This window comes from Coffea arabica, chromosome 1e, assembly GCF_036785885.1.
Source record: "Coffea arabica cultivar ET-39 chromosome 1e, Coffea Arabica ET-39 HiFi, whole genome shotgun sequence".
NCBI lineage: Eukaryota > Viridiplantae > Streptophyta > Magnoliopsida > Gentianales > Rubiaceae > Coffea > Coffea arabica.
Window position 1 is genome coordinate 41,475,812 of NC_092311.1, and position 71,353 is coordinate 41,547,164.

Here is a 71,353-nt window from a genome sequence, read left to right on the forward strand (position 1 = left end):
ATTTGTTACTGAATTGAAGGAAAAAAAAATTCATCGAAATCAATATTATCTTTCAAGTGTTGAAATTCAATTAATTCTAAAAAAAATACAAATCCCATTAATATGGGTGATGTTTGTTTACAAATGAATTGATGTGATATTGGCTAATTTAGAAAAAGGGTATTTAATTAATAAATACATAATTTACCAATCTGTAGTATCGAATTGTTTCAAATTAATAATTTATCTTATGAAGCAAGAACCAAAGTATCTGAATGTTTCCATTCTAATTATATACATAGGTCTAGCTTCTTCTTCTTCTTTTTTTTAATTGCATGCTCTTTTCCTATAATATGATTTTAATGTTTCTCGCCTCTATTTATTTTTGCTTTATTGAACTCAAAAGATAAAATTCTTGCAAAACAATATTATCCTTCATTTGTCCAAATTCTATCAATTAAAAAAATAATACAGATTCCGTTACTTTGAGTGACGGTCGTTCATAAATGAATCAATGTGATGATGTTCAATAATTTAAAAAAGGGTTGCTTAATTAGTAAATACATATTTTTTCTTCCAAATTATTAATTTATCTTATTAAACAAGAACCAAAGTATGTGAACGTTTCCAAAAATTGTGTGCTATTAATTTATCTTCCAAGAGCCTTTGCGTTCTTTTATGTGCTTTCCATAGGCTTTTGCGATATATGGCTATATATTCTCTCATCCTAATTGTTATAATATCATCACACCAGATAATTCTTACAAAAAAATATATCGCTCCTACATTCATTATTCTAACTCCATTATCATATCATATCGTATATTTTGAACCTCCATTATTAAACAAACCTTACATTATCCTGAAGTATAACTTAAGATAATCAACAATGGGTAGCCCGCGAAAGCTGCGGGGCACCAAGCCTAGTATTGATAAAATTGCACAAAACCAATTGATACGTTTACTACTAGTTGAGTTTGTCTCCCTAACGATATAAGTAATTTACTTAAATTAGAAAAAAAAGACATAACATGCTTGTTGTATCAACTTTTTTTACGTTGATTTTCTTTTGACTATTTTTCGATATGATCTTCTCAAGTGAAAATTTGCAGTATTAAACTATAATTGGCCTACTTAATCTAATATGACTTGTTTAACCTTTCTTATGTGCTCAAGATTTTATCTCCCTTGAACACAAAAAAAAAAAACTTGGTCAAAATTTTTACATTATCCTTGTCCTTTTTATAAAAGTGATCATAACCACTAATTATTCATCACAAAATCGATTAGTCTTAACCATGTGATTCCTTCTTTTTCGTCTTTTGTAATTTTTTCAATTTCTCCCAACCAAATTAATTTTTTTGAGAAACCAAATTATTATTAGTACTATATTATTATTTTGTTTATGTAATATTATAAAAAAGAAACTTACCAAAGCTGTAAATCGTGACTATATCCAAACAAGCGCTCCACATGTACACCAACAACGGCTAGTAAATCAGTAATAAAATCCTACCACTTCCTAAAAGGCAAATGGTTTCCTAAACGAAAGCCCACCAATCTAGACCGTTCAATCAAACCCATCCAACGGATACTATTCGAACTCAAAAAATTTGACCGTTAAGCCAACCCAAAGCAGAGTACTTCTCAAGCGTCGGTTCAATGATTCCGTCCACCATCACCTCCTATTAAACCATGTCTTCTCAACTAAATGCCTCTCTTTCTCACCACATTTCTCAATAGATAAGAAAACCCAGAGATTTTCATTCAAGAAAGGAAGAATTTGAGAGAGAAAGAAAAAGGGCAGAAAAAGAGGAAAGAATAGTGGCGACGTTAAACGAAGAAGGAGAGGCTCGTAACGGTCGTCTCCAGTTGTTTTTTTCATCAATATTGTCGAGTCTTGGAGGGGTTTTTGGACAGATTAATCTGCAAGAAGAAGAAGAAGAGGAAGAAGATTTAGATATGGCTTCAAGAGCTGGCCTTCAAGAGCAGCAACCCAGAGGTAGTAAAAAGATCACTTCTTTTTTCTCTGGTTTCTTTGAACTATCACTTGTATATTCATGGGTTTTATGTTTTGGGTCTTCTTTAATTGCTTTTCAAGAGACTTTTTGTGTTTCGGTGTTTGGTTTTTTAAGGGATTTTGTTGGTTTTGTTCATTGGTTTGAATAATTATAGGTTCTGTTTTTCTTGAACTTTTTCTTTTGTTCATTCTTCACCTTTTGTAGACGTCAATTTAGGAACTAATGAAGTTTCTGGGATATTATCTTCATGGGAATTTGAGGGTTTTGTAGGTACATTTCATTTTCGATTTATTCTCCATTTCTTTTTCGCATCAAGTTTATTCTTGTATATTCTGGACTTGTCAATGACATCTTTATGGTGATAAATGGGATTTCTATTGTGGGTTCTGTTGGTATTCTGGAATATCAATTGATTCTGTTGTTTTTTACTTTTCTCTTGTTAATTCTGAAATACGTTGAGTGTTGCTTATATTCTTTATTTAAGAAATTGTTCTTGGTTTGCTGAGATTTCCACATAATTGTCTCCGTGGCTTTTGACATTGATTTTGTGGTTAATTCTTGAATTATTTACATATTATCCCATTATGTGGTCTTTGTGTTTGTTGAATGATCCCCGGGATATTCTTACTGTTCTGCAAAAGGTTTTGATGATACTACTGAAATTTCCTTTTTCTCTGATATTTTTTTTCGAGAATTTCTTCTTTTTGTAAAGTGCCTGGCCTTCTTGGATAAGTAATCTATGGCGTTTCTAGTTCTTTTCACTGTGGAACTTTTTGCTTGGTAGTATTTGTTTATTTTGTATAGTTATTTATAAATTCTCTTCTATTATCAGAATATGATCAAGTAATCTATTATCAGAATATGATCAAGTAATTTACAGATATTTGATGTATCAATCTTTTAGGGGTAGCAGCAGGAAAGCAGAAGAATTTACAGCCAGAAGGAAGGAACCGCCGTGTGCTGAGAGATATCGGCAATCTTGTGCCAGCTCCTGCTGTAGAGGGGAAGCCCCAGATTGCTCGACCTATCACCAGGTGGATTATGCCCCTTCCTTGGCTACTTTGTTTGAGTTATGTTTAAATTAGCTGCTTTTGTTTCGTAGTCAGTCTATCAAAGTTTGACATTGAATAAAACATCCTGTTGCAGGAGATATGGTGCACAGTTAATGGTTAATGGACAAAAGCAAGCAGAGAAGAACAACAAGGTGGTAAGGAGTTGTTTCAGTAGCCTCGATATTCTTGTCTAAAATAGATTTTTGTTTGGCTAATATGTGCTGAAGTTGCTTTAAATATGCAGAAACCACTTGGGGAAGCAGCTGTAGCTCAGAAGAAAAACAAGGAGAAGCTGAAACCTGAAGCAGTAGTGGTTATCAGCTCTGATGATGAAGAAGTTAACTGCAAAGAGCAAATTCCCCTGCATGCAAGGAGGGTGGGAGTAGTGTCTGCAAAGAAGACTGCAGGAAAGACTTATACTTCAATTCTCACAGCTCGAAGCAAGGTCGTTTTCATTAAAAATTAAAAATACCAAGTGTATTTTCATTTATTGATGTCTGTTTATATCTTATTCATTAATATGCATGATATTGTTATTAGGCTGCTTGTGCACTTTCAAGAAAACCAGCGGAGGTAATAGTAGACATTGATGCAAATGACGTAAATAATGAATTGGCAGCAGTTGAATATGTTGAGGATATGTACCAGTTCTACAAAGAAACAGAGGTATGTTCATTCAGCAGTGCTTTTCCCTGTCTATTTAGAAAGATTTTCTGTGCTCATCTTACGTATTATATTATTCTGAAGCAGGAGGATGGAAGAGTTTGTGACTACATAGATGCACAGCCTGATATCAGTGCTAAAATGAGGGCTATTCTTGTGGATTGGTTGATAGAAGTTCACAGGAAATTTGAACTGATGCCAGAGAGTCTCTATCTGACAGTCAATATAGTCGACCGGTTTCTCTCAATGAAGGCTGTTCCAAGGAAGGAGCTTCAGTTGGTTGGCATGGGTTCAATGCTTATTGCATGCAAGTATGAAGAAATTTGGGCGCCAGAGGTAGTATCTCTTTTCTCTACTGTTAGCTAGTTAAGATTGAGCTTCAAGATTCAATTAAAGCTGCCTCAGTGTAACTGAATCTTTCTGTACTTGACTTTTCAGGTCAATGATTTCATTGCTGTATCGGACAATGCTTATGCGAGAGACCAGCTGCTTTTCATGGAGAAAGCAATTCTTGGAAAGCTCGAGTGGTATTTGACAGTTCCAACACCATACGTGTTTCTGGCTCGGTACATAAAGGCTTCTGTTCCATCTGACCCTGAGGTATTAATTTTAAGAGCAGCAATTATTCTGCTTAGTAAAAAAGGTTGAATAAGCAGTTGATCAGTATGACTTTTCTCTGCGTAGATTGAGCATATGGCCTATTTCCTTGCTGAACTTGGCCTGGTGAACTATGAAACCACCATACACTACTGCCCTTCAAAGCTTGCAGCCTCTGCAGTTTATGCTGCACGCTGCACTCTCAAGAAGACACCCTTATGGACTGAGACTTTAAAGCACTACACTGGCTACTCTGAAGATCAGATAATGTATCATTTCTTCTCTGATTCTTTTGTACCAAAGTTCTGATGTTGTGACCATTGTTCTTGGTTCTAATATTTCGGCTGTGCCTTTCTATTTCGTTTTAGGGACTGCGCAAAGCTCTTGGTCAGCTTCCACTCTGGTGCAGCAGAAAACAAGCTCAAGGCATCTTACAGGAAGTATTGCAATCCAGATAGAGGAGCTGTTGCTCTGTACCCCGCAGCAAAAACTCTACCCCCACAAGAAGCAGCATCATTGTCATCTTGAATTTCTTCTTGTAGGAGCAAACCAGCACATTTTAGTGGTTAATTTCGAGATCATTAGTCTGCAATGATCCTCTCTCAGGCCTTTTGAACCCTCCCTCGTGTACTTTAAAACTGAAATCACCTTTGTCTTGGTTTGATTTACTACTAGTAAAATCATTTGTATATCAGAAACGGCATTTGTTGATTCCATTTGATGACATGTGTTCTTCAATGCAAGTAGAAGAGTAATTTCAGTTTGAAATTTTGGATATCTTTTTCTTACAGCTGATGATTCCATTTTGGCTAAGTATGATAATGCATATAGCAATTTAGTAATCAAGAAATCCTTGAGGATTAACTTTAACCAAAGTTGACTGACTAAACAGGAAACATGGTGGTATATCTTGCGTCTCCCCTGATCAAACTGTTAAGTGTTTAGACTGGTCTTGAATGCTTTTCTTCACAGTTCAGATTTGTTGAGATTTCTCTACACTTGGCTGAACTCTAGGCAGCAACAATGGATGATCTCAGGTCCTTTTTGTTTGAAACTGAGTTTGCTCCAAACCCTTTTGGGGGATGATCTAGAACTGAGAAAGCTTTTGTTCAAGCATAATTAAGAGGATTCTTTAAACAGTTCAATTTTTCTCAAGTGCTTGGCTAAACTAGGCAAGAAGACTCAGGCAAGTGAGTTAGCTCAAACCCTCTTAAGCCCTGATCGAAAATGGGAAGCTTTTCCCATTTATAACTGATAAACAACAAAATTATTTTATCCCCTTTTCCAATCAAACTTCAAAGGTCCCCAGGGCCTTTAACTCTGCATGGCTAAACTCATAGATTTTAGTAAAAAGTTTAACTCTTTCATCTTTTATATCTTTTATGGTAAAATTTGTCCAACAACTGGCTGGAGTACTCCTTAATTAGCATCAGGAGTCAGTCTTTTAAAAAAGTAAATTTACAATTGGAAGTGACTGTAAATCTGTAATGGGGGAAATAAATTTGAGTGTATGTATTTGAGTGGTAAAGTATTTTTATTTACTTGGGCCTTTGGCACCCAATAGAACTTTTTGTTCAAAAATTCCCCTCCCCCCCCCCCCCCCCTTTTTAAGGACAGCATCAATAATTTTTTTTCGTTTCTTGTAAAATGGAAGCTAGAGGCCACTAGACTTGCTAAAATTTTCATTCAAGCATGTTTCACTGTAATAGTAGGAATAAATGGCTCGACTCAATGCCGATTGGACTCAAGTCAAGATTGAGAAGCTTATGTAACGGTTTAAATGAAAAAATACTCTTTGACTCGAAAGTAGGGATGACAACGAGCCTCCCCGCCCAACTTCTCCCGCGGGTGCCTGTGGGGGGAAAGTTTATAATTAATAAAAATATATAATTAGTAAAAAATATAATTCATAATTTAGTATAAATGTATAATTCATAAAAAGTATCTAATAGAATAAATGTAGATTAGTAAAACTTGTGATTAGTAATTTAGTATGAATATATTAGTATAACTAATCAATAATTTGTATTAATATAAATATATAATTATTAGTGTACCTAATAATATTAATTGTATTACATATGCATAATTTGATATTTATAACTAATAATATTAAATATGTGATGTATATAATTAATATATATATTATTTTATTTAAGCGAGGGATGCGGTGGAGGATAGGGTGGGGATATAGTCCCCACCCCGTTTTTTAACTGGAGGAGCATTTTACCCCGTTCTATTAACACTCGCGTGTACTCGCCCCAATTGCTATCTCTACTTGAAAGCTCACCGACCCTAATATCAAGTATATATATTTATTTTATTTATATATTTATTAGGGTGAAATATTTATATTATCCATTTAAAGAATATTATGCTTAATTTTTTTTCCAATTAGGCCCGCGTTCAAGTTCCAGTTTGAACTCATTTGCAACCCCAGTAATTATACTATTGGTTGTAACTTTAGGAACTTTTGTAACATGTGGAAGTCCACTTCAGCACTAATCAAAATAGCAAAGGTGAAAAAGGATTACGCAGTTTGCTTAACCATTTTAGTTTCTTGATCTTCAAGTTTCCACCCCTTTTAAAGGTACTACTGCTCAAGCTAATTGGAAATGTTTCCCCTTTTTTTTGCTTTCTGATAGTCTAGAATTTGATTCTTGAAGTTCTGAAGTAGAACTAGTCAAGATTGTAATTCTGATGGAGGAAAAGAACAAGGCAAAAGTTTTGGACAAGAAAGTCCCGAAGCATGTGAGGGAAATTCAAGAAAAGCTGGCAAAACTGAAGGAGATTGAAGAAAGAAAGAAAAGGGAAGAGGAGGAGAAGTTGAAGAAAGAAGAAGAGGAGAGGCTGAGACAGGAGGAATTGGAAAGAATTGAAGAAGAAAAGAAGAGGCTAAAGAAGGAGAGGAAAAAGGAGAAAATGTTGAAGAAGAAACAGGAAGGGAAGTTGTTAACAAGAAAGCAGAAAGAAGAAGCTCGGAGATTGGAATCAATGAGGAATCAGTTTCTTGCCAATGCTGATGAGGGCCTCTTGCTTTCGTCTGAAGGGAATGCAAAAAGGCCCGTGTGTCAAACCAAAAACCCGAAGCTTAAAATTTCTAGCTTAGAAAATCAGGGTACTGAAGCTATGAAGGAGAACGAAGATGAAGATGATCAAGATCAAAAATCGGATGCCAAAAGTTGGGATGATTTTGAACTTGATGGTACACAGGATGCAAAAAGGCCTGTGTATCAAACCAAAAACCCAAAGCCAAACATTTCTAGCTCAGAAAATCAGGATACTGAAGTTGAGAAGGAGAATGCAGATGAAGGTGATCAAGATCAAGAATGGGATGCCAAAAATTGGGATGATTTTGACCTTGATGGTGTAGAGCATGATGCCAAGCCTGAGGCTGAGGGTGTAGAGGAATTTGGGCCGCGAGCAAATTCTGTTGAAGAGGAAGCTCCGGAGTCAAATTCTCTGCTGCCTGTCCCCTGCAGCCAGGATGTAAGTAATGGCCTTCGGTCGCCTATTTGTTGCATTCTGGGGCATGTGGATAGTGGAAAGACCAAGTTACTTGACTGCATCCGGAGTACTAAAGTTCAAGAAGGCGAAGCTGGGGGTATTACTCAACAAATTGGTGCAACATTCTTCCCAGTCCAGAATATTCGCAAGCGAACCAAGGAATTAAAAGCTGATGCAAAGCTGAATGTGCCCGGTTTGCTGGTTATTGACACTCCTGGACATGAGTCTTTTGCCAATTTGAGGTCTCGTGGATCAGGTCTATGTGACATTGCAATCCTGGTTGTGGATATTATGCATGGGTTGGAGCCACTGACCATCGAATCACTGAGCCTTTTGAAGATGAGGGGCACAGAATTTATTGTGGCCCTGAACAAGGTGGACAGATTGTATGGATGGAAAATTTGCCCCAATGCACCCATTTTGAAGGCAATGAAGCAACAGTCTAAAGATGTTCACATTGAATTTGGGAATAGGCTGAATCAGGTTATCGCACAATTCAAGGAGCAAGGATTGAACACTGAATTGTACTATAAGAACAAAGAGATGGGGGAGACTTTCAGCATTGTGCCTACTAGTGCAATTACTGGTGAAGGGATCCCTGACTTGTTACTGTTATTGGTGCAATGGGCTCAAAAGACAATGATTGAGAAGCTTACTTATCAGAACCAGGTTCAGGGTATTATTTTAGAGGTAAAGGTTGTCGAAGGATATGGAACAACCATTGATGTGGTCTTGGTTAATGGTGTCCTTCGTGAAGGGGATCGAATAGTTGTTTGTGGCATGAAAGGTCCTATACTTACCAATATTCGAGCCATACTGACACCGCATCCGATGAAAGAGCTCCGGGTGAAGGGAGTTTTTGTGCATCACAAAGAAATCAAGGCTGCACAGGGTATTAAGATTGCTGCACAGGGTCTTAAACATGCTATTGCTGGCACTGAGATGCATGTTCTGGGGCCAGATGATGATTTAGAATATGTTAAGGAAGCAGCAATGGAGGATATGAGATATGTCATGAACAGGATTGGTACCAGTAGTGTGGGAGTGCATGTTCAAGCTTCTACTCTTGGATCACTGGAAGCACTGCTGGAATTCTTGAAGACTCCAGGAGTGAATGTACCTGTATCGAATATAGGAGTGGGTCCTGTACATGAGAGAGATGTCAGGAAGGTGAGTGTCATGATAGAGAGGAAAAAAGAGTATGCTACAGTCTTGGCCTTTGATGTTGTGGTCAAGCCAAAGGTTCAGGAACTTGCTCAAAAACTTGGGGTCAAGATATTGCGTGGGGATATTATCTATCACTTGGTTGATCAGTTTAAGGCCATTACAGGCTGTCTCAATGAGGAGAAGAAGAAGGCAGATGCTGATGATGCAATATTCCCTTGTCGTCTTAAACCTGTACCGAAGTATGTGTTCAACAAGAAAGATCCCATTGTACTGGGGGTGGAAGTTGTTGAAGGTACTGTGAAGGTTGGAACTCCAATATGTGTTGCAGGAAAGGAGCTTACTGATGTTGGTCGGATTGCATCCATTGAGAACAACAAAAAACCAGTCGACTATGCCAAGGAAGGCCAAATGGTGGCCATTAAGATAGTTGGCAGTAATCCTGGGGAGCGACAGAAAATGCTTGGAAGGCATTTTGAGATTGAAGATGAGCTTGTCAGCCATATCTCAAGGAGGTCAATCGATATCCTAAAAGCCAACTATAGGGAAAGTATGTCTTCAAAAGATTGGTGCTTGGTTAAAAAGCTGAAAATTCTTTTCAAGATAAAATGAGTCGCTTATCAGAGCAAATTCTTCTCTTTCTTTTTGGTCTCCGTAGGAAGTAAAAATTTGGTCTAAGGTTATGCAAAGCTCTTGCTTAGCTTCAACTCTGGCGCTGCAGAAAACAGGTGAAGGCTCTGTATTCCCCATCCAGATGATGGAGCTGTTGCTAACAGCCATATTTTGGCATGGTGCATTTGATTTGATATCATCATTTTGCAGTAATTTTTGCATTTTGTCCACCATGTTTCTATGGCACGAAGGACCTTTTGTACTAGTTTGATTTACTGCAGCATATCATTTGCAAATTGCAAATGGGATTACTCATTTGTTTCCACCTTTTTTTTTTTTGCGACGTTAGTAAAAGAGTGATTCACTTACAAATTTGAACGCTATTTGTTTCATTACAGATCTTCACCTGCAATTATTTTCCTTCAAGTTTCAGTGTTGTATGCTTAGTCCATTTGTTTCAATCAAAATATTCCGTAGCTACCTCTAAAACTTGATATGTTACGGATACATCAAACTGAAATGGCTTTCTTTAAAAAAGAAACCACATTATTTTTTCAGCAATTCTGAAGGCATATCCACCCAAGGAAAGCATGAAGGTCTATTATTATAATCCCAAACGTTATCTGATCCTTTAATATTACAACGACCGTCGAGCCATAAGCTGAAGAATTTAGAGAGCATGAATACGCGCAAGTTTATTTATTCTTGGAGGCTCAATCATCTTATTGTCAAGAAGTTGCTTGATATTCAGAAGCATGCTCAATCTTTCTGAACCTTGGATAGACTAGGGAAAGGTTCTGTCTGTTCAGACCCTTCTTCATTGCGACAAGAATCTGCTGCTTCATCATTTACCTTCACCTTTTCCCCGCAACATCCCCGTTTCTCATGCTCCTCCACTTCGAGTTTTCCACTGCGGTACACTCTGTTCTTGGCTTTCTCATCCTTACCAAGTTCCAACCTCTGCAAAAACTCCGAGTTTTCCTTCCAGACCTCTCCATTAGTATAAACTTCCTTCTTCCATATTGGAACAGATGCTTTGATTTCATCAATCAGAAATTTACAAGCATCCAGTGCATCTGCACGATGAGCAGAGGAGATTGCAACAAAAACGCTGGTTTCCCCTACTGGGACAGTACCCAAGCGATGAGCAGCTGCAATTGAATGGACATTCCATTTTGATCGGGCAGCTGAACAAATTGATTTAATGCAGCGTACTGCCATGGTGGCATATGCTTCATATCTAAGTTCCAAGACAGTCTTGCCATCAAAGTTGTCACGTGTTGTGCCAGCAAAAGTTGCTATTGCACCACATTGTGGTGAATGAACAAAACTAATGTATTTGCTGATATCAATAGGATGATTCTCTTCCAGAATTTCAATGAGGTTTCTATCTTCAGCAGCCATTGCTTTTCCGGCTTTTGCTTTACTGCAAGCACGTATTCAGCCTTATTCTGATATTTTTACCTGTGGAAAGATACTTGATTGGTGTAAATGGTGTAAATATTAATGTAGAACCCAAATCTTAGGATTTCCCATTCTGCTTATATATCAGAAAGTTAAAATAAGTGGCCATGTAAGCTAGAAGTAAGGAACCAAGAAAAATTTAGTGGATACAAAATCAAAGTTTGTTCAACTCTCAACTATTGAAAAGGCAGTTCAGTGCACAATACAAATTCAACCTAATGCATTTTGATGAAGTAGCCAACAAGACCATTAGCAATAATGAAAAGATGTCGATAATTAAGCATTAGAGAAAACAAATTTACCCAGATTTTTATGTTTGACTTGTACTACCATAAGTCTGCATAAGAATCTCTTACATTGAATGTTATTGAAAGAATATCGAACTCTTGAACTATCTAGAAGACTAAATGCAAATGACAATTTGTGAAACCTTCTGCAATGAACTTCAATGAGGCGATTCTGCAGAATTCAGAACTGAGTTGAATGATATGCAGGAAAATAATCTAAAGCTCAAGTATCATTTTCAAGATCTACCAGGCTTAGTTCTAGTTATGGTTAAGGTAGCAAGGCTCCAACAGCTCCATCAATTGCTCAATAACATCAAATTTCAGAAATTTCTCAGTTGACTCTAGAGTAGTCTTATGTTGGATTTTCTCCTACAGTCACAACCTAGATTTTCTATATTGGGAAATATTTTGGTTTCCCAATACATTATCAGCAGTCAACTAAATAAAACACACAAACTTCCTAAATTTAAAACTAAAAAAGGTTCAGCTTCTAGCTGTGAAAATTTGACTCAAGGAGATATATGCTTGGGAAATCATAAAATCCTAACAAAAAGCTATCATGCGTCTAAAGAAAAGGAGCAACAACACACACACACACACTATTTAAATGGGGGCCTCACACATGCCCAGCTGTAGGGTTATTTGTTTAGTTAGTGTTTATGTTGATTAGAGCTTTCGCTATTGATTTATTTAATGAATACATTGGTTGCTAAATTAAGAGTATATGTGAAGTATTTTAATATGTAGACTGATACGTATTCTAACTTTTCCAACACAAGAGAGCTCGATTGTAGTATTCTAGGAGTAAAAGTTTGACTTGTAACCTTAAGCAACATTTTCAAGGATCATATATCAGTGAGGCACCAAGTAATAAATAAGAGCAAGCGAGAGAGCATCCTGAAATGTGCTGGTTTTTAAGGCAAAGCCACCACTTATTAGTTAACAGTAGAATCTCAAACAGTGGCCTAATAAAAAGAACATTAATACTCCAACACTATATCTGTAAGCTCAGTGAGGAAAGGACAACTCAATTCAGGAAACAGAAACAGTACACCAAATTCAATAACATGGTTACTTTCATCTTGAACACATTGAATTACATACCAAGAGTGTAGTTCTTTCTTTTTTTTAACATGCAGGATGCCCAATTGTCCAGCTTTCTGGCAAAATTAAGATTTTTAATCTTGCAAGTGTGATAGGACAGTTATAGGAATGCTAAGGTATATTGACCTGGTGGATTATACAATATGATAAGAGTAAATGAGATATCACACCATCTCCTCCAGGATACCAGCTGAGGAATTTTGGGGAGTGATTCTCACTTTATCCTCCAAAAATGATAAATTAGACCTGCAAATAGTTCTCATAAGCTGGCAAATCAAAATGCCCATGACAATTACGTTGGTCTCTCCAATCTTCTCTACATCTAAGTACTTCCCTGATGATGGCGCCAGTATCAACTCCTCAGCCTAGCAAATTGTATAGCCCGTGCAAAATTTAAAGGAAAACCTTAAATTTACAACTTAACTTACATTTGTGAAATTGATAAGTTAGTTACTTCTTCAAGTTGAATCCCCATGACTTTAAAATAATTCCTAAACAATTCCCCTATCAAGATTGCAATAGAAAATCACAAGAACCCCCAAAAGGGACATTAAAAGACATCCCAGAAAGCCACTGCACAATCTGCAGTCCATCTTTATTCTCAAAAGAACTCCTCAAAAGCTCATATCTTGTAAAATTCCCAAAAACCACAACCAGTTATCCAGCAAACCATTTTTCGCATTAAATTTGTGATTTTGATGAAGCCCTTAAGATCCAATTAGCAAAAAATGTTCATGAGCATAATTGTACTAGTACAAACTGAGCCTTTTGCCTACCACATAATCAAATATTTTAGAGTTCTTGATCAGAATTTCAAGTAAACAACTTAGTTTCAAGAATTGGAATTAGTAAATGCCACTGAAAACGAGTTTAAAAGGTAGAGTTTCTGACCTTAAATGATTGGAGGAGAAGATTGAAGGCCCCTCTGCTCTCTCAGTCTATCCTTTGACTGCCAACTATGGTCGTTTTCATGTTTGGCTGGAAACTTGTCCATTATCCTTGTGGATAATAGATATTTTCGGGTGCTCCAAGGAGGATCCGATTTCCAATACTGCATTTTTTTTTTCAAATTTTAGTTTTTTTTTTTTTGTTATTTCGTGCTAAAAAGTGTGTTTGAATGGAAGGTTATTTGGAATAAAATTTTGAAAAAATACTGTAGTACTTTTTGTGATACAATGTATATAATACTTTTTGTCATGTAACATATGTAAGATAAAAATATTATAGAAAAACGTGTATGTAACGCAATCAAAAAATGTTTGTAAACAAAACTCAATCCAAACACAATATTCACACATCATTTAATTTCTTGCATATGCTTATCACTTTTTTTTTTTATAAGTGCTTGCTCTCTCAACTGATTTTTTTGGATTTATTTGTAGCTTTTGAAATTAGAAAATCTATTATACGATTAAATTTTATTATACAATAGTTTTAATTACTTTTTCCTTTCACTTTTTATTTCTTGCATGTGCTTATTACTTTTTAGAAAAAATCGTTCAAAACGCCCCTCACATTTTACAAAATGAATTTTTTTCATTCCTTACTTTTAAAAGTGTAATTTTACGTCCCTTACAAATTCACATTTGTCAAATTTGGCCCTTACCTATGTTTTCGACTAGATTTTGGCCGGAATATATCATGTGCCTTGCATGTGATTATTTTTTAAAGACAAAATTATTAAATCAAATTTTACATAATCCGATTCATAATCCCGCACATTTTATAAAATGAATTTTTTCGTCCCTAACATTTTACAAAATAAATTGTTTCATCCTTTACATTTCACAAAATGAAGTTTTTCATCCCTCACATTTTTCAAAATAGAATTTTTATCCCTCATTGATCATATGTATGAAATAGCTTTTTTGCTTTAAATCCATGTATATGTCTATTTGATTTCACCTGAACAATATGCATATCATGTAATATATTTTTATTTGATTTCACCTAAATAGACTTATCAAAGTTGTACACATGCTATTCAATAGTGTTGTGAAACTAATAAAATAAATTACTAACGTAGGGATTGGAATAGTAGAGTGAGAAGCAGGGAGAGAGAGAAGAACTATAATACTCCCTCCGTCCCACTTTGAGAGTTCTGTTTCTTTTTTCACACAGTTTAAGAAAAAATAATTAACTTTGTTGGAAAAGTAAATTTAGATTGCTATTTTCCTAAAATACCCTCACATTAAATAGAATACAACTTTATGGGAACTTGAATTGATGGTAAAAAAGGAATCAACTTTCATTAAATGGGGTAGGTTTATAATAACAACAACTTACATTAATAAGGGCATTTTAGAAAAATTAAAATACAACTACATTCTTCAATTGGAAAGTGGACTACAATTTGGGACAGACGAAAAAGGAAAACAGGACTATCAAAGTGGGACGGAGGGAGTATTATTCTATTCACTGATCAAAGTACTTCAAGATTACAAATGTAATAGGATTCACCCCTATATATAGATGATCCAAAATCAAATGTACAAGAACCCTATTAAATACTAATACATGAATTTAGTACATCGAGTACATCCATAAATGGATTCATCCAATGTATCAATGAATCTAGAGAAAATACATGTATCTTCCTTCTTGAGAATATAAACGGACATCCACATCTTATAATTATTTTATAACACTCCCCCTTGGATATCCATTACATAAAGAATATGCCTCGTTAAAACCTTATTAGGGAAAAATCTAATGGGACAAAAGCCTAATGAAGGAAAAAGAGTATACTATTCTTGTGTAATGATTTCTCCCCCTGATACAAACATTATTTGAGATCTTTTAGCTGACGTATTCCAATATTCTATAGCAGTTGGCAATGCCTTGGTAAACAAATCTGTCAAACTATTATCCGATTGGATTGTAACACATCAATCTCACCATTCTTCTGCAAATCATGAGTAAAGAAGAATTTCGGTGAAATGTGTTTCGTCCTATCTCCTTTAAAGTATAGCTCATTTTAATTGAGCTATACAAGTTACATTATTTTCATATAAAATTGTTGGAGGATTTTTCTTCTTGGAGATAGCGAAAAATGTGTTTAATACCATTCCAATATCGTCTTGTAGGCGAAAAACTAAATCTTACTAATAAATTCACAGCAAGTGATATATCTGACCTTGTAGAATTAGCAAGATACATAAGCATACCAATTGTATAGAGATATGGTACTTCAGGACCAAATATCTCATCATGTTCCACTCGTGGCCTAAAAGGATCCTTATTAGAATCTAATTATCTGACGACTATTGGGGTAATTAATGTATGTGCTTTATCTATACATAATCGCTTTAATATCTTTTGGGTATAAGCAGTTTGGTGGACAAAAATTTTACTTTTTAAATGCTCAATTTGTAAACCAAGGTAGAATTTTGTCTCTCCAAAATTTTTGATCGCAATTTTTTTTTTCAAATATTCGGCAGCCTTTTGGATCTCTTCAGGAGTTCCAATCAAATTGAGATCACTAACATTTATAGAAATAATCACAAAATTTGACCTATTTTTCTTGATAAAAAAATGGACATATTGGGTCATTGGTATAACCTTTTTTAGTTAAGCATATATTGAGGCGGTTATACCACATACGTCCAAATTACTTGAACCCATACAAAAACCTTTGTATTTTAATAGAATACACATCTCCAGGATTTGATTTACATGCTTCAGGCATGTTGAATCCTTCAGAAATTCTCATATAAATATCATTTTCAAGATTTTCATACAAATAAGCAGTGACAACGTCCATCATACGCATATCAAGTTTTCATACACTGCAAAACTCACAAGATACCTAAATGTGATCGTATCCACTACAAGTGAATACGTTTTATCATAATCAAATTCAAGCTTTTGAGAAAAACCTCGGACTACAGGTCTTACGTTATATCTCATAATTTCATTCTTTTCATTCATTTTCCTCACAAAAATTCATTTATATCTAACTAGCTTTACACCTTCAGGTGTTTGGACTACAGATCCAAAAACGCCAGTGAATCTAATTCAGATTGTATCACATCTTTCCATTTTGGCCAATCATTTCTATGCAGACATTCATCAACCGATCTAGATTCATGATTCTCATCAATTTCTATAATATCAAGTGCTACATTTCATTAGGTTTCAATTAAATTTTCTATAATTTTATTCTCTTTAGAAGTTGGCTATTCAAGAGCGGCCTTTTCAAGAGATTAAATTTTGTCATGACATTTATTTAATCTCCAGAGATATTTGAAATCAATTTATACCTTATATAGGTAGACCGGCCTTTATTTGTAGCACTTGTGCATGTCCTTCAGGGACATCAATTTTAACAAGAGTATTTCCTGCAGGAATAGTTGATTTAATGACTCTTCTAGAGTCGATAAATATAACTTTCTTCAAATGAAGAATTTCTTGAACTTCTAGTTCACATTATTTTGTATGAGAATCGAGGAAATTCAATTTTTCAGATGATTTCCTTTTGGTTGATCTTTGCCTCCCCCTAATGTCGAGAATCGTAGCTCATCTTTGCATACCCGACATAAATTTCTTTTGAAATCATGTATAATATAAAGGGGGTATGTGTAAATATTTGTTGACATTCAAATATTCTCACTTTTGCCAAATCATATATACATTGGGATTGGTAAACTTCTGGTTTACTGCAGGTGATGATTATAAATCAAAGGAGAATGAAGACAACTATATCGATAAATATGGTAACGTGCTGATTAGTAAATTGATAACATGATAATATGAAGACAACTATTTCTAAACATGATCTTTATTATTGTCTCATTTAATGTCTCAATTTGATATCCATTTCTTCATCAGGAAGAAAATAAACAAAAATAAACATTAATAAAAGATGCGAGAATAGATATTTGCAAAGTAAAATATGCAGGACTAACAACATATCAAACATCTGAACAAATATTAAATATTTAATGTATGATCATTTTGCATCTCCAGGATACTCAAAGAAATCAACAACATCCAGGTGTGTCATGTCAGCATCATTATCATCATAAGCATCCTTTTGGTCAATAAAATTTGTCTCGATATTTTTGTCTTTATTTTTCAAAAATGCTTGATAAAGGTCAATAAGGTGGTCAGTTGTACGACATGTATGGGACCAATGACCTTCCATACCACACCGATAGCATTTATCTGATCATTGTTATTATCCCACTTCTGAGGGATATTTTGTTATTTGCCACGGTTATTGTCATAAGGCACAAATCTATCACGTCCGCGTCAACGGCTACGACTACGTCCTCGGCCTCCTCGACCATATTTACGTCTATGTCTGCGACCACGACCAAAATTTTGAGGTTGAGTCGCATTCGCTTCAGGAATGAACTAGCACCAGTTGGTTGGGATTCATGATTTTTTAATAATAATTCATTATTTTGTTCAGCCAAGAGGAGACATGTAATAAGTTCAGAATACTTCTTAAATCCTTTCTCTCTATATTTCTGCTGCAGGAGTATATTAGAGACATGAAAAGTAAAAAATGTTTTCTCTAACATGTCTTTATCAGTAATTTTTTTCACCACATAATGTTAATTGAGAAGTAATTCTGAATATTCCTGAATTATATTCATTGACAGATTTAAAATCTGGTAGCCGTAAGTGAAGCCAATCATATCGGGCCTTTGGAAGAATGACCAACTTCAAGTGGTCGAATCTTTATCATTTAAGTATTTCAAAGGACAAGAGGATTCTCAAGCATAATTAATATTCTATAATAGCATCTCCAAAACTCATTGCAACAGGGTGTAAGTATCTATAACAAATCATTTTCATGATAATAAAGATAAATAAGTAGAACAGAAAGAAGAAATATTACCTCAAAGATGTCGAAAAGTATATGTTTGTGTTTAGTGGTTGCTTAATAGTAAACACTTGTACTTCATGATTACTCAAAAATTAGTCATAAGAAATTGAAATAAATTTGTAGGAAAGAAACTTACCTCCATAGTTCATCAAGGGTTTGCCCAAGGAAATGCCCAATAGTTGATTTGACACTAGTAAAATCCTGACAGAGTCTCGTGTTTCGCTTTCATTCAATGTAGAGGTTCCGTTTTTACCTTTTGCTCAGGGGTAGAGATTCGTGTTGTGAAACAAATAAAATAAATTACTAACGTAGGGATTGGAACAGTAGAGTGAGACACAGGGAGAGAGAGAAGAACTATAATATTATTCTATTCACTGATCAAAGTACTTCAAGGTTACAAATGAAGTAGGACTCACCCCTATATATAGGTGATCCAAGATCAAAGGGATAAGAACCCTATTAAATACTAATACATGAATTTAGTACCTTGAGTACATTCATAAATGGGTTCATCCAATGTACTAATGAACCTAAGGAGAATACACGTATCTTTCTTTTTGAGAATATAAACGGACATCCACATCTTATAATTATTTCATAATAAATAGATATATATATAGTGGTTTAAAACTAACAATTTTGTTTTAAACCTATGTGTATATATATATATATAATTTCACCATGTAAATCTATTCAATATTTGTGACTTTTTTCTTTTGATAATAATTTATTTATTGAATTGTATATTAAGACCATCTTATTAATAGGTCATAACACGAATTCTGTAGTCGTGCTAATAAAATGCAGTTTAAATCTGAAATTTATACTTGCTACTTTTAAGACCAACAGTTGAATTACTTGTCTTGTGATTGTTTTAAAATTTGAAAGTGTTAATCACTCATACTTTTCCTTTATTTATTTTTCTGTCCAAATTTAATTCGATATAAACACTCGATAATGTTTAGGATTAAATGTTTTCTTTGTTTTCAATTTTCGAGTAAAAGAAAACGAATATGAGTGAAAGACTAAGGCCTTGTTTGGACAGCCATTTTCCGCCGAAAAATTGCGTCGTTTTCCGTGATCACATTTTCTTATTACTTTTTTTCCTCACATACATCAAATCGCTACAGTAATTTTTTTACAAAAAATCCTAAAAAATGCAATCCAAACACAACCTAACAATTATTTTTAAACCCACGTATATATTTATTTAATTTCACTTTTTTTCCCGACAGTTGTCAACAGTCTATTCTACACCTACTCCTATTCTAACCTATTCTAAGGGGGACCCAACTGGATCTATGGGAGGGCCGATGAGAACTGAATCACAATCGGACCAAACGGGTGTATTATACACCCGTTTGGATATGAACCCTTGCCTCCCACCCCATCAAGGCCACCAGCTCAAAAGGCTTGATGGTTTGGGCTGGTGGTTCTATTTGATTTCATTTGAACAGTACGAATTACATGTAATATATTTTTATTTGATTTCACCAGGCAAAATTAAATAGAGATATATTACAAATGAAATAGAGATATGTTATATTTTATTCGTACTGCTCAAGTGAAATTAAATAGATATATATATATGGGTTTTAAAAAAAACTATATATATGGGTTTTAAAAAAAACTATTCGCACACATGATCAATGAGGGATGAAAAAATTCATTTTGAAAAATGTGAAGAACGAAAAAAATTCATTTTGTGAGATGTGAGGGACAAAAAAATTCATTTTGTGAAGTGTGAGGGACTATGAATCGAAATTATGCAAAATTTGATTTGACAATTTTACCCTTAAAAATTGATCAAGTGTAAAGCATGTGATGAATTCCGACAAAAAATTAGTTGAAAACCTAGGTAGGGACCAAATTTGATCAATATAAATTTATAAGAGACGTAAAATTATATTTTTAAAAGTGATGGACGAAAAAAGTCATTTTACAAAATATAAGGGACCTTTTGAACGATTTTCCCTATTTTTTATAAGCGTTTGCTATCAATCAGTTTTTTGGATTTGTTTTTAAATTTTGATATTAGAAAATCTATTATACGGCGAGTTCAACTATTTTTTCTTTCAAGTTTTGATTTTTTAAAAGCTCACACAGAAGCCAGATTAGAATCTACAACGATATTTTAGCATTTTGGCTTCTAATCTTAGCTTTTTGGAATCAACTTTCACGAAAAATCAAAATCAATACATCATGTTTGCTTTATGAGTTTGTAAGAACCTAAACATAAATTTATAAGTCTCATTTCTTTTCTAAATTAAAATTTGCATTTGATAAAAAGTTTCAAATTTGACTTAACTTTAGTTTAATTGGCTTAAATTTTAAAATTCACATATTAAAAAATAAATAAATTACTCGAGCTCAACTTGAACTAAATTTAATAAAAATCCATTTTAATTTTATTTAATCAATAAAATAAATCAAATTTAATCACAATAAATTTATTAAACTAAACAAACAAGTTTAAGCACAAGTAGCATGTGATTAATATTGTTCATACCCTAACTACTACTATCATCTCTATTGTATTAGTAATTTGTACCATTGAGTGGTAAATAATTTGTACCAACTACCAGTAGTCATATTTCTTACCGTAAAATCAAGAAACCTTTGCGCGTTGAAGTGGTCAGTAGACCGAATCTTCCCTTCGATAAATTCTCAACTCTTTTCCTCTCTCTTTCCCTTGGCCTTCACGGAATATAATAAATTAGCTCCGCAATCACCATCGCCGTGAAGTTCCACCGCCCTCACCACCTCAACACCTCACCCCATCCCCCGCTATAACCCCATCATCGTCGTCGTTATATCTATCGCGCCATTGTCGAAGTCGGCAGCATAAGCAAGTAAGTTCTCTACTATAAACCCTAATTCCCCAAATTTTGTTGAGGATTTCATGTTGATTGTTTTGTGTTTTTCTTGTTTGTTGAGTAGGGAATTGTAGCTAAAGAAGTCGGAGTAGTTGATAATTAAATGGCTATTGCGGCCCCAAATCAGCTAAATATCAGTGAACCGCCGACCTGGGGTTCGAGAACCGTTGATTGCTTTGAGAAATTGGAGCAGATTGGTGAAGGCACTTATGGGTTAGTAAATTATCTGTTTTTGTATCGCAACAAAATGTGTTTTTTTTCTCTTGAGTGAATTTCTCCGCCTTTTACTAGAATCTTGGAGTAAATTTCGTTTTTCTTAAGGTATTGATTCGATATTGGTATCTGTATTACATTAGGTAGTATATTGACTTGTATGAGGTTCTGTGGATTGGGTTTTTGTTAATTTAATCTGAATTTTTAGTAAAAGGTTTATTCTTTGTTTTTAATGTTTTAGTATGAGGTGTGTGAATAGTTGAGTTGGGAAACTTGATGATGTTGGAAAGGCTGAAAATTTTCTCATGGTGATGAGCTTTACAGCTGGTGATTAGGGGCATATTTGTGTTATTTAGTGGTTTGAATACGTTTTGCTTTGATGTTGTTTAGTAAATGCAAGAAGAGGGGCACAATGGTTTACACGGTTATGACTGAGAAGTAGAAAGTAGGCAAGTGAATGTACTAGCATGTGTTTGTGGAAAGAAGAGAAGGGCATCTGCTGGTGATTGTGTCGTCGGTGATGTGCTATTGGAGTCTTGCAACACTGTGGCCTCAAGTGTGATTATACATTTTGGGAACTTAATTTACTTGATCTGCTTTAATGGTTGTATCTGCATGATTATTTCCTTTCTGGTAAGATTGGGGTTCTAAGATATCGGTTCTAGAAGTCGTGTATGAACACTTAACTTAAAGATATAGAACATGTCAGTGGGAGTTGGAGAAAAGAAAAGGAAAGAAAATAAAGCTGCTAGCTTTTGAATTCATGCTTTTAGCTTGTTCCTTGAGCATTTTCATGCTACCATGTTGCTTGAAAATATGCAAAAATGAGGATCTTTCTTTGGTGGGCCAAACTCGGGAAATTAATGAATCTGTTTAGTTTAAAGTCTTGATCATGATGAGTCTTGTAGATCCGTAAAAAGCTTTAACATGGGATGAACTCTTGGCTGCCATGTCCAGATGCAAATTAGTCTCATTATTCATTTTCTTCATTAATTTATCTTCTTTTGTTCTAAATCTTAAGATGGTAATTTTTTAAACCTGGCGACTGTAGTTGTTGCAACATGTTCTTTTAACTCAATTTTCATTCTGGATGATATTTGAGAAATCTCCATGTAATATAAAATTCAATCTGGAGCATGTATTTATTATCAGTTGTAGTTTATTGAGTAACATTTCAAATAGAGCATGAGTGGTTTTTCCACGATGCAAATGCAATTTTATGAAACATGGACACATTAAAGACCAGAGAATAAAGAGTTAAAGAGGACATTTATGTGATGCACTACAGAGAGGTCGATAACCAGCATGGTAGCACTGATTCTATATATTGAAATGCTCTACAACAACAATCTTAGCAAAGTTAACTTCTGATAGTGCATTACCTGCTAATTTCACCATAATTCTTGGTTGTATCACGTGATGGTTCTCTTGATTTACAACATCATGTTAGGCTTACTTTTAAATTGAACCACTTCTATTTGTTTCATGTTTAAAGATATGGGTGTGCCAGGATGGCAGGAGAGTTTTATCTATGTTACCAGGACTCTTCATTCATCCTAAGCACACGTGTGCTGACACTATACATCACGGGTACAGGATATGTACCTGACACAGTCAAAATTTTTTGGGTATGTTTACTGTTGTGAGATGTGATGTTGATGGTGGAGGAGGAGGAGAGATGGGCTATAAGTCTCATGAGATGGGAAAAGAGTGGAAGAGAAAGAAGGGAGGAGAACGAAGGAGAAAAACAAGAAAAATACTCATGTCCCTTGCTGTGCTTTTTCTTCATATGTTTGGGCTGCTGATTCTCTTTCATTGGAGGAAGATGTGAAATTGGGGTAATGGTGGTGTTTAAGAGTAAGAGTGGCATGCTCTGTTTTGATTCATTTGAACCCTTTGAAAATGAGGTAACGGTGGTGCACAACGAAGATAGAGATTGTGTTTGACGATGATATCCACTTTGCAACTAAGCCCCTGTATTTTAACTTTAATTATCTTTTTCAACAAGTAACTTAAATCTTTTTGCATTTTTTACCTTTTTAATATTAATTCAACCCCCTCATACTTAAAGATTTTGCCTTTCTCACCAAAAATATCTTATCAACCCATGAGTATGAGAAGTGTATCCCCGCACCACCCGCACCCACACCCGCAATGAAATTGGGCACATATCTGGATCTTGCAATTTTCAAAAATGAGGATTCGACACTTATACACACACCCGTATCCAACACTCGAACCTGAGTCCATTTAACATAGAATTTTATACTGAATTAGTAGGATGTCTGTGGATGCAGCTATTGTTATTGCCAAAAAGATTAGTTTGTGAAGCTTCAGTTGAATTTTACGTTTGGTCCTTAATGATTGTTTAGTTGATGTTGATGTATAAGGGTAGATTAAACATGAAGATGTAACCATTAAATGTTATTTATTTAGGGTTTGCAGATTGTGTTTTAGTTTTCTATAGGATGGAAGCTATTCTTATGGGTCATTATTATTTTGGGCCAATTAGTTGGATTTTGATATTCTACAGTCTCTTAGAAGAAACATGATTGGCCATATGAAGGTGTAAAGTTTTCACTGCACTCATAGTTTCTATCCGTTGGTGAATTACTTGAAATTTCTGTTTTTTCAGCACGATGGATAAATCATAGTTTATTTAAGTGGCTGCCTCACTGATTTGTTTTTAATAGTCCTCTGGCTGCTAATACTTGTTTACTCATGTACTTGCAGTCAAGTGTACATGGCAAGAGAAATCAGAACAGGTGAAATTGTGGCTTTGAAGAAGATACGCATGGACAATGAGAGGGAGGGAGTAAGCTTCATTTTCTATCACCACTTTTAAATTGGTTAAGTAATTAATACTTGGCAATCTAGCTTTATTCTTGATTTGACTATGCACTAGAATTAAAAAGAAATTGGGGATGCATTGTATTTCAAAGAGAAGTAGGAATCACATTGTGACCACCACATCATTCAATTCAAATTTAAGCAGGATAAAAGAATGTGGAATCAAACAATTTGATTTATGAATGTTAGAATCAAGTATTTTGAGCATGCCATTCTTGAGGTCACTATTATGTGGTACATAGTGTGAACTTGGAGATGCATTGTATTCAAAGAGAAGCAGGAATCATATTGGAAACGCCACATTACCAGATTCAACTAAGGAGGATGAAAAGCATGTGGAATCCAACACTTCAGTTGAAGAGTGTTTAGGAACAAGTATTTTGGGCATGCCATTCTTGAGGTCACTATGACGTGATACATGGCTGTGATAGACCTAGGTCATTTATGTCTGGCTGTTATTAGACTACCTTGTAATTGAAACTCTTAGGGGTTAAAGTAATACTGGCAATCTATTTGGGAAGAAAGAAGTATCTATTGGGTATCATCCATAAAGTTCGCTATGAAATTTGAAGTTCATCTTCTGAAACTTAGTTTTTGCACTTTTACAGTTTCCCATTACTGCCATACGGGAAATCAAAATTTTGAAGAAGTTGCATCATGAAAATGTAATAAAGCTGAAAGAGATTGTCACATCCCCAGGTAATGTGATGAATTCTATTGTCTACTCCTCTTGTCATCATTCTTTCTATTTTGCACTAAAGGGTGAGCAGATGTACTTATAAACCAAAGCCAAGGCTAACGGTTGTCCACCTGATAACAATCTGATTATTGTCTTTTGGTATTGCATCATACTGCATCTTCTGAAAAGTATCTAAAGGATTTTCTGTCAATGTCCAGGTCCCGAGAAAGATGAACAGGGGAGACCAGGCAAGTGACTATATCTTTGGTTTGAGCTGATATTGAATTTTGTATCTTTATCCATTGAGTCTGTAATATGGAATCAGAATTATCCTAAGCTAGTCATCTGACCAAACTCATATGTCATGCTTATACCCACTTAGTCTGTCATAGGCAATCAGAAATATCCTAGACCAGTCATCTAACCAGACTCCTAGATTAAGGTGTTAATTTGCAATATTCTTTCTTTTTTTGGGTTATCCTTGTTTGTGGAGTTTTAGCTTCTATTTTTTAACGCAGCGAATATTATTTCTTAGCACAATCATTGTTGTTTCAGATGGCAACAAGTATAAAGGTGGAATCTACATGGTTTTTGAGTACATGGATCATGACTTGACTGGTCTTGCTGATCGTCCTGGAATGAGATTTTCTGTTCCACAGATTAAGGTAATTCTCTTAGTGAAAATGCCTGTTAATCTAGATAGTATTTCAAGTATGTGGTGATTCTAAGAAAATTTCGCTATTTTGCCTCATATAGTGCTATATGAGACAGCTTTTGACGGGGCTTCACTACTGTCATGTAAATCAAGTGCTTCATCGGGATATCAAAGGTTTAATATGAGATTACACGTTGATCTTTGGTTGCTAATCCCATTTACAGGCAATAATAGAGCTGTGCTGTATGTTTGTTGCAGGTTCTAATCTTCTGATAGACAACAATGGGAATCTGAAACTTGCTGATTTTGGTCTTGCACGGTCATTCTCTAACGATCACAATGCAAATCTCACAAATCGAGTTATTACTTTATGGTATAGGTATGATTATTAGGTGTTTTATCTTCTAGTTTGGTCAATTTGTGTATGGGCCTTGGTTTTAGGTTTCCCCTATCAATAGACAATCAATTTATTACCCTAAAAAAATAAATTGATCAGACCACCAGAATTGCTGCTCGGAGCCACTAAGTATGGTCCGGCTGTAGATATGTGGTCTGTTGGCTGTATCTTTGCTGAGCTGCTGCACGGAAAGCCAATCTTTCCTGGGAAGGATGAGGTAGCTGATGTTTTCTGTTGGTTAAGTGTACTAAAAATCATTCAAAGGTTGTGATCATGTAAGTTTATTTTGGTCTGAGAACTGAGTGCTTTGATTCAATGTCCTTTTGGCTGTACAAAGAGGTCAAAGTAAAATCTGATAATATATATACCATGTCAAATCCTAATCTATATCAAAGATTATTTTTGAAAAATCTTGATGGAGAGCAGTTTATAGCGGGCATGACAATTTTTAATTTTTTTTCCCTTTCTTTCTCTATACTTGATTCTAAAAGCATTCTAACTATCTAAAGTAACATTCTCACTAGACAAGTTTGGAATTTTGAAATTCTAAAATGCTTAGTTTGATGGCATTTTTGTCCTGAAGTGCAAGGTGGTTGATATAGTTAGTAGGTTGGGCAGATATGGAACACGTTCCTTATTTTCTTCCCCTGTGCTGAAAGTGTGTGAGAATCTGAATTCCATTTTGTCAGCTTTATGTCAATTCTTGCAGTGAAGTGATTTACTGAGATGTAACATGTTGAGTTTTAATTTTATTTGGTTATGCAAACTATATCATGATTTTGTGTTGCCTGATAAGTGTTTTCTGTGTGAAAGATTTGTGTAAAGCATAGGATGAATATATAATAAAAGATCATAATTAGCAAGGCTGTTATGCAAATTACTTTTTGCAGAATGGGAGTTAGAATGGATGTCATGCACTTGATTGTGAGTGGAATACATCTGTTATGTAAGTGCTAGAAAAGGGTGCCAAAGTAATTGGTTGACATGTCATCATCTTAAATTCGTTGCTCTGTTGTTGTACCCTTCCCTTTCTTTTCCTTCTCTTTCTGATGAGGCAAGTGTTATTTCAGCCAGAGCAATTGAATAAGATCTTTGAGCTATGTGGGTCTCCTGATGAGAGTAATTGGCCTGAAGTATCAAAGATTCCATGGTATAACAACTTCAAACCCTCAAGACCACTGAAAAGACGTCTCAAGGAGGTTTTTAGACAGTGAGTAAAAACGTTATTTATTTGCATTTGCGTGGTTTGTCAACATTTTGGATTTTGGTGTCACTCGTTGGTCCTTGTCTTCTATTGACAGCTTTGACCGACATGCTCTGGACTTACTTGATAAGATGTTGACTCTTGACCCATTGAAGGTATCATATTTTTCTTTGTTAACAAGTATAGGCTATGCAGTTTAAAACTCTTTTTAGTGGCTCAAACATGGCTTTCTTCTGGAGTATTGTTGACTGACGGATGGAAGTGAAGGGGAAAAAGGCCCAGAAATTTCAGTTTAATTTTTATTTTGGTAATTCATAGTTCTTTATTTGAAGCAACTACCATATCAATTGGTAAACTGAAAACTTGGATGTGTTTGTAGCAGATTGAACAATTTTGATCAATTTGGCCATTTGATACTTCTACTATTTCTCTTTTGATAATAAATTGCTATATTCTCATTGAAATTTTGCAGAGAATAGAAGCCAAAGATGCACTAGATGCTGAGTATTTTTGGACTGATCCACTGCCTTGTGATCCCAAGAGGTTTAATTTTTGAATCTTCTCCCGTCTGAAATTCATTTTTACCAGCCAAATGTTCTGTTTATTCCTTTTCAGAGCGTGACCCAAATGGTTTCCTTTATCAGCTTGCCTAAATATGAATCTTCACACGAGTTTCAAACAAAGAAAAAGCGTCAGCAGCAGCGTCAACATGAAGAAACAGCCAAGCGCCAGAAATTACAGCACCAACAACAGCATGGTCGTCTTCCGTCACATCAACAATCAGGGCAAGGGCATCCTCAGATGCGGCCGGGAGCAAATTTACCAATACATGGACCTCAAAACCAGGCGGTTGGAGGCCCCAGCCACCATTATAACAAGCCACGTGGACCTGCTGCTGGACCTGGGAGGTACCCTCAGGCTGGAAATCCTTCTGGAGGATACAACCATCCAAATCGTGGTCAAGGTGGTGGAGGTTATGGGAGTGGCCCGTATCCACCCCAAGGGCGTGGAGCGCCATATGGTTCGAGCGGCATTCCTGGTGCTGGTCCCCGAGGAGGTGGGGGTGGTGGCTATGGAGCTGGTGGTCCAAATTATCAGCATGGTGGACAATATGGGGGCTCTGGCACTGGAAGAGGCTCAAACATGATGACGGGGAACCGCAATCAGCAGTATAATTGGCAACAGTGATTTACTTGGAAAGTAATGGTAGATCACTTAGCTCAAGTATGTACGAGTGGTACTTCCCTTCTGTTTGAACACTGAATATATTATGAAGAGGAAATTAAAAATTACAAGAATAGAGCCGTTCTACGTGTAAACCTTCTGCTTTCTCCTGCGTAAGATTTCTGTTTCATGATGGAAAGGAGGGGATTGATGGTATTTGGCACATATTCATACAGCAGTTTGTTATGTGAGCGATGTTTCTTTAGATGTAAAGTTGAGCATTACATTGTATTAAACTCGATGCACTGCTCATTCCACATGCCGCTATACTGCTACTGAACTTGTTTTTAAGCAAATCGTAGCCGGATGCATCTTTCTTTTTTTTTGTTTTGGGGTCTTGAGTAATTCCCCTTACAAGTCAATCTCTCATAGAGCAGAAGACAGAACCCTTCTGTGTTTTGCTTTCAGGATGATAAATTTTTGTCCATGTGACAGGTCAGTTGATCCTAACTTGAATCAGATTCGGATCCACGATCGATCCCACCAGAACTATGCATGATGAATTAGTTCATCTTATACTATTTGCCGCCAAAGATTTGTATGTGGGGAAACGTCTCAGCTAAATAAATCTGAATTGTTGGACAATTAAGAGACCAAAAAGAACGACTCTTGACTATTCTTAGAAGCCAAAATACACGTTGAGAATTGAATCTGGAGCTGAAAAATAGAAGTACAAGTCAGGATTATGAAAATTAAACACACTTCTTGTTAGTAAAGCAACTCGAATGCATAATAAAACGTTTAGTTTATTTGAATAATCAACTTATAAATATCTACTACACAGTAGATTACATAATCAACTATATAGCAGATTAAAATTTTAACCAGCGCAGCGCATAATATGGTAACTGAGAGCTTGATGATACACTGGAAAATCACTTTATTATGAATGATGTGGAGGTACGGCGTCGTTCCCTTTTGAAGGAGTTGAAGGAGGTTTATGGAATACCAGATGTTTATGCAATTCGAACACTTGTTGATCATCCAAGGAATTCACCATGAAGTTGTGCAGCATAGAGTGTGAATGATGCGGAGGTGGTTTATGAAACGTCAAATCTTTATGCAATTCGAACCCTTGTTGATCCAAGAAATTCATCACAAAGTTGTGCCTCATTGAAGGCCCTGAAGGAGGCACAATCGACCCCTTGGGTAGCTTATGGAACTCGATCATTGTTCTGCCAGGCCTGCTTGCAAAGGTTGATCCGATCAAGAGGATGAAGGCAAGAAAACACGAGAGCGTCATGCTTGTTGAGGAAGAAGTTGAAGAGGCCATTGTAATGCTCTTTTTAGTGTAGGGTTTTAGAGGATGAGAATGTTTATGTATACACATATATACATGCATGATCGAAGAGAAACAGGCAACCTCAGTTGGTTTCTAAATCCTACGGCCAAAGAAAAGGAATATGCTATAAAAGTTAGTACTTGTGAGATGATCATGGCAATTTCCTTTACAAGTATAATTAGAAAGTACTTTTTCTTATGTATAAAAAAAAAAAAGTACTATTTCCTTATTTCAACAAATTTAGAAGAAAATGTTTTGTACCTTTGGCCATTTTGAACAGGTTTCCTTGATCACTATATATTTTTTGGTTTGTTTGTAAGAAAAATCGTTGGCCACTAGTTAGAAAATTCCTTTACTTTACTTTTTTGGAGCCTATTTTAGTTAGAAAATTCCTTTATTTTTTTTTGGAGCCTATTTTAACTATTGGTTGAAACATCAAATCTCTGTATTTAGGCTTCATAGGGAGAATCTATTTTTGATGAAAGTATATATATATATTTATAAAGAAACCAACAAGTACAATGATTAAAAGAAATATGATAAAAAAGGATTGACAGAATCTTAATTAAACTTGTTAATGTAAAATATTACGTTGTATCAATTAGTGTTCACAAGCATCAATTAAAATTTGTTAACGTCAATTATTGTGTTTTATCAATTAATGTTCATTAGCATCAATTAGAATCTTACCATGTCTAATATTAGTCTAGGTCCATTCAATTTAAGTGTCTAGATTTCAATAAACATTTTTCTTCCAAATGAATTCTTCTAACAAAACTAATACTGTGCAAGGCATGGGTTAAGGTTTTCTACGACTGTAAGAGCAATTGTACCATATAGACTATGGCTTGGTAACGTTTATCAGGTCCCTAAAGTTTATGACTTAAGCCACATTTAAGACATTTTACAACAATTCAAGAATGACTAATGGTCAACATCAAATTACCGTTAGTCAGCAACTTTGAATTTATACTTTTGGTGTCCAATATTTTGATTTCGAATGATTATATTTTTCTAAATTTAGAGAGTAGCATTAAGGGTTTTAAGATGAAATGAGATGCAAATTAGACGAAATTGTATTAAATGAGTAAATAGGAACTCTAATTAAATTTATTTTTCTTTTTTTTTACTTTATTTATTCATGCCATTAATATCTCATGTTCTTGTTCTCTTTTGCATGTTTAGTCTCAAATTTTGATAGCTTATCTTCCTACCTCTTTCTTGCCTTTTTATGGAGAGATAGAAACTCGATTAGTTTTATAAATAGCGATCGAATTGGATAAGAATGCTGCAGAACAACAAATTAGGGCTTGAAAGTGCAAGGAGAGGAGAGAGAACTGGTGGCAGCTCGTAGGTTGGTACTTGGGAAAGCATCGCCAGCAAAAAGAGAAGGGTTAATTCCACTTTGTCCCCCCAAACTTTGGACGATTACCCACTTCAGTCCCTAAACTCCAAAATGGGATACTTAAGTTCCTAAACTTATAAATACCTCCAAATTAAGGAAATTTGTTGACAGAATCCTGAATGCCATTAGTGGTCGAAGTGTCCCATTTTATAAGTTTAGGGATTTAAGTATCCCATTTTATAAATTTAGGGACTTAAATGTCCCAATTTATAAGTTTTAGGGACTTAAGTGTCCCATTTTAAAGTTTAGGCACTGAAATGGGTAATCGTCCAAAGTTTGGGAGGACAAAATGGAATTAACCCAAAGAGAACAATCAAATTTGTTAGTCTATTATACACATATCATGAAATGTGTGCAGATTGGGAACGTAAAAAAGCTATTTTTTGTCACGAATCATTGTATATATTTATAACATCAATTTCATTATGAACCATGGATTGCGATATCTCTCATTGTTTGGATAAATTTCAATTTTGGCAGTCGCAGTGTTTGGTGACACCTTCAAGACTTGATATGAAATCAAGAAATGTGTACCAAAAGAAATCCATCTTCCTCTTTTTAAGTATTTGAATATCGACCAATGCATTAATTTCCAATCTTAAATTTCCAAACCTATAACTTCTCAACAAATACAAAAAAGAAGTACTAATTATCTGGGTAAAATGGTCAAGCAATTTAAGGTTACAAATTAACATATGGACATGCATTTAACTTGATCGTAGTGTTTATTGGCAGAGCTAGAAAGTTTAGTGGGAGTACAAATTAACTGTTACAATTTTTTACCTAATCTACAAATGACTAGTAATAACAACCATGTATTTAATATGAATAATAACACAACTAAAAAAAATCAAATTCATTCATAAATTTATTCTTTAAAAGGATTAAATATAAGAGATTTATAAATTACTACTATTTTCTTAGTTAAAAAAAAAAACCAAAAGTAAAGGGCCAAGGTAACGTAAACATGCAAGTAAAAGTATGTTAGAAGTTGGAGTTCTACAGATTTGCTGTTACTTTGTTTCTTTTCTCATTTATTTTTTGACAAGTAACAATAATCACCTTACTATATAATAATTATTTCAAAATTCTGTAGAAGCATAACTCTTGAAATTTTCAACAATTTCTAAGCTTATTAATGGTATTTCATTTGGGCCAAATTACGTTTACCACTGCTAAAGGTGTAGATATGTTAGTTTTTAGGAGATAAATAAACCCCGTGGGATGCTTTTTTTTTTTAGCATGAAAAGTAGATATATAATGGAAAACAAAGGATATGTCATTGTTCCATGCCTTGTAGTTTTGAATAAGTCAAATCAAACGATCTAAAAGTTATCTACCTTGACCACAAAGCAATCGTTTAAAAAATATATATATCTGTATGTATACCTATTTATTTTATCTTTTTGTCATGTTATTATTGTCAAAATTTATGGTTTCAAATTCGCAGGACTATTGGCACCATAATTAACTGACTAAATCCGGATAATACGAACCATCTCACAAGAACCATGCATGAATTAGTTCATCTTATACTATGTGCCTCACAAAGATTTGTAGGTGGAAGAAACGTCTGAGCTAAACAAATCTGAATAGTTAGTCAATCAAAAGACCAAAAGAAAGATCGAGTTTGAATAATGTATTTTCTAAGTAAAAACAATATAATCATATTTATTCTGCATAATGTATTATTTCGTAAAAACAAAATCGAATCATTTTCAAACTCCAATTCGGGGTAGAGATCAGCTTGTTTAGTTTAATGAGTTGAATTTGAATCCGAACTTAAATACCTTATACAAATTGGCGTATCAAATTTGAACAAAACTGTTCGTTTAATATAAAAACATCATCTGAATATTAAGTATTTAGTTCGTTTTAGCTCATCAAAACCTTTTAACATTAATCCGGGGTGGGGGGAAAATGTTAGAATATCATTATGGGCTCACCTCCCTTTTTTTGTGCCCACAATAGTCGCACAATATAAGAAGGAGGAATTAGATCTTGACGCTTAAGGTTTTCTAATATTATGTTTTAAACCATAATTTTTTTTTTGAAAACTATAAAACCTCCCATAAACTTTTCCTAACGCATAATTTATAGCCTTCTGTTTTACATTTCTTCAAATGCTTCTTGCGACTTAGTTCTTGACTCATCAATTAGCATTTGAAGTTTGAAAATATCCAATTTATACACAAGGGTTTAAATTGTAGGAGTTGGTGGGGAATTATAACGGAAAGACAAAAGGGATACTTTACTTTGCTAATGTTAGTAAGATACCTATGAATATTTTTGCATATCCTGAATAATAACCTGATTGTTTACTCCCCAATTAGTTTTTAGCACTCCTTAGCACTTGTATTTTTAGCGAGTAAATTGGACTGCAAAAGGCTAAATGGGATCATTCCCCTTGTTTCGTATATGATGGAACATTTGTTACCAGTGACGGAGCCAGGATATTTTTTTTGGGGGGCCCAATATTTTTTCTTAATAAAATTATCTTAATATATTATGTTCAAAATAATTTTCTTCTATTTAAATATATGCGGTATAGTCATAACAAAAATTAACAAAAAAGATAACTTTTGATTAAATATCTTATAACATCACAAACCATCCAATTTGCACATTATGAGAAGATGCTTTCCAATATGTCACCTATGCAATATATATATATATATATATATATATATATATATATATATATATATATATATATATAACCATGTAATATAAATGTAACTATTTTCAATTGAAAAAAGATAAAAGTTATGTTAACATAATTTGAAATTTCAACATCTTTTCTTAGAAGTAAATTGAGCTCTACGCACTTTCATAGAACTAATTTCATCTACGATTGAACCACTGCTAATTTTTCAGCAACTTCTTTTTCTATATACACAGTTAGACAATCATTCAAGAAATTATCTTCCATCTTGTTTCGGAGCTTTGTCTTGATTATTTTCATAATTGAAAATGCCTGCTCTGTAGTTGCAGTTGATATAGAAAGAGTAAGAATAAGTCTAATCAATCTGTCAATAAGAGGATATATCACTAATTTTCTTGTTTTCACCAAGCCTTGACATAACTCATGAATACCAGATAATTCTTGCAATTCAGGATGATTTGGAATGTCGAGCTCAAAATGTTGAAGTTCTATTCTTAGACGTACTAGTTCTTGCTTTTAACAATTGTGAATTGGGTTTTTTTAGCCCATTAACAATTATGAATTGGGTCTTTTTATTCTAATACATCACATTGGGTCAATTTACTATGGAACATCAAATTATATGTTTAATTTTTGAAAGTTAAATAATTAGTACAATAAAAAATAAATAACTTTTTTTGGAGAAAAAAATTAATTCAAAGATGACTAATTCATATATATATATATATATATCAACTCTCATAATATAAACTAAAATTGTAAAAATTTAGGGGGGGCCAATTTTATTTTACACATATATTTACATATTATGAATTAAAATTTTCAGAACTTAGAGGGGGCCATGGCCCCCCCTCTGCCCCCTTGGCTCCATCATTGTTTGTTACTTGAGTACTTAAAGACATTTCTGATGATTCTAAAGTCCAAATTTCTTTCATTTGTTTCGGAGACAAAAAAAAGAAACGATTAACAAAGAATACCAATAAGTAGGAAAGTAATGAGACAGAGAGAGAGAGAGAGAGGGGGGGAAGAGACAAAAACAAAAGACAGACAATAGGAAGGAAAGTAATGAATGTGTGTGTGTGTGTGTGTGAGAGAGAGAGAGAGAGAGAGAGAGAGAGAGAGGCAGTTTGTTCATTTTGGTACATCTGAACAACCTTAACTAGGTAGAATTCAAGGGAAGGCAGCATGTCTTCTTTACATCTTATCCCGTGGAGGTTTGCACTAGTAATATTATTTCAACTTAGTTATGTACCGATGGAGGGATAACGCATCTTTTGGGGTGATTCGTCCGCGGACTGCCCTAATGGTGGTGATGGTGGCAGATCCTTTGAAGGACTTTGGTGGAGGGATAGGAACCCCTTCCGGAAGCCTGGGAAACACGTTATTCCAGGGTAAAGTGTGTGGCTCAAAATCCAACCCTTGTCTGCTTGCAACGATAGAGTTGAAGAGGGTGAAAACAATAACAGAAAGGAATATTATGTGCCAGGAAAGATTAGAATATGATTAGAAGCAAAAAGGAAACTAATTTCAGACAGAATATGATTAGAAGCAAAATTTCACAACCATCAGCAACAGAAAAATCACATAATTTTTAAATATATTGACTAGGAAATAAAAATGCTAACGAGAATATATGAGCAGAAAACTTTATTTGGATATTCACATTGAACAAACACCTAGTGATGCAATCTAGGCCTTGATAACAACTAGTTATTAGTATTATTATTATGATTAGGATTTTTGATCCACAGGTGGCCCTAACAGTGGAGGTGGTGGAGGATCCTTTGAAGGACCTGATGGAGGGATAGGGACCCCTTTCGGAAGCCTGGGGAACACCTCATTCCTGCGTAAAGCAGGTGGCCCTAACAGTGGAGGTGGTGGAGGATCCTTTGAAGGACCTGGTGGAGGGATAGGGACCCCTTTCGGAAGCCTGGGGAACACCTCATTCCTGCGTAAAGCAGGTGGCCCTAACAGTGGAGGTGGTGGAGGATCCTTTGAAGGACCTGATGGAGGGATAGGGACCCCTTTCGGAAGCCTGGGGAACACCTCATTCCTGCGTAAAGCAGGTGGCCCTAACAGTGGAGGTGGTGGAGGATCCTTTGAAGGACCTGATGGAGGGATAGGTGCTCCTTTTGGAAGCCTGGGGAACACCTCATTCCGGGGTACAGAAAATTGCTCAAAACTCAATCCTTGTCTACTTGCAACCATGGAGTTGAAGAGGGTAAAGACAAGAAAAGAGAGCATTAGTATGCGCCATAAAAGATATCCAGTTTTTGAGGAAGAGATTAGAAAGGCCATTGAGAACCTTTATTTTCTTCTTTTTGGGATGATTGATTAGAGAGGTTAGCATATATATATATATATATATATATACACACACATACATAAAGATAAGGATCCAGATCAGTACTTTTGTGCTGTTATGGTTAGTCAATTGTTAAACGTTTTCCAGATGCTCATTAATGCTGAAAAATCTTTTCACTATTATTTCTGGAAATTGTTAGGTGAAATGAATTTTACCTACCCCATTCATTGGACTGGGAATGAAAAATTAAATAAGTGAAATAAGTATCTTTAGTATATACAAGCCAAATTTTTTGTAATTGAAGATTGAATTAAAGGTAATTTTGCATGAAAGTAATTAGTAAACATACTCAGTGCAATTAACATTTGGACCCATTGGCATGTTGATAATATCAGGATCGACATTGCAGTCCTGGAGGAGTGCCTTGACTACATTAGTAGGGACAGGCTCCTGTTTTCCTTGTGCCTTAAAGCACTAGCAAACAAGTTTGAGATAGGCATTTGATTTCTTGGCAACACTTTCAACTAGATTTGCATCAATGCAGCATTGACAATTTGATAGAGGGGCAAAAGGTGTGCATGGTTTAACGGATTCCAGGAGAATAAGACAGTAAATTGCAGAAAAGGGCAGGGTTGGGCTTAGGATCACTGCCAAACTACTATGCCCCTCAACCGTAGTGAGAAATTAGCATTCTGACCCGTGCATTTATTCAATTTAGAACAATACTAATATATATACTTATCTATTATAATATAGGGGGTTTATATTTCAATTCAAAATAATAATATATATTCTTATATATTAGAATGTAGGACAAAGTATATGAAAAAGGCAAAAAAATTCAAAGGAGTGTATGCTTAGCATGTTAAAAAAGTTTGTTGCATAAACACAAAATGAACTTTCTTAATTTTAATATCTTAAATAAGTTCAAATCAAAATTTGTTTACCTATTGTATGCCAATATATGATAAAAAAATTGAATAAAATAATTTAATTTATAATGATTTACATGATAGAGCAATTGTAAACCTATTTGTCAATATATCTCATTATACCCATATATCAAAATTTTTAATAGAAAAAATATAAATTATAACTAATTCATTTTCCTCAATTTTAGAAACTTTTTGCTTCCATCTTGTAATCCTAAAATTATTGAGTGCTTATAGAATAGTGTTCTTCATAAACTTTAATATAGATTTTGAAAAAATCTTTGTAAGATGTGTTTTTAAAGTTTTCAAAATTATTAAAAATTATCACCCTTTTCATCCCTTTTTACCTACTAATAGGCTATTCATTGCCTTTTATAACTTTCAGTCCTCATCACGATATCATCCTTCCTGTTATTGCCACAATCCCCTTTTTTCTTCTCCCCTCTCTCCTTCCAACCTTGTAGTAATTCACATTCCTTTTTCGACATTTCTCGCCACCATTTAACTCATTACTGTTCCCTTTTCCTCACATATAACTAGCCTCTAACTTTCCATCCTTACCACTCAATTTCCTATCCTTTTCCCTCACCATTCTCCCAAACCCTTGGATAGCCCCTCAACCTCTCTTCCCCACATCCAATCTCCTCCGTTTCCCTTTCTCCTACTCTTTCCTTTTTTCTTCTACCCAGCCAATCAAAATAAAGCAATATTACAGTTTTTTATTGGAGATATATTATGCTATAAAAAATTTATGATTTCTTTTATATGCTTATGAGAATTATATATATATATATACCTGTGTATATAATATGCTGTGTGTGTTAGAATTTCTTTTTAAAATAGTAGTAATTGCATTGGTATTTCACATCTTTATTGGTCAGAGAGTCCTAGTTTCTCCATTATTTATTTAAAGCATAACATATTGTAAACCTTACACTATTATAAAGTGAATTTGGCTAGTAAAATATAAAAGTGAAAATTCAATGCAAAAGTATAAAAACACCAGATTTAGTTATTTTTCATATTAATTTTGAATTGAATAATTTCAAATTTTCAAAGGAAAAATATTCTAGTTGAATCTATATTCAACCTCGATCCAAATTGAGGCGTTAAACTTTGAAGCAAAAAAAAATCCATAACTTGCAATTTGCTTTAACATTTTTACAATATATTTAACTTTACCTCCCATAATATGAAAATCATATAAAACTAAAAATTGATCACAATGGTTCAAGTATTGGCATTTAAAAATGCAAATGAAAAACTGATAATATCTTACAATATCCTCAACTATTACAAAAAAAAATATAAAAATGACATAACAGTTACATAATTACATGTGAAGAAAACAATAAGAATACATAAAATAATCAATAATACCCAAAACTATTCTTAGCATTTGGGTTTTGCACTCTTATTCAAATTTAATTAGGGTCAAATTTGGATCAGATATATATGAACTAAATAGATATAGAGTTTAGGGTCAAAAGTTCTATATCTTTTCTTTAAACTGCATTGTTATTTTTCTAAATTCGTGGTAGATTTAGTGTTCTTATTATTATTCTTATTTTTCATCAAAAATAGAGATTTCAAATAAAAATTTTCATGTTGAAAGGCTAGTAATACTTTGTTTTTTATTTAGTAATTTCATAGTTTAGGGTTCACGAATGCTACCATTCTTGATTTTTTTTAATCCATGACCAATGAATATTATTTTCTTTTTGTTTTCTATATAATTTGTCCTTTTAGTTAGGATTACTAAGTTAAAGGGTAAAATATTGTTATTTACTTTTTTAACTTTTAGTAAGTTTAATGCTGTTTCCTCTTTATTTACCTCACATAAATAGATTTCAAATCAAATTCCTATATAAGTGGAGATACTTCTTACTTTTTAAAGTCAAAAGACATGAAAGGATATATGACAATTTAAAATATTCAAAATTCTATATATGAAAAAAAAAAAAGAATGAGGAGTTAGAAGCATTCTTATTTAACCATCCTGAAAACCATCCCTGCATTACATAGAGATATAGTGTCTCTTAGGTTAATTTCTTGGAATGTTAGCAGGCAAAGTTAGAAGTAAATTTCAATTCTAATCTTGTGTGTGTGTCTATATATATATATATATATATATATATATATAGGAGGTAGATGATTTCGTTTTATTCTTTTCTTTTCAATATTTTCTATTATTAAATCAATAATTTAACCCAAGGTCATGTCTAGATCAGCATTGACAAGTACACCTTCTATTTTACTCACCCTTTTTAGTATGTGATGATAATCCAAGTAAGTCATGAATATTAAAATTTGTGTCTTTTTAAGCTTTCCTTAAATTACCTTAACTACCATAAATTTGCCATATTACCTTCCTATTTAGTATCAACCAACCTCAATGACAAATAAAAATTTCCATGCGTTGTATATAATTTGCCTTGATTTTCTATAATCTTAACTACCATAATTTTGCCATATTACCTTCCTATTTAGTATCAACCAACTTCAATGACGAATAAAAAATTCCATGCATTGTATATAATTTGCCTTGATTTTCTATAATCTCTTCTTAAACTTTTTTTTTTCAAGCAAATTTAAGTACAGGGCAAGAGGAAAAAAATGGGATTATGGCTTTATTTGATTTTTCTTTTCTTTAAACCAAAATTCTAATCCATATCATCCATTTTACTTTACATTTAGTTGACATAACATATTTTGATAGAAATTGACACTAACATAACACTCTTTTGAACATTTTAGTTTCGCTTTCCCTATAGTTTTTTTATTAATATATAATTGTTGTTTTTATTTAAACGTAAGGCCATGCATAGCAGGGTCATAATGCTAGTTTTAAATGTTATAAAATGTAAATAAAGTATAAAAGGTAAATGAAGATGAAAACAAATGTAAAATAGGAGCAGAAAAGGAAAAGAAAACATGCATGAGGGAAAAAATGTGGTACACTGATAATGATAAATGGGAGCTGAGGCAAAAATTGAGGAAAAGAAGGAACTTGTACATGTAATGGAAAAAGAGGGCATCCATTAAGCATTACGTGAACGGACCTAAAGTCAGCTGTTGTTATGAAATGAATGACTAGATACGTGTGGATATCCATTCATCCCCTCGAGAAATACATTGGGATATTCATCTTCTTATAAAATTCATTGGTATATTCATGTATTTTCTTGTAATTCATTAGTTTATTTATGAAATTACTCAATTCATGTATTTGAAGTATTAAATTTATATATTTATATTAATGTTGATACATATACCTTTAGTTTTGTGTCACCTATAAATAGAGGGCTTACGAGCCTCAATTGTAAACCTTTAGAACCTTTGATAATAGAAGTAAATGATAGAATTATTCTCACCATTTCTGTGTCTCCACTCTACTCTCTTTATTCTTTACTTTTAGTGGTTTATAGTATTAGTTTTATAACATATATATTATATTGGTTTTTCCTGAAGTCAGGGTAATCCATAAGAATTATAGATGGCAAATGGACGCGATCTGGACAAAATTTAAGTTGGACTGAAAGATATGAGTTTATGCCTAATCAGTCCCATATTAGTCATGGAACCAATATGAGTTGGATCTATAAGTGCTAATCCCAGTTTGATACTGTCCACATACTCAATCGATCTCAATTTTCTTTTTTTTTAAACCCCTTGTTAATTCATAATGCTCCAATTTTGCTTTTTTTTTTTTGGCTTTGTTTTTATTTTTTACTTTGTGAAAACATTATTCTTCAATCATTGCCCAAATGTGCTTGAGAAACCAAAAAATATGATGCAATTGACATTTGATGTCTTATCAAACATCGTTTTGTAACATTATTCTTATCGTGTAACACTTGCTGTCCAACTTTTGTTGCCTCAACCATTTGATATTTGTATCATTACTACACCTCAAAATTATTTATGCAGTCAATTCCCCCAAGATTGCCACCTGATGTTGCTTAAGGTAGACGTCTCATTAGCAACCAACTAATCAAAATCCATTTATTTGTTCTTATTATTTGTTACAATTCAATCTCTTATCCAAAAACTAAAAAAAAAGGCGTCCCATTAGCTTCGACAATAAGTTAGCTGCTTTTACGTCTTGACTCATCAAATAAATCATAAGAGGTTTCGGGTTCGAGTCCTCCTGCTTACACTATATAAAAAAATATATATGTGCATATATATGCTTGAACGTGCACATAAGGATAAAAAAAAAAAAAATCATAGTGGGCTCAAAATTAAACAAGCGACAGAAATGAGAAACTGGAAAATAAAAGTCATCAAATATACCAATAATGTACTAAAAATTAAACAAGCAACAGAAACTAGAAAATATACATTGTCTGATTGAAAAAGAATATGATGGCAACTCCCAATTTTACCTATATGGTCCGGCTGATACCTCTAAAAAGAAGATAAACTATGGAAAATTCCACAGCCTCTTTTGGGTACCATTTCTTGAACTTAAAATGTATAGTTCAAAAATTTAAATATTTAAGAATGTTTAATTTAAGAGTCAATAACACCTCTTTTATCATGAATTTCATTTGTTGGTACAATACCCAAAAGATACGGTAAAATCTCTGGCTAAACTATGAAGTTTCCTTCTCTATTTTTTATGTTACTGTTCTTACACCGGATCCATTTCCGATTAATCCGTCCAAAATGGATTAATCCGGTATAGTTATGATTGACTGTTGATCTTTTGCCTCTCCAAAGATTCTCATTCCTTCTCATTCTCATTATCCGATCCAAAATTTTGTTAATTTTCATTATGGGTCCCAATGGAATCTCTAACAAGACCCAAATAATCCCATTTGCTGTTGAATATGTTTAATCCCATTTAAAATCCAAGTTCAAATCTCTCAAGCCCATGCCCATCTTGTCCAAAGGCCTTTTTTGGATATCGGTAGCCAATTGCATTTGGGATCAATTACCACCAATAATTAGAATGGAGGTGCACCTTGACATATGCACTCATGAACTCATATATATATTAAACTCCTAAATTAAGAACTGATATCAAAGTTTCGTTCATGAGTAATTTAAAAAAAAAAAAAAAGAGTTTTATTCATGAGCTATCTTACTAAATGAATTCCAGTTGTCCACTTTTCATTCTTTAATTTTTTTTAGAATTAATATGCTATACACTGATAATGTATATACTTTTACCATTGGATGTATAATACATAATCCGAATTTAAATTTGAAATTTTGAATTTTACATGTGTATCGTGCATCCAATCGTGATAGTGTATAACCTGTCAATGTATATACAATTTATTTTTTTTATTGGTTCTTTCAATATGAGACTTCAATTTCAATTTTGGGAACATTACACCATAAGCTCTCAAGATCATTTCAATTTGACCCTTTCGTTAAGCCGATTGTAAAAATTGACAGACGTTGCATCCTTAGCCCATTCCCTTTGCCCTTTTGCACAACAACTTTACCCCTACTATATAGTTTAAGTATAGAATTGCAACAGTATACACAGATTTTTACCTAGTATATAACATAGCTCGTCGCTTTCAAATTCATAAAATTGGTTTTATGAAAATTATATCTTTATAATTGCCCAAACTTTGAATTACAAAAAGTTAGGTTGAGGTGGTTTTGGTCTAATGACTAAGGTTGATATTTTAAGAATTAGAGATATTGGGTTCAAAAATTCCCTTCCTCCTCCCTTTCCCCACTTCTTAAATCTCATCTTTCTATTGCTAAAAAAAAATTAGAAAATAAAAAAGAAATAGAAAAATCTAGATTTTAAATGTCTAAGTGAGGAATAGGGATGGATTGGTGTTGGAGCAAAACAAATACATGAGAGGGTACTCATCCCCCTTGGATCCCTAATTGAAAGAAGGCGACTTTAGTACCCTACTTCCCCAGTTCTCATCCTCAAACTTATAAAATTTATGTGACAACCATATGACCATTTTCTATGCTAAGGCTCTATTTGATATCCCAATGTCGCACTTAAAATTAATAGATTCAGGTGTTAAATATATTCAGACGTATTTAATAACAAAAAAATCCTTAATTTTGTTGTGTAGATTTTTAAAGGTTGAGGGACAAAAGTGGATCGTTGGTAAAGTTGAGAGACTATTATTCCAGTCATTTATCTTTTGGTATTCACAATTCCAGCTATTCTCATCACCCCACTTTTCTGCCTTCTTAGAAGGGCTCGAAGAACTACGGCGGTTCTTACACTGCTTCAGTTTATATGTTTGACATTTTTATTTCTTTAGTTTCTTAGAGGACTTAACAGACTTGCCTTTCTATTTTTTTTTTTCTTGACAGACTTGCCATTCTTTAATTGTAAATGCGACTTCTCCTATTGCAACCTAGATATTTCTGAACCTTACCTGACCTAATCTTATGAAATTATCACTCTTTTTTTTTTATATAAGTGCTTTTAACAAAACTATTTTTACGTTATCAAAAATTGAATTCCTTAAATTATGGAAAACTAGTTACCAAACACCCTAAAAGTACTTTTAGTCCTTAAAAGCCCCCTTTTTTTTTTGTAAATGTACCGTAACTCCAAATGAGGCCCAACATGGTTCCGAAACACATAAAGCAAAAATTGGAGGGAAAAGGCTTCTCTTGGATAGCCTTCATATGCAGTAAAAAATTTTAATCTTTTCAAAATCCAAAAACAAATTACAATGACAAGGATTAAAAGAGGTATTTGGATAATTATCTATTCCACCTAGGGTTGTAAACGAGTCGAGTCGAATCGAATTTTGTCCTAATCGAGCTAAGTCTTGACTTAGTTTTATCAAGGTCAAACTCGATTTCGAACTCGACGAGCTGTCAATTTAAAGTTTGGGCTAGAAAAAATAAAAAATAATTATTTTATTTTTTAAAAATAAATAAAATAATATTTTTAATAAATAATAAAGTATTAGAAATGTATATATAATTTTATTATTAAAATAATAAATAAATATAAATAAATATATATATATATATATATATATATATATATATACACGAACTCGCGAGTTATATTTTAACTCGAGCTCAAATTTGATTTGGCCAATTCGATCTCGAGCGGCTTACAAGCGGGTCGATTCATTTCCGGCCTTTATTTCCACCGCAATGGTGATAGAGTTCTAGTGTTGGTAGCCCTTTTGTTAGCCATGCAGCAGAAATAAGTTCTTTGACGTCCAAACAAAATGAATAGTACATTGGACTTTTCCATTGATAAATAAATTGTGCAGCTTAGACGGGACTTTTCCATTTCAGTCTCAAAGTACTTTTGACAATTGACGGTAGTCAGGTCCCATTACCATTCAATTGCCACATGTACATCATGAATGTTACGAGCTAAAACTGTGGAGAGATAAAGCCTGATTCGGAGGCAAGATTCCAGTTTGTTTTAGACAAAGGAAGACACCTCCAAGCTCCAGTAGCAGTAGTATCTCTAATGGCAGCAACGACCGGGCCAGGATTTTTTTTATTGCGGGGCCAAAATTTGTTATAATAATATTATCATAACAATATGTTATGTTCAAAATAATTCTAAAAAATATTAATATTAACTTTAATTATAAGACATGTAAAAAATAAATAACTTTTTTGAAGAAAAAAATTAATTCAAAATTGACTAATTCATATATATATATATATAAACTCTCATAATATAAAAACTAAAATTATAAAAAATTAGGGAAGCCAATTTTATTTTACACATATATTTACACACTATAAATTAAAATTTTCAAAATTTAGGGAAAGCCATGGCCCCTATCGGCCCTCCCACTGGCTCCGTCATTGAATGTCAGAGAGTTTTGTAACAACAATTTTTGTAATACGAGCAAGTGAATGGGACATTTTAAACATGTTTAGTCACTCTCATTTGATTAAACTGTAGTTAAATCTTCCTAGATTTATTACTGTAATAGTTGGTAGAGAACACATGTCATCAAATTAAAATGTTTTAACATAGGTAATACATATTGGGGCGTGGCAGAAGAACTATATCCAGACATAAAGAGCAGTGATTTGCATGTTAATTGCTATGCATTGCAATACATAGTTTTGCTGTGCCTAGGGTACAAAGATAAAAGGAAATTGTTTGAAAGAATAGGTCAAAGATGTTCAAAAAGGCTTTATCACCTCATTAGTCAACTCGTATTACAGGTCTACCTTAGTGGTTTACATATTAGTACTGAAGACGGGGCTACATACATGTTCTTATGCGACTACTTGGCTTGGCTTCTCCAAACAGATTGAACAAAACAAATTACAGAAAACGCTTAAATTGTAGCAAGCTAGCTATTGAATACTTCTATTCTTCGGAATCTGGGCATTGCTCTACAATTCACAATCTTCTCCTTTATTCTAACCAAGAAGAAGCATTAATTATCCAGAGGAGAACAAATTCAAAGACAAGCTCATATGGTTTTGACAACCCGTTGAACGAGGAGCTAGCTGATTTATCGATTTTGAGGCAATTTGGCTCATCACAGAACGCAAAAGAACATGCACAGTACTTGTAAATTAATACCATAACTTAGTTCCCGTAATAAATCTCCTGATGAGATGCAAATCTTAAGCAAATTTGGACATATGGTTCTCACCTAAATGAGACCATTTAACATAATTCCTCAAGGGAAATATGATATACAACATGCCTAGTAATTGTGAATCTACTCCTTATAATTCATTAAAGGTCACACCATCGGCACTTGCCCTCTCCTGATCCATCCAAATCACAGTCCGGAGGCACTTGCCCTCAATGAGCAACTTGAAAGCCTTGTTGATGTCTTCAAGTTTGATCTCATGTGTCACAAACAAGTCCAGCTGAAGTTCCTGCATTTGTGTTCAAGTGTTGAGCAATCAGAGGCAGATGTAATTTTTGAACCGTATCTTCAATGTAGAACAACAATGTGGTGAAATTGCCATCGAACCACCACTTAAAAAGTTAATATGCTTAGGAAGATAAAGCCTAGGAAACAATTAGTACCTTGTCCAAGTGACGTTTTCCAAGAATGGCAATATCAATATTAGGCTTGAGACCACCATATTGGACTCCTGTGATGGTCTTCCCACTATGATTATTCACTAGGGAGTTGAGGATAAACTTTGAATCTGGCTTGTCCACTCCTAATATAATGGTCTTGCCCCATCCCTGAAGTTAGAGATTGTACATAAAATCTCGTTTAGTAGCTGCTAAACAGCAAGATCTCTTTTCTTTCCATATTGTTTTCAAATGCTGTAGGACAGATCAAAATGTGAAATTCAAGAGACGAACCTTTCTGCAGCAAGCAAATGCTTCTTGTGATAGGGATGGCAAGCCGACGCATTCAAAGCAGTAATCAGCACCAAGCCCGTCAGTCATCCCAAGAATCACCTAATTGTACAGAAAAAGAGCATGCAGTTGGCATCAACAAACCAATTGTGAACATTGGGCTATAGTGAAAAAGCATATTTGCAATACATAAGTCTGTTTTCCAAAGCAGGGGCCCTGTCGTTGCTGACACCATATAGTAAAAAAACATTGGAGATTGATGTAACAATATCAGATGCATACCTCGCTCGCAGGTTTACCCCCAAGTTCCTTTGGGTTGATAAAGTGAGTGATGCCAAACTTTTTACCTGAAGAAAATCAAATATGGGGGATTGTAACTTCAACTTAGACTCCCAGCAGACAATAATGAATAAACTGAATACTGAAAACTTCTCAAATATGTAATAATATTTACCTATCTCAACTTTGTCCGGGTTCAAATCCACACCGATAATTGTCTTAGCTCCACGAAGTCTTGCTCCTTCAGCAACCTAAATTTTCCACTCCTCAATCAATACTTTGTTGGTCTATAGCAGATCTAATGCAGCAAGAATGAAGAAACTATGATACTTATAGGAATGCTGAAAGATCTTACCGCTAATCCAATAACTCCCAGTCCAAAAATAGCTACAGTTGAACCTGCTTCAACATCGGCTGTTTTCCATGCGGCACCTACACCTGAAAGAAGAGTTCAGGTTTTCAAGATGGTAAGTCATGGCTCTAGTAGTAGATTCAATAGAAAGAATGTGCCAGTAAGCTATATTCTGCTGATCTGTGATCGAAAATGTAAATAGGTCCTTGTAAGAAGTGCAAAGTGAATCAAATTGTGCCTAGGGTGTATTGAATTCAAACGAGCATTACCAGTCGATACTCCACAGCCAAGCAGGCACGCTTTGCTGGGTGGAATAGCAGGATCTACTTTTGTAACGTGAGTGATGTCTACCACAGTATACTCACTAAAACCTGATGTGTAGCCGAAGTGGTAAATTGTCTCTCCCTTGGCATCAGAAAACCGGCTAGTCCCATCTCTAATATAAGGAGACAGTTCGAATCTCAATTTGGAGCATTGGTTGCTTTTGATGGATGTGCAATCAGGACATTCTCCGCAGTAAGCCAAGAATGATGGAATGACGGTGTCTCCCACCTTTACATCCTCGATTCCCTCTCCAACGCTCTCCACAACCCTGCATTAAACAGAATTAAACACGATCACAAATTGACTAAAATGCTTTGAGCAAAGTCATGACCAAACATGGATGGAAAAACTTACCCAACAGTTTCATGACCAAAAATCCTTGGATAATATCCATGAGGTTCCTTCAAACAAACAAAAGAGTTGGTCAGAAAAATATAGATTCATGTGCAAAGTGATGCTGATCTGTGTATGCGATTAGAGGGCATACTTCGAGTCTCCAGAAATGGATGTCACTGAAACAGAGGGCGGAGCATAAGACTCGAACGCGAAGTTCACGGGCTTTTGGAGGGGCAACTGTAATTTCCTCTATCACTAATGGTTCCCCTGCTTTCCTGGCAACCGCAGCTGCATCCGGCAAACAAGTTAATACACATCTTCTAGCAGATTTCATAAAACAACTACTAAATTGACATCTTCAACAATCAAGTAAATATGTGCAATCAGCACAAGGGAATCCCGTGTTATAAAGCATAGAATCTGCATAACATAGAAAAACTCTTATTTGGCATATCTTATGAATCTGTGCAACAGAGATCATACACCAAACTTAGCACAAATGACATTGTACGTTTAAAGTACCTACAAAAGTTCGTAATTCACTTTTCCGAAGAAAAAACCTACGATCATACTGATACTTGTATCAAATTAGAGGAAAACTAACTTGAGAACTACTGAAGAGGTTTATGGATAAAAAAGGATGATACATCGAAAAGTGCTGAATTCAAAAGGTATACAGAAAAATTTACACATAGTACACAAGAATGTATTACCTGAACTGGACGTGAATATAAAATTATACAAGCTAGTTGGTACTTAATGGCAAAAGGGCTATTAAAGAGACATAAAAACAGTCCAACAAGCCCCATGAATTATATCAACCAATGCAACCACACGAGTCTTTTTCGTGTGAAAAAGAGGGAGGAAATTTTCATGGAATGGAAGAACAATAATATTTAATAAAAACACATTATAGCATGGAAAATAACTAAACAATAACGGCTACATCATAATTCATACGTTTGCAACTCAACAACCGAGTAATGTTAGTCTCTACGAATATAATTGTCTATGGTAGTACCTCTGCAACGGATGGGCTTCCCTGCAGTTTTGCTTGCTTCTTCTGTCTGTGCCATAGCAACGAACAAATCCTAAGCCTCTCAACGAAGCGAATACTACTGAGTCTCTCAATGAAGACAAACGGACGTATTAGAAAAGTAATAGAACTATCCGATGTAATGTAAGATGCAACAACAGAAGAATTAAGGTAGGTTATTTATAGAGTGAAGGAATGATGGACAAATAAGGTAACTTTCCATATTTATAAGGTTCCGAACGACAGAGAGATAAGATCGGATAAATTTATACACAGTCAGCGTATACTCTATCTTAATACAGGTAACTTATCAAAACAAATAATAGTCTTACAATCTTATTTGGTCCATGCAACGGTGTCACTATATTAACTACGAGTCAGCGAAATAATAGGATATAGAGTAGGATTTCTAATTGGAAAACTAATCCGATAGGATATAAATTAGGAATTCTAATTGGAAAAGTAATCCGACATAAACCAGGCAAAATTGTTGACCCTTCCCACGACAGTTGTTGTCAACGTGGACATAGTTTGAAAATTTGACCCAACCAGAACAATCTAATAGATAATGACAAAACATACGAGTCAGCACCTAATGGATAGTGTCGCACCGACAGAATCTGAATGGGGTAGAATCTATACATTAGCCAATTGGATATAAACTAATCAGGCAAAATTGTCGCGTAAATTTTTGTCAAAAATGTACCAATGTTAATGGATGTCCCCTTTAATGGATGTTAAAAAAAAAATGGATGTCCCCTTTGTTCAAAAAACTGTTGTTTGGACATAGATATCTTCGGTCTAACGGGAGCACTCGTTAAGTTGTAATTTAGGTGTTAGATTTTTTTTTTTAAAAAAAAAATTAATTAAAAATTGTAATAATTGTTAATATTAGTAATGTACATGAGTTGAGTCAAGTCGAATCGAGTTAAACCCAAGTTATGTTGTACTCCAACTCGACTCGCATGTTTTGCTATTGTACTTGAGCTTGATCGAGCAAGTGTATAGAGACTTGAATTCATCTTGCAGAAAGCTTGAAAAATCTCAAACTCAACTCGAGATCAAGCCTTATTGAGTTTGAGTAGTTGAACTAGTTTTGAACCTTAAAGCTCAAGTCCAGATTTTTGTTAAGGTTTTCTCTTTTTAGTTTGCTACAATTATGTTATTACTTTTTTGCCATTATAGAATTTTATTAAGTGTGCAAAGCTTCTGGTAAATTAGCTAAAACATAAACCCTTAATGGTCATTTCATAATTAAAAATATAAATTATTTAAATTACATAAATATTCGTGAGCTACTCATCACGCATTGGGTAGCTTATAACTGGCTCGAACTCGACTTGATTTATCTGTCGAGTAATTCGTGCTTAAACTCAAACTTGATCAGCAATTAACTGAGCAGCCAGCGAGCAGCTCGACTTGCCTATATCCATAGTTAATATATGCATATACATGATAGATTAGGTGAAATTTAGGTGTATTAACAATTATCCAATAAGCACTAATTAGAAAAATCCCTTTGAAATAGCCAAAATTTGTCGAGATCTTGCCTTGGTCTAATGGTTAATGTCAGAGACTCCAAGACTAAAGGTGCTGCTAATATTAAAGTTTAATTCCAGCAATTGTGAGTTAATTTGAATTTGAATTTGTTTGTAATTTCATTCAAATACATAATTTAATGACACCGTATAATAACGCAACAAACGACTTTCCATTAATAGTTAAGCTTAAAATGAAAACTTCACTCAAAAAATCTAGGAGAGGGCTTAAAGAAACCAGTGGGACTTACTTCACCTTTATAGTTTTATCAGCCGAGTAGACCAGTGATTAATGAAATATTGACACGAGCAAAAGTGTAGGACATTTATTTTGTTTTTTACTTTAATATATTTTTAATTTTCTTTACCATTTTTAAAACGAGTTGGCCAATGGGTGCCCATTTTGTTAAGAGGAACCTGAAATGATGGTTTTTTTTTTCCAGAAAGGTGTAGCTAATTTGAAAGAGTGTCTAAATGCAAAGGAGTGCTTTAATTGTGATTGCATGTTTCATAAAATTTCTCACTTTAGTTCCTTTATATCAGCATTTGTTCTAAACCAAAAAAAAAAAAATTCTTCGAAGACAAGATGCTCATGCAAATGCCAAATCAAATGAAATATTCGCAACCCTTAAGTTATTTAATGGTGACATATCAAAGAAAAAAACCATGGCTCGAAAAAACGCTCTTATTAACCATTTCTTAAATTTTACACAAAATGTAAGCATAGAATAGATCTTGTGCATCAAAATCCAAACTGGGTTGTCCGGTCTGATTAGCTGAATACAAACTGACTATAGCATCAGTCCGGTTGTATATAGAGCCTGCAAAAAAAAAAAAAAAGAAAAAGAAAAATCGATCAAACCCTATTATCAGTAAGAAATAGACAATTGAACCAGTCAACCTCGATCACAAAGCTTTTTTTTTTCATAATTTGGTATATGATAGGGTATTAATTGTTAGTAATTTTATCGTTAATTTTCCTCTTTATCCTTGCCAAATATTGTTTTAATTGTCAATATATATTTATATTTGGTATTTGGATATAATTTCAGAAAGTGAAGCAGAAAAGTGCTAAAAGGGGACCTTCTTGAGAAGATTTCTCCACACGTGAAAGCTTCTAAAAGCTTTCCACCATCAGCCCAAATTGTGCAAACCAACGGAATTGCTGATGAACGGAATTGCTGATGAAGAATTGAATTGATATGATGAAATCCACTAGCAATAAGAAATCAAAGCGGGGACCACGTAGAAAGTTTGTTCTTATTGTGGGAGATATACTCATTAGTCAAGGTGTTGGCTTTGATGATTGAGCTTTTCCACTTAGCTTCCTACGGAATTGCTGATGAAGAATTGAATTGATATGATGAAATCCACTAGCAATAAGAAATCAAAGCGGGGACCACGTAGAAAGTTTGTTCTTATTGTGGGAGATATACTCATTAGTCAAGGTGTTGGCTTTGATGATTGAGCTTTTCCACTTAGCTTCCTACGTCACTAGTTCTCTTAGGAAACTAGTGCTAAAATAAAATAAGGGAAAGGCACTAGACGAGTGCTATATAAGACATTAGATTAGTTTCTCTCTACGGAGAGGAAGATAGGTAGTTTTAGTCATAAAATAGGATTTTGTTCTTTCATGCTTTGTGTGGTGTGAAGATCTCTTCAGTTGGTTTGTTTTGTATTTTTCTTCCGTCTCTTCCTTTAGACTAGTTTCTTTCATGAAACTAGTTCTATTTCATTAGATTACGGAAAATCAAATTTTCATTTTCAGTTACTAGCAAGAGTTATTTATGTCTTCGAATTCAATTAAATTGCGTGGGAATTTTCTTATGAGGCGTGGCTAATCTTCTCCTCTAGTCAAGGATCAATGCGAAGACGCAGTCCCAAATATCTGTGAGATCTAATTAATTTTACGTGTTCCTTAATTTATTAATACTTGCATGTTTTCTATTTTAATTTCCATGGGATTATTTTGTTAATTGGATATCAAGGGCCCGATGTGCAATTTGACTTATTAATCTCTTGTCAAATTAATCAATTAAATCCGTAATTGTTTAGTTGATTAATATTAGTGACAACTAGTATTTTCACATACTAGGGGGACATGCAATCTGATTTAAATAACCCTCGTAGCGTGTTATTAATTTGGGTTAGGCTTTTCTAGTTTTTAATGCAATTAGGAAATTAATTCCTACGGTCGTACCTAGGAGTATTTCCTGGTTAGGGGTAATCAACGGTCGTACCTTGGTTATCAATAAATTAAGGAAAAGCTGGTCGTTAGAGTTTATCGGCGACTATAACTAACCTGTTAATAAAATTAAGTGAACCTTCTTTGCATCAATGGTCGGATGAATGGACTGTGTCTGCGTAGTTGTATCCTTGGCTAGAATTTATTTATCATTTATTTAATTGCTATTTACAATTGTATTAATTAATTATTTATTTTTGGTTAAATTATTTAATTATTTTTAGTTAAATTGTTTAATTATTTTTAGTTTATTTCTGATAAAAATCCCCCGTGTCCCGAACTTGAAAGGAATCAAATTTTTCCCAGTCCCTGTGGATTCGACCCTACTCACTACTATACACAGAAAATTTATTTTTCTCGAGTAGGTATTTATTATTGCACAGGCTCGACACCTGTCAATTTTTGGCGCCGTTGCCGGGGACTGGCGTTAATCATTTGTTTCTTTTTAAGTTCATTTTTTTTTGGTATTTTTCTAGTTTATGCCTCGCTCTTCTCGTACAGGTGAATTAATTTTCGACCCTGAAATAGAGAAGATCGCGCGTAGAACGAGGAAAGAAACCAGGCGGCTCAGGGAGGAGCAATACGATATTGCACCTCAGGAACTTGATCCAGAGGTTGAGCCGACAAATTTGTCTGGTGACAATTCAAGTGATTCAGACCAAGAGGAAGTCACTATGGCAAATGCACGAACACTAAGGGAGTTGGCTGCTCCTGATTTAAATCAGCAGCCCTTGTGCATTACTTTTCCACATTTAAATGATGACACTCCCTTTGAACTAAAATCTGGTCTAATTCATCTCTTGCCATCTTTTCATGGTCTACCAGGTGAGGAGCCCTACAAGCACTTGCAAGAGTTTGACGTCGTTTGCAACAGTATGAAGCCTTCGGGAATTACTGAAGAGCAAATAAAGATGAGGGCCTTCCCCTTCTCTTTGAAGGACTCCGCGAAAGACTGGCTCTACTACCTACCGCCTGGTAGTATCACCACGTGGGACCAATTGAAGAAAAAATTCTTGGACAAGTACTTTCCGGCATCTCGAGCTGCAAGCCTAAGGAAGGAGATATGTGGCATCAAACAACACCCAAGCGAGTCTCTCTATGAGTACTGGGAGAGGTTTAAGAAACTGTGCACCAAATGCCCTCAACATCAGATAAGTGAGCAACTGCTCATCCAATATTTCTATGAGGGATTACTTTTCAGGGACAGAAGTATAATCGATGCTGTAAGTGGAGGAGCGTTGGTGAACAAAACTCCTCGAGGAGCCTGGGAGTTGATTGAAGGGATGGCTGAGAACTCACAGCAGTTTGGTTCAAGAGAGGACATCCCGACGCGTAGGGTGAATGAGGTAGAAACATCCTCTATTCAACAGCAACTCTCCGAATTGACATCTTTTGTGCGACAACTAGCTGTGGGGAATACATCGCAAGCCAAAGTGTGCGGGGTATGCACTGCCGTGGGTCATCCTACGGAAATGTGTCCATTGGTTCAAGAAGAAACTGCTGAACAGGTGAACATGGCTGGCCACGCGCCCGCGCCAAGAAAGCCGTACGACCCATACTCAAGTACCTACAATCCTGGTTGGAGGGATCACCCCAACCTTAGTTATGGAGGAAATAGGCAGTCTAACTTTGTGCCAAATAGATAGCAAGGACACCAACAGCAGTATCATCATCGCCCACCACCACCACCACCACTTTCAAACTCAAGTCCGTCCATGGAAGAGATGATGAAGCAATTACTTGCTAATCAACAAAAGACGGATTCAGACTTGCAAAGTATGAGGAATCAACTGGGACAGGTGCAATCATTGCAAAATCAAATGAATCAAATGGTTATAACAATCAACCGGTTGGAGTCCCAAGTTCAAGGAAAGTTGCCATCTCAACCTGAGGCAAATCCAAAGAATGTAAGCGCAATGACCTTAAGGAGTGGCAAGGAAGTTCAAGGACCCGAACCGGTGATTCCTAAAGACAAGGACGAGGAACGGATTGAGAAAGAATTGGAAGAGGAGGGCACAGACAACAAAAATGCAAAGGTACCCTCGAACCCAATTCCTACAACTAAAACTAATCCACCTCCCTTTCCTAGCAGGTTAGAGAAACCAAAGAAGCAAGACAAGGAAAAAGAGGTCTTGGAGATCTTTCGCAAGGTGGAGATCAACATACCCCTGCTGGATGCGATTAAACAAGTACCCAGGTACGCAAAATTTTTGAGGGACCTGTGTGCCAACCGCAAGCGGTTGAAGGGGGATGAACGAGTTATAGTTGGGGAGAATGTTTCAGCAATTCTACAAAGGAAACTTTCACCAAAATGCGGAGATCCAGGTATGTTTACTATTCCTTGTAGGATAGGTAATACTTTGATTGGAAAGGCCATGTTAGACCTGGGAGCCTCAATTAATGTCATGCCAAAGTCCATTAATGCTTCCTTAAACTTAGGCCCTTTGAAAGAGACTGGGATAATAATCCAATTAGCTGACAGGACCAATGCATACCCTGACGGATTGATTGAAGATGTTTTGGTAAAAATTAACGAATTGGTTTTTCCAGCTGATTTTTATGTGCTCGACATGGAGGATGAACACTCTCGTGATCCGTCACCTTTGTTGTTAGGTAGACCCTTTTTGAGCACAGCCCGAACCAAAATTGATGTTAATAAAGGTACTTTGTCTATGGAATTTGATGGTGAGATTGTTCACTTTAACATCTTTGAGACCATGAAATATCCATCCGATTCAAATATTGGCTCTGTTTTCTCGGTAAATGTTATTGACCATGCTATACAGGAGGTTTTTGAAATTGAAGGCAGGGATGAACTAGAGGTCGTCCTGACCAGGCACTTTGAGTCCGAAACGACCTCTAGGGTAGAGTTGAGTGAAGAGCTTAAATGCGTGATTGGATCGTTGCAAACATTACCAACCACGAAGACAAGGTATGATCTTGCACCGATTTTCATACCCGAACCTCACCAAAGGTTACTTCCATCTGTGGTGCAGGCACCTGTCTTGGAACTAAAACCACTGCCGAAACACCTAAAGTATGTATACTTAGGTGAAGGGGAGACACTTCCAGTGATCATCTCCGCGGGTTTATCAAAGGTTCAAGAAGAGAAACTACTTCGAGTTCTTAGGGAACATAAGCAGGCGATAGGATGGACCATCACCGACATCAAGGGAATTAGCCCTGCGGTGTGTATGCACCGAATTCGACTCGAGGAGAATGCTAAACCCGTACGGCAAGCTCAACGGAGATTAAATCCTCTCATGATGGAGGTCGTAAAGAAAGAGATTTTAAAATTGCTGGACGTTGGAATTATATTTGCAATATTAGATAGCCCGTGGGTAAGTCCAGTACAGGTGGTCCCGAAGAAGGCAGGGGTGACAGTGGAATCAAACCAAGAGGGTGAGCTCGTACCAATTCGAAAGCCCACCGGATGGCGACAGTGTATCGATTACCGAAAGCTAAATGCCGTCACGAAAAAGGACCATTTTCCCCTCCCTTTCATTGATCAGATGGTGGAGCGATTAGCATGTCGAGCTTACTATTGTTTCTTGGATGGATTTTCAGGTTATTTTCAAATTGCCATCGCACCCGAAGACCAAGAGAAGACTACTTTCACCTGCCCATTTGGAACATTTGCATACCGAAGGATGCCATTTGGATTGTGCAATGCACCTGCTACCTTCCAAAGATACATGGTAAGTATCTTTTCAGAATATGTTGAGAAGATTATTAAGGTTTTCATGGACGATTTCAGTGTATATGGTGAAAGTTTTGAAAACTGTCTAGATAACCTGAAATTGATCTTAGTAAGGTGTATAGAAACTAATCTCGTGCTTAATTGGGAAAAATGTCATTTTATGGTTGAACACGGGATAGTTTTGGGTCATGTTGTATCATCTACAGGTATTGAGGTTGATAAGGCAAAAATAGATGTTATATCTACTTTACCTTACCCCGCGAGTGTGCGGGAAGTTCGTTCCTTCTTGGGTCACGCAGGTTTCTATAGAAGGTTCATCAAGGATTTCTCGAAAATTGGAGCACCCTTATTCCAACTTTTACAAAAAGATGTATCCTTCGAATTCGATGAAACATGTAAGGAGGCATTTGATAAGTTAAAGGAGTTATTGACCTCCTCACCTATTATCCAACCCCCTGACTGGAACCTCCCATTTGAGATCATGTGCGACGCCAGTGACTATGCAGTTGGTGCGGTATTGGGTCAAAGAGTGGGAAAGGCAGCCCATGCTATCTACTACGCATCTCGAGCCTTGAACGGAGCTCAATTGAACTATTCAACCATCGAAAAGGAGCTTTTAGCAGTTGTTTTTGCCTTAGAGAAATTTCGGTCTTATTTACTTGGTGCTAAAGTTATTATTTTTTCTGATCATGCAGCTTTGCGGTATCTGTTAACCAAGAAAGAGGTAAAATCGCGATTAATACGGTAGATATTGTTGCTACAAGAGTTCAATCTGGAGATCCGAGATAAGAAAGGGGCGGAGAATCTGGTAGCAGATCACTTGAGTCGAGTACAAGTCACCGAAGATGACATCCCATTGAGAGAAGCATTCCCCGAGGAGCATTTATTTTCTATTAATTCATCTTTGCCTTGGTATGCAGATATTGTTAATTTTCTAGTCACTGACAAATTTCCTACAGGATGGCCTAAGGCAAAGAGAGACAAGTTGAGGAGCAATGCAAAGTTCTACATTTGGGATGATCCTTACCTCTGGAAGCGGGGTGCCGATCAAATCATCCGTAGATGTGTAAGTGAAGTTGAATTTCAATCTATTATAGCCTATTGTCACTCTTTTGCATGTGAAGGTCATTTTGGACCGAAGAGAACGGCTCGTAAGGTGCTAGAGAGTGGATTCTATTGGCCAACTCTATTCAAGAATGCCTACTCATTTTGTAAGTCATGTGATAAGTGTCAAAGAGTGAGTAATATCTCTCGTAGGGATCAAATGACTCAAACCCCAATGATTTTTGTTGAAATTTTTGACGTTTGGGGCATTGATTTTATGGGTCCTTTTCCTTCGTCCTTTGGTTTTTTGTATATATTGCTTGCTGTAGATTATGTTTCGAAGTGGATAGAAGCAAAGGCCACTCGCACTAATGATTCCAAAGTGGTTGCAGAATTCATTAAGTCTAATATTTTTGTCCGCTTTGGGATGCCGCGAGCAATTGTAAGTGATCGGGGTACTCATTTCTGTAACAAGACAATTGCTGCAGTTTTTAGGAGATACGGTGTCTTGCACAAAGTCTCTACATCCTACCATCCTCAGACAAATGGTCAGGCGGAAGCATCGAACCGAGAGATCAAATCAATTCTAGAAAAGATGGTCCGACCCGATAGGAAAGATTGGAGTATGAGACTAGAGGATGCACTATGGGCATATAGGACGGCATACAAGACACCCATTGGCATGTCCCCTTACCGATTGGTATTTGGAAAGCCATGTCATCTCCCGGTCGAGTTTGAGCATAGAGCATTTTGGGCGGTCAAACAATGCAACATGGATATCGAGGAAGGCGGAATTCAAAGAAAGTTACAATTACTAGAGTTGGAAGAAATCCGAAATGAAGCATACGAGAATGTAGTGATCTATAAGGAGAAGAATCGGATCTTTCATGACCAACAGATCTCTAGGAAGACATTCGTCTGCGGGCAAAAAGTTTTACTATACCACTCCAAATTGAAACTATTTCCAGGTAAATTACGTTCTCGTTGGATTGGCCCTTTTGTTGTGACTAATGTCTTTCATTATGGTGCAGTAGAGAACCAAAGTTTGAAAACGGAGAAGAAATTTGTGGTGAATGGTCACCGTTTCAAGCCGTATTATGAAGGATTTCCAATTGAACGGGTGGAAATGATACAACTGGAAGACCCGATTTGCTTAGTTTAAGCAAATTCTAGACTCCGTCTAGCCAAAGACGTTAAAGAAAGGCGCTTTTGGGAGGCAACCCAATTTTTTTTATTTTGACAGGTGATCATGGCGTGCCCGTGCGAAGAGGGCACGCATTAATCTTACAAGTTCCAATTTCAAGGTCAGAGGATGTTTCTAAAACATGGCATGCCCACGCCATGTTGGTAAAATCTCAACATTACGAAGTGGAATCTTGGCGTGCCCGCGCGGAGAGGGCACGCGTTAATGTTCAAAAACTGATTCTCAAGTCAGAGAATGCTTTCTAATCTTGGCGTGCCCACGCCATGTTTGACGAACTAAAAAAAAAAATTCAAATTTTTGCAATAAAAAAAAAAATCAAAAAAATCAAAAAACAATTACTTCCTTTCTTAACATTCGATTAGTTTTTCAGCAATTCAATTTCTGAATTTAAAAAAAAAAAAAAATGTAAGACCAAAAACTCTATTTTTTTTTTCTTTTTCTTTCTTTCTTTCTTTTTCTTTTCTTTCTTTCCTTTCTTTCTTTCTTCTTCTTCCCCGATTCCTTCTTCTTCCTCGCACACTCCGCCTCGTTCTTTTCTCCTTGCGCGACCTCCACTTGCGCGAGTCACCACCAGCCCACGTCCACCAGCAGCTCGCCTCCTCTTCTCTCTCTCTGCTTGGTTCTCTACCACCACAATCCTCCTTCTTTGCCGCAACCCACAGACTGCCGCCACCGTCCCTCTCTTCCACTCTGCTCGCCGCTAACTCTGCCCACTGCACCTTCAACACTGCCAACCTCCAGCTCAGCTCACCTGACCTCTGCTGCTGCTGCCATCGCCGCAACTTCAAGCTCCATCTTCACAGTCGCACCTCCCTCAGCTCATCTCTCTCTCATCCAGTCTTCGCGCAGCTCCTCCTCCCAGCCCATAGCCGCAGCCGACTGCCTCCTGAAACCCACGGCAGTCCAGCTCTCTACCCCCAACCAGCTCAGCTCCACCGTCCGCCAGCTTGAGCTAGCTCTCGCTAGCTAGCGCGCCTCCACCTGCGCGCACCACACCAGCCGCAACCGAAGCTGCTGCCTCCCTCGCGCAAGCTTCACCACCTCTTGTCGCTGCTGCACCGTCTCTTCTCCCTCTCCTTGCGCGACTACCACACTCCACCTACACAGACAGCCAGCAAACACCACCTGCCAATTTTTGACAGGTGAAGGTATTGCTATTTCTCCATCGATTAGTACTGTCCAGGATCTGTATTGCTGGAATTTGCATTTTTTTTTCTCTTGGGTCTTCTGATGGATAAAAGCAGGACGTGACTTGGGCATTTTCTGGGGTTAATTTTGGGTGGAATTAATTTTATTTGCTGCTCCATTTGCGGATATTTTCTGGTGTTCATTACATTGCTGAATAGAGTTTGGGTTTTAACTACTTGAGGCTTTTATTTCATCTGTGGGGATTAAATTTGACGTCTCTTGTGCCAGTTCATTTGTTTGAGAATTGTTGGGGGTGATTTGAGAGTTACTTGTCACTTGGCCCCGTTTTAATTTCTGCTATTTTGTGATCCTGATTGGTGTGTTTGGATTTAGCAGTGCTTTGGGCGGGTCATTTGAGTTGTTTCTTATTTGTGGGTAGCTCCTTCCTGCATTTGTTTGTTGATTTGAATGGTTATTGGGGTTGGTTGAGTGTGTAATTAACTGTCCAATTGGAGACAGTTATTGAGATTTTGAGTGGTATTGTGTCTAATTGCTGAAATTTGATGATTTATTTAGACATTAACACTGCTCATAGTTTGTTCGAGTGAAATTAGTTGGATGTCCTTTGCCCGTTAAATTTAATTGTTTGGAATTGTTTTCGGGCATTGATTGAATTGGTGGGCATTAATTGGGTCTCAAATTGACTAATAGAGAGGCCACAGTGATTATTACAATTGTTATTGCTTTGAATTTGTTGGTTCTAAATTTTGTTGAGAATTGTTGTCTGTTGTTGATTTGAGTGACATTTGGAGAAATGGTGAAACCCAAATCCTCTTCTAAGTCTAGAACACCCCGAAAATAAATACCTACTCGAGAAAAATAAATTTTCTGTGTATAGTAGTGAGTAGGGTCGAATCCACAGGGACTGGGAAAAATTTGATTCCTTTCAAGTTCGGGACACGGGGGATTTTTATCAGAAATAAACTAAAAATAATTAAACAATTTAACTAAAAATAATTAAATAATTTAACCAAAAATAAATAATTAATTAATACAATTGTAAATAGCAATTAAATAAATGATAAATAAATTCTAGCCAAGGATACAACTACGCAGACACAGTCCATTCATCCGATCATTGATGCAAAGAAGGTTCACTTAATTTTATTAACAGGTTAGTTATAGTCGCCGATAAACTCTAACGACCAGCTTTTCCTTAATTTATTGATAACCAAGGTACGACCGTTGATTACCCCTAACCAGGAAATACTCCTAGGTACGACCGTAGGAATTAATTTCCTAATTGCATTAAAAACTAGAAAAGCCTAACCCAAATTAATAACACGCTACGAGGGTTATTTAAATCAGAATGCATGTCCCCCTAGTATGTGAAAATACTAGTTGTCACTAATATTAATCAACTAAACAATTACGGATTTAATTGATTAATTTGACAAGAGATTAATAAGTCAAATTGCACATCGGGCCCTTGATATCCAATTAACAAAATAATCCCATGGAAATTAAAATAGAAAACATGCAAATATTAATAAATTAAGGAACACGTAAAATTAATTAGATCTCACAGATATTTGGGACTGCGTCTTCGCATTGATCCTTGACTAGAGGAGAAGATTAGCCACGCCTCATAAGAAAATTCCCACGCAATTTAATTGAATTCGAAGACATAAATAACTCTTGCTAGTAACTGAAAATGAAAATTTGATTCTCCGTAATCTAATGAAATAGAACTAGTTTCATGAAAGAAACTAGTCTAAAGGAAGAGACGGAAGAAAAATACAAAACAAACCAACTGAAGAGATCTTCACACCACACAAAACATGAAAGAACAAAATCCTATTTTATGACTAAAACTACCTATCTTCCTCTCCGTAGAGAGAAACTAATCTAATGTCTTATATAGCACTCGTCTAGTGCCTTTCCCTTATTTTATTTTAGCACTAGTTTCCTAAGAGAACTAGTGACGTAGGAAGCTAAGTGGAAAATCTCAATCATCAAAGCCAACACCTTGACTAATGAGTATATCTCCCACAATAAGAACAAACTTTCTACGTGGTCCCCGCTTTGATTTCTTATTGCTAGTGGATTTCATCATATCAATTCAATTCTTCATCAGCAATTCCGTAGGAAGCTAAGTGGAAAAGCTCAATCATCAAAGCCAACACCTTGACTAATGAGTATATCTCCCACAATAAGAACAAACTTTCTACGTGGTCCCCGCTTTGATTTCTTATTGCTAGTGGATTTCATCATATCAATTCAATTCTTCATCAGCAATTCCGTTTATCAGCAATTCCGTTGGTTTGCACAATTTGGGCTGATGGTGGAAAGCTTTTAGAAGCTTTCACGTGTGGAGAAATCTTCTAAAAAAGGTCCCCTTTTAGCACTTTTCTGCTTCACTTTCTGAAATTATATCCAAATACCAAATATAAATATATATTGACAATTAAAACAATATTTGGCAAGGATAAAGAGGAAAATTAACGATAAAATTACTAACAATTAATACCCTATCAATTCCCCCCACACTTAAATCATGCTTGTCCTCAAGTATGGGAACACTAAACTCCAGATGCGAGTTCAAAAACTGGAGGCTCAGGTAACAAATATTGATGTTAATGTGCATAGCATGGCACAGAATTTGGCGGCGTTTATGCACCACGCAGGTGTTGAACCTCAACTTCCGCCTAACCCGCCACTGTCTTGACAACTTCAGGGGAGTTTCGTTGCCCTTCTTCTTACTTTTACTGTTTAATTGTCACATTGAGGGCAATGTGTGCTTTAAGTGTGGGGGGAGATTTGGATTTGATTGGAGTTTCTTTAAATTGTTGCTTTTCTTATTGTTGTCTTGATGAATAAATGTGGCAACTCACTCTTCTATTGCTGGTTGTGATTTATCCTATGAATTTTGTTTAGATGGCAAGTAAAAGCATATTACCTTGGTGAATATCATGAGTTTAATGACTTGATGCAAATTATGGTTAAATTGTTTAGGCAATATAAATATTTTACTAGCAATTGTTGTGTGGATTGGGCAATTGTTGATCTTAGTTCTCCATATTAGGAGATGACGTGGGCCATGATCTTTAAATATTTGGTTTTCTGGTGCTTTAATTGTGATTAATAAATGACTCTACTCCGCTAGTGCCGTCACCCAGTAACCGGGAGTCTTCACCACAAGTGTCGACTTTCGCGTCAAAAAGTGGCGATATCTATGAGTAGGTAGTCCTGAAGCTGTGAAAAGTTGAGTAACTGGTCTCTTTCATCTAAAAATGTCAGAGTTCACGTCAAAAGACTTGAATAGCTTGGGACTGAGCATTTATTGAAAAAAAAAATTAATTATTATCATAAAAAAAAAAAAAGAGAGAAGAAAATAATAAGTAAGCTTATGATCATGTTGGCCTGCCGATCCTTGTTCTTCAATGTTGAGATTTTGATTTTCAGTTGACCCAATTGCTAACTTTTGCTAGTTTAATATTTTGATTTCTTAGACGAGTTAGCTATGAATTGGACGAGTCTATGATTTCAGGAGCTAACCGGGAGAAATATGTCTTGACACTTAGCCACTAAAACTTGATTTTGGGATAAGCGTAGCTTGGCAGTAAATGAAATGAGAGTTAGCCATTGTTGAGTTTAGTGTTCCCATACTTGAGGACAAGCATGATTTAAGTGTGGGGGGAATTGATAGGGTATTAATTGTTAGTAATTTTATCGTTAATTTTCCTCTTTATCCTTGCCAAATATTGTTTTAATTGTCAATATATATTTATATTTGGTATTTGGATATAATTTCAGAAAGTGAAGCAGAAAAGTGCTAAAAGGGGACCTTCTTGAGAAGATTTCTCCACACGTGAAAGCTTCTAAAAGCTTTCCACCATCAGCCCAAATTGTGCAAACCAACGGAATTGCTGATAAACGGAATTGCTGATGAAGAATTGAATTGATATGATGAAATCCACTAGCAATAAGAAATCAAAACGGGGACCACGTAGAAAGTTTGTTCTTATTGTGGGAGATATACTCATTAGTCAAGGTGTTGGCTTTGATGATTGAGCTTTTCCACTTAGCTTCCTACGGAATTGCTGATGAAGAATTGAATTGATATGATGAAATCCACTAGCAATAAGAAATCAAAGCGGGGACCACGTAGAAAGTTTGTTCTTATTGTGGGAGATATACTCATTAGTCAAGGTGTTGGCTTTGATGATTGAACTTTTCCACTTAGCTTCCTACGTCACTAGTTCTCTTAGGAAACTAGTGCTAAAATAAAATAAGGGAAAGGCACTAGACGAGTGCTATATAAGACATTAGATTAGTTTCTCTCTACGGAGAGGAAGATAGGTAGTTTTAGTCATAAAATAGGATTTTGTTCTTTCATGTTTTGTGTGGTGTGAAGATCTCTTCAGTTGGTTTGTTTTGTATTTTTCTTCCGTCTCTTCCTTTAGACTAGTTTCTTTCATGAAACTAGTTCTATTTCATTAGATTACGGAGAATCAAATTTTCATTTTCAGTTACTAGCAAGAGTTATTTATGTCTTCGAATTCAATTAAATTGCGTGGGAATTTTCTTATGAGGCGTGGCTAATCTTCTCCTCTAGTCAAGGATCAATGCGAAGACGCAGTCCCAAATATCTGTGAGATCTAATTAATTTTACGTGTTCCTTAATTTATTAATATTTGCATGTTTTCTATTTTAATTTCCATGGGATTATTTTGTTAATTGGATATCAAGGGCCCGATGTGTAATTTGACTTATTAATCTCTTGTCAAATTAATCAATTAAATCCGTAATTGTTTAGTTGATTAATATTAGTGACAACTAGTATTTTCACATACTAGGGGGACATGCATTCTGATTTAAATAACCCTCGTAGCGTGTTATTAATTTGGGTTAGGCTTTTCTAGTTTTTAATGCAATTAGGAAATTAATTCCTACGGTCGTACCTAGGAGTATTTCCTGGTTAGGGGTAATCAACGGTCGTACCTTGGTTATCAATAAATTAAGGAAAAGCTGGTCGTTAGAGTTTATCGGCGACTATAACTAACCTGTTAATAAAATTAAGTGAACCTTCTTTGCATCAATGATCGGATGAATGGACTGTGTCTGCGTAGTTGTATCCTTGGCTAGAATTTATTTATCATTTATTTAATTGCTATTTACAATTGTATTAATTAATTATTTATTTTTGGTTAAATTATTTAATTATTTTTAGTTAAATTGTTTAATTATTTTTAGTTTATTTCTGATAAAAATCCCCCGTGTCCCGAACTTGAAAGGAATCAAATTTTTCCCAGTCCCTGTGGATTCGACCCTACTCACTACTATACACAGAAAATTTATTTTTCTCGAGTAGGTATTTATTATTCCACAGGCTCGACACCTGTCAGTATAATTTAGATTTATAAATATTAAAATAAATTAAAAGGTTGAACCTTTGACCTGCACATTGGAACAATGGTTGTTCTTCTCTTTTCCGTACCTTCAACCATGCACTCCTTTTCCTGCTCTTCCAAACCAATACACTGGATGTTAAGCATAGCAGAGCTGTATGCGAGTCCTTCAAAACCACAAAGAAAAAGGCAGCCTATCCCGAAGCAAGGGCGCCGGTGACAGCACAGTACAGCATAGAGATTATGGTAACATAGATACTAACATAATAAATGTCGATTTTAATATAACAAGATGAAAAAATCCTACAAATTTTTTAGCACAAATTTCACAATAAGAGAGAAACTTTCTTGTGCCTTTACATGTTGTTGTTATGTTAGTATTTGTGTCTATTGTTTCTGTTTCAGTACCTACATTTATTTTTGTAATATTTGCACTATACCCTGGAGGCTTCTGATCCTCCTTTCCCCGCTTATTGAGCCAAGGAATCTTTTCGGACTACACTGTGGATGCCAAGATTGGCAACATGGCATGGCAATTGATCCGGATGTTGACTGCCCTAACTATTATGGCACCACCTTGTTTCATCTCCCTCTCGAACGTGCATTAATATCAATCATTGGTCACTAAAATTTAATTAGAGAAAGTAATGGCGATGAACGATGCTTTATTTAAAAATTAATTAGATAAAGTATCACCCACTTTTATTTCTCGATGATAAATGGTTGATTTTAGTACATCACGTTGACGATGTCAACTTCTATTATACTGAAAAATATTTAGAAACAGTAAGATACAAGCTTGGTGATAAAGTGATAAAGCTTTTCCACAATTGCGGCTTAATCATCATTTTACATGACGCCTTTTGGGTTGTTTATCCTAGGAATAGCGATAAACTTGTAAATTATATAGGTTGACCCAAGCATATGGGTTCAGAGATATTCGACATTATCGACATATTCAAACATATGGGTCCTTTTTATCCCACAAATTGCTCTTTATGCAAAACCTAGACAATGGTTTGATAGCTGGTGTATCGAAATCTAATGTACACTTGTGATAAAACAGGCATAAATCTTATTTAACTTTTTTTTCCTGCTAAATCTTTATTTTTATTGTTGATATTGATAACCTGCAGGTTCTTCAAAGACAGTAGACATTCTTGAAGGGCTGTAGATGTATTTCCTTTTCCATCTATTAGCAAGCAAATGTCCAAGGCAAACTTGAATATTGCTTGTATGTGGGCGGAACTTCTGATTCCAACTTGTAGTGAAGGAAGGCTAAACCCTCTCTCTCTCTCTCTCTCTCTCTCTCTCTCTCTCTCTCTCTCTCTCTCTCTCTCTCTCTCTCTCTCTCTCGATTATAGAAAAACAATTATTTTTCATTCTATATTCTAATAGAAATCAAATTGACACAATATAATAAATTCAATGAACAAATGTTCCCATCGTTTGTCATTCTTCATTCAAAGTCGCAATGCATCATTGTTAGGATTAGCTCCCCTTTCACCAAGGATTTGATTATTTTGATTGGGCTTATGTATTTATTTACTCACATAAAATGGGCTGTCATACCCTAAACGAAGTGCCACGGAAACATAGCACCAAAACCCAAAATCAGATTTTAAATATCGTGAAATTATGAAGTAATATGTTATGATGTTAGCCATTAGACATAATGTTATCTGTTTGTATGACAGATGCTTAACAGGTTTTGGTTGTAAGGGCCTCTAGGCACTGTTTTCTGAAAGAGCAAAGTTGAGTTGGGAATATGTAGAGAGTGCCTTTTATAAAATTGAAATCTAAAATCTGAATTCTGAAATTCAAAATCTGAAATTTGAATCCATTAAATTACTGGAGTATATATCACATCAAATGATAAGTGAATAGTTTATCAAGTATTGTTTGGAGTAAATTTTGTCCATTAAATTCAGTGCCACTTAATTAATTCAAATATTCTATTTTTCTGTAATCAAAAGTGTCTGAATATATTAAGATCTAAATCAATTAAATTTAAGTACTGAAATGAGTTATCAAATGGACCAAAATATCAAGGAAGCAATAAATGTGATATTGTACAATTAAACGATAAATTAGGTGTACAAATAATGCCTATTAGGTACCCATTAAAGAAATTCAAGAGCTGTTTCTTCCCATACTAAACAAAAGGCGCAAAGTTAGAGATGTTCGAAAACTAGTATCTTCCAACACTAAAGAAATGACATATTTAGGATAGGGATAAGAATTTGGATTCCACCATTTGACACACTTAAAAGGTATTGGCAAATTTTTAACCCATTTTCTTTGTGAACTTTTTATTTGGTAATGGTTATTTGTAACATCTTATTATGTAATAAAAAAATGAGAACATATAACACAAGAAAAATGCAATTGATGGTCTTCCTCCTTTTTTTATGATGATAACAATATTATACTTACATACCAATTCTTTTTCCTTTCACTAAACTTGTAGTGGTTGTATGTCAAACAGCAATTAAAACATACCCAAGAGAAGTAAATTAAGTAACTATAAAAAAAAAACAATCCAATATATATCATTAAGGGAAAAAAATTGATCACATAGTTATTCAAACTAAATTGTGGAATTTTTATGACTTAAGTTGAGATCTCATGACTTAAAAAAAGGTCATGGGATCTAATTTCTCTTTTTCTCGCCGCTTCATAAATCCACGCTCCTCCAGCTAGAAAAAAGGAATAAAAGAAATGAAACAAAATATAGTTTTACCTAACTGGCTGTCTCTATTTAATGAAGACTTACCTACTCGGTCACCTAAATTCTGATGACTAATCAAGGAATTGAGTATTCGTTGCATCTACATTCAAAGATTATGCTTATCCATGTGAGATGTTCCTTGATGGCTCATGTGAGATTTGGGTACTTTCATTTGCGTCAAATAAAGATATTGAATCATTTTGGACGGTGAAACGCCTGATGTCAAGAAAGAATTCCTTGAACGGCTGGACATAATGCTGGCACAATAATGAAACTAGTGCTAAAACCTTTGTAATTATCTTCTTCTTCTTTTTTTTTTTTGGTAGAATTTGTATCTATCTTATGTAGAAGGGACAAATGTGTCGAGAAATTGTAGAAAGAATCTAATGCTACACAGTCTTATCTCTCTACTATTCCTTGGTTTCCGCTGGACTGAAGTTTTGACCGTTGTTTACCCTGTGGTAGGCACCGGCCTAAGGTGCCAAAGAGTGCCCAAAGAGTGCATTATTATCTTCTCTTCATCTCATAATATGTTATGATGTTAGTCATTAGATGGATGTTTTCTGTTTGTATGACAGATGCTTGACAGGTATTTTTCGTTACAAGGGCAGCTAGGCACTGTTTTGTGAACGAGCCAAGTTGAGTTGGGAATATGTCTAAATGTCAAGGGAGCAATAAATGTGATGTTGTACAATTAAACAGTAAATTGTGATGACCTATGAAGGAACTGAGTATTCGTTGTTTAAAGAAGAATATGCTTATCCAATTGAGATATTCCTTGGTGCCTCGTGTGAGAGTTGGCCACTTTCAATTGAGCCAAATAAAGATATTGAATCATTTTGGACGGTGAAACGCCTGATGTAAAGAAAATAATTCCTTGAACGGCTGGACATAATGCTGGCACATTGAAAGTCTTGTGTTGCAATTAATATGAGATAAGTGCAATTAGTGCTAAAACCTTTGTATTCACTCTACCTCAAAATTTTGCCCAAATTTCAAATAGATTCTGCTAAATTATTTCCAAGCTGAGATGAAAAATGTCAAGCGAACAAGCACATTTACTTTTATTCAATTTCTCATTTTTATGCAACATGATCCAGTCTTATCTGTATACTATTCCTTGGTTTCCGTTAGACTCGGGTTTTGACCGTTGTTTACCCTTCTTGAGCACCGGCCAAAGGTGCCAAAATATGCATTATTATCTTATCTTCATCTCATAATTGATGCCTGGGTGTGAATAGGAAAATGAAACTTGGATCCTGTTACTAATTCTAGAACTTCGCTTTAATATATGAGTAATCTTATTTACATTAATAGTATATTATGCACTAGAATGTTGTCCTGTGACATGCACGGGTATACATTTAAGATAATAATAAAAATTAATTAATTAATTATAATAGTTATATGCAAAAAGTTTAAAAAAATAAAAAAATTACTATTTTAGTATCTAATCTATATCTTCTATATCTATATGTATTAGAGAATAGGTTTTCGACGAGGAGTTTCCACAAGCGTCAGAAATTTTAATCCTTTCTTACTATAATTTTAGATTTATTTTAATTCAATAACCCTTATCTTCTCCTTATCCCTTTCCACTCTTCAATTTACGTGACCCACTAACCCACAAAATTAAAATTCCTAAATTTTGACTAACATATAATAACCACCCATGCAAAATGATATCTGTAAATTCCAAGTCACGTATCACATTTACTACTGACACTTAGCACATCACTTATAGCAATGACTAATTATTAATTTAAGAAACTCGCAACTTCGAAAGTCACATATCCAAAATTTAGGAGCCTGTTTGAATTACAATTTTCACAATTCTACGTATCTTATTATCATAATATCTTTTCCTCTCACAATCATTCACAAAATTGATGATCACTAACTCATTTTACCCATTTTCATTTTTCATCACACAAATTAAATACAGTGAAAAAAAAGACTATGTATCATACTTTCACCATGGATGAATCCCACCTACAAGCATTTCAATCAGTGACGAAGCTAAGATTTTTTTTCTAAGGGGGCTAAAATTTTTCCTAACATAATTATTTTTATGTGTTATATTCAAAATAATTTCCATCTATTTAAATATATGACATCTAAAAATATCAAATATTAATTTGAATTATAAAGGGATGTAAAATATAAATAGATTTTTTAAGAAAAAAATTAATTCAAAGGTAGTTAATTCACACACACACACACACACATATAAACTCTCATAATATAAACTAAAATTATAAAAAAAAAATTAAGAAGACCAACTTTATTTTGCACAATGTGAATTAATATTTTTAAAACTTAAGGGGGACTATGGCCCCTATTAGCCCCCTTAGTTCCACCATTAATTTTAATAGCGTCTCAATTTCAAACTTGCAAGATTACAAAGGAAAAAACAATTGATCACAAAACGAATCCTACACCATAGTGATCCCATTGAAATATTTTAAAAAAGTTCAGCAAGTTCACTTCCAAAAAATACAAGTCTCACTGACCATTTTTTTGTAATACGAACTCCACAAAATTCAATAAAATTAATTAAACCACCAATATTAATTTTCATACTAAATGTTGATTGGTGTAAAAAATGTTCGCGCCTTTGCACAAGATTATCGAATCGAATGCATAATGTTTGAAGGTATTTCATTTTGAAATCAAATAAAACATGCAATTACATTTATTTCTATTCATATATCATTTATTTTATAATATAAATTTTTATTATTATTTCAAGATCAATCTTCCTCAAAAACGCAATTTTTGAATGATCTACATATTTTGTCATTCTTTGAACTATTGTTAGACAAATCTTAAATTTTAATTATATTGGTATAATTTTTTTAACTTTTTTCAAATTTACCCTCTCTTTTAATTTCTTTCAATAATGTAAGTATCGTGCATAGCACGGGTATTCACACTAGTTTATATGTATTGCAGGGGAGGTTTTAGTAGAGGCTGACTGGATGGCTTCCAAATCTCTCATACTTTTTTCTAGAATTTTTATTTATTTTAACACATAAATTCAATTAAAAAGTTTGAAATAAATAAAATTACACAGAAGAACCAATAATGGTGATCATAAGGAGTTTCAATTTTGTCACTCTACCAGAATCTCAAAATAATTTAGGTGTGAATGCAAGAAATCAATTAATACTTAATGAGTTAATTAAAACTTTGATGAATGGGAGGGAGGAAGTAGGATAAAATTTAACAAAAATTTTTAAAAAATTAAAGAATAGGAAAAGAATGTTAAATATGCCTTTGGAAAAAGTAGAATATAATTATTGAATTTGTAGTGATTTAAATTTACTTACTAATGAATTAGAATCTACGTGTAATTTAATCAAGTCTAAATAGGTAATCCCAATATATCTATTTAATAGCCACTTATTAATGAGTTTTAATTGGGTTACCCAATTGAAGTTAATAAAATTACATACCCATACTCATTTGTTGAAGAACATGTTGAAAATTTGGTCATTATTTACAACTATATATGGAGAGTAATAGGACAGAAAGTAAATAGGTTGTGAAATTGGGTAAGAAATTGTATAATTTGATAGAAGCAGGGTAGGGTGAAAGAAAGGTAGAATTTGTGGGAGAAAGAAGAGTTGCAGGGATGTGAACATTTTGGGTTAGAAAGGCAAGGAAAAGGATAATGAAAAGTAGGAGAATGTTAACGGGAAATGACACAAAAAATGAAAATATGGAAGAGAGGGATAACAATTCGTGCTTTATGTGCTTTTAATATTTCTTTAGATATTTTTGT

The 71,353-nt window shown here is 34.8% G+C and overlaps 6 protein-coding genes, 1 long non-coding RNA gene and 1 other non-coding gene across 12 annotated transcripts; 5 read left to right on the plus strand and 3 right to left on the minus strand.

Moving 5' to 3' along the window:
* The first annotated feature begins 1,696 nt into the window (after positions 1-1,696).
* Positions 1,697-5,080, plus strand: LOC113703827 (G2/mitotic-specific cyclin S13-7). 2 transcript variants are annotated; one of them, XM_027225309.2, is made up of 9 exons: positions 1,697-1,981; positions 2,905-3,034; positions 3,147-3,207; positions 3,297-3,497; positions 3,593-3,718; positions 3,800-4,051; positions 4,154-4,315; positions 4,400-4,581; positions 4,681-5,080. In XM_027225309.2, exons 1-9 carry the CDS (start codon positions 1,942-1,944, stop codon positions 4,838-4,840), a joined length of 1,314 nt encoding a protein of 437 aa, XP_027081110.1. In that variant the 5' UTR covers positions 1,697-1,941; the 3' UTR covers positions 4,841-5,080. The 2 variants fall into 2 exon arrangements, with proteins under 2 accessions (XP_027081110.1, XP_027081116.1); XM_027225315.2 differs by having other exon boundaries at positions 1,698-1,981; positions 3,803-4,051.
* Positions 5,081-6,956: 1,876 nt separating this feature from the next.
* Positions 6,957-9,866, plus strand: LOC113694291 (eukaryotic translation initiation factor 5B-like). The gene has a single exon (XM_027213203.2). The coding sequence runs from the start codon at positions 7,013-7,015 to the stop codon at positions 9,593-9,595; it is 2,583 nt and encodes an 860-aa protein (XP_027069004.1). The 5' UTR covers positions 6,957-7,012; the 3' UTR covers positions 9,596-9,866.
* Positions 9,867-10,167: 301 nt separating this feature from the next.
* LOC113703842 (molybdopterin synthase catalytic subunit) lies at positions 10,168-13,452 on the minus strand. 4 transcript variants are annotated; one of them, XM_072056184.1, is made up of 4 exons: positions 13,342-13,428; positions 12,621-12,696; positions 12,451-12,506; positions 10,168-11,059 (listed from the first exon to the last, which is right to left on the minus strand). In XM_072056184.1, exon 4 carries the CDS (start codon positions 10,997-10,999, stop codon positions 10,355-10,357), a length of 645 nt encoding a protein of 214 aa, XP_071912285.1. In that variant the 5' UTR covers positions 11,000-11,059; positions 12,451-12,506; positions 12,621-12,696; positions 13,342-13,428; the 3' UTR covers positions 10,168-10,354. The 4 variants fall into 4 exon arrangements, with proteins under 4 accessions (XP_071912285.1, XP_027081141.1, XP_027081135.1 ...); XM_027225340.2 differs by lacking the exon at positions 12,451-12,506; XM_027225334.2 differs by lacking the exon at positions 12,451-12,506 and having other exon boundaries at positions 12,577-12,696.
* A 7,459-nt stretch (positions 13,453-20,911) lies between these two features.
* On the plus strand, positions 20,912-28,709 carry LOC113703863 (cyclin-dependent kinase C-1). The gene is made up of 13 exons (XM_027225350.2): positions 20,912-21,138; positions 21,227-21,375; positions 24,109-24,190; positions 24,834-24,924; positions 25,123-25,152; positions 25,460-25,569; positions 25,661-25,733; positions 25,818-25,938; positions 26,056-26,173; positions 27,027-27,166; positions 27,258-27,315; positions 27,633-27,703; positions 27,805-28,709. The coding sequence occupies exons 2-13, from the start codon at positions 21,266-21,268 to the stop codon at positions 28,346-28,348; spliced, it is 1,548 nt and encodes a 515-aa protein (XP_027081151.2). The 5' UTR covers positions 20,912-21,138; positions 21,227-21,265; the 3' UTR covers positions 28,349-28,709.
* Positions 28,710-45,455: 16,746 nt separating this feature from the next.
* LOC113703885 (alcohol dehydrogenase-like 7) lies at positions 45,456-48,770 on the minus strand. Its single transcript, XM_027225393.2, has 10 exons — positions 48,551-48,770; positions 47,681-47,817; positions 47,548-47,594; positions 47,139-47,461; positions 46,873-46,955; positions 46,693-46,768; positions 46,521-46,585; positions 46,242-46,340; positions 45,954-46,118; positions 45,456-45,799 (listed from the first exon to the last, which is right to left on the minus strand). The coding sequence occupies exons 1-10, from the start codon at positions 48,603-48,605 to the stop codon at positions 45,644-45,646; spliced, it is 1,206 nt and encodes a 401-aa protein (XP_027081194.1). The 5' UTR covers positions 48,606-48,770; the 3' UTR covers positions 45,456-45,643.
* A 4,057-nt stretch (positions 48,771-52,827) lies between these two features.
* LOC140017535 (uncharacterized) lies at positions 52,828-53,994 on the plus strand. The gene has a single exon (XM_072071488.1). The coding sequence runs from the start codon at positions 52,828-52,830 to the stop codon at positions 53,992-53,994; it is 1,167 nt and encodes a 388-aa protein (XP_071927589.1).
* LOC113719260 (small nucleolar RNA R71) lies at positions 53,395-53,501 on the minus strand. The gene has a single exon (XR_003454804.2). It is a non-coding gene; the product is annotated as a small nucleolar RNA R71 (small nucleolar RNA).
* A 4,766-nt stretch (positions 53,995-58,760) lies between the features above and the next one.
* Positions 58,761-63,978, plus strand: LOC140009853 (uncharacterized). The gene is made up of 2 exons (XR_011817253.1): positions 58,761-59,444; positions 63,241-63,978. It is a non-coding gene; the product is annotated as an uncharacterized lncRNA (long non-coding RNA).
* The last annotated feature ends 7,375 nt before the right edge of the window (positions 63,979-71,353 follow it).

What these genes read in the sequence shown, in the direction of transcription:
- LOC113703827 (XM_027225309.2), top strand. Translation starts at nt 1,942, where the DNA reads ATGGCTTCAAGAGCTGGCCTTCAAGAGCAGCAACCCAGAG. An exon ending in AAGAAATTTGGGCGCCAGAG is followed by an intron (nt 4,052 to 4,153) that starts GTAGTATCTCTT and finishes TTGACTTTTCAG; the next exon opens with GTCAATGATTTCATTGCTGT. An exon ending in TACTCTGAAGATCAGATAAT is followed by an intron (nt 4,582 to 4,680) that starts GTATCATTTCTT and finishes ATTTCGTTTTAG; the next exon opens with GGACTGCGCAAAGCTCTTGG.
- LOC140017535 (XM_072071488.1), top strand. Translation starts at nt 52,828, where the DNA reads ATGCCTCGCTCTTCTCGTACAGGTGAATTAATTTTCGACCCTGAAATA.
- LOC113694291 (XM_027213203.2), top strand. Translation starts at nt 7,013, where the DNA reads ATGGAGGAAAAGAACAAGGCAAAAGTTTTGGACAAGAAAGTCCCGAAG.
- LOC113703842 (XM_027225326.2), bottom strand. Translation starts at nt 10,999, where the DNA reads ATGGCTGCTGAAGATAGAAACCTCATTGAAATTCTGGAAGAGAATCAT.
- LOC113703863 (XM_027225350.2), top strand. Translation starts at nt 21,266, where the DNA reads ATGGCTATTGCGGCCCCAAATCAGCTAAATATCAGTGAACCGCCGACC. An exon ending in AGAGATTGTCACATCCCCAG is followed by an intron (nt 24,925 to 25,122) that starts GTAATGTGATGA and finishes GTCAATGTCCAG; the next exon opens with GTCCCGAGAAAGATGAACAG. An exon ending in TTTCTGTTCCACAGATTAAG is followed by an intron (nt 25,570 to 25,660) that starts GTAATTCTCTTA and finishes TGCCTCATATAG; the next exon opens with TGCTATATGAGACAGCTTTT.
- LOC113703885 (XM_027225393.2), bottom strand. Translation starts at nt 48,605, where the DNA reads ATGGCACAGACAGAAGAAGCAAGCAAAACTGCAGGGAAGCCCATCCGT. An exon ending in TCCATTTCTGGAGACTCGAA is followed by an intron (nt 47,595 to 47,680) that starts GTATGCCCTCTA and finishes GTTTGTTTGAAG; the next exon opens with GAACCTCATGGATATTATCC. An exon ending in GAAAACGTCACTTGGACAAG is followed by an intron (nt 45,800 to 45,953) that starts GTACTAATTGTT and finishes ACACAAATGCAG; the next exon opens with GAACTTCAGCTGGACTTGTT.